Source organism: Crocuta crocuta, unplaced genomic scaffold, assembly GCF_008692635.1.
Source record: "Crocuta crocuta isolate KB4526 unplaced genomic scaffold, BGI_CrCroc_1.0 scaffold229, whole genome shotgun sequence".
NCBI classification, from domain to species: Eukaryota; Metazoa; Chordata; class Mammalia; order Carnivora; family Hyaenidae; genus Crocuta; species Crocuta crocuta.
Genome location: NW_027536464.1, coordinates 8,450,804 through 8,522,892, shown reverse-complemented (window position 1 = coordinate 8,522,892; position 72,089 = coordinate 8,450,804).

The window sequence follows — 72,089 nt, the reverse complement described above, 5'->3', positions numbered from 1 at the left end:
ATGATTTGTATTATAAGTCATTGGTGATAAGTGAACTGCTAGGACAATTAAACCAGAAGGTCACACAATATATGTATCTATCACATGAGATTTTAATCCCAAGTTTTTTTTTTTTAAAGCTCCTATTTATTTCTAATGAAAAAAGTATATAGTAAATCCTTTGAGTAACTACAGAAACACAAAGTGGAGGCAAAAGTGAAAATAGAAAAATACCTGAATGAATGGAATTACTGTTAAGTTAGCATTAAGTTAGGCTTTATTCTTCATAATTAGAAAGAAACAATTGAAAGTTCAATTTCTTTTCTAAAGCAGTGATCTTATGCGAAGGTTAATAACACAATAATGTCCCAGGTAATTTGTTATTAATAACTGTTAAAGTTTTTGATTTCTTTATTTTTTAAAATATAGACAGAAAGGAATTACTTTTACTCGCCTACATTTCTGAGTGGGAAAGAAAGGTGTGAGAGTACAATTATGTTGCGTTATATATAGAAGTCTGGATACATGTAAAATGTAAATCACATCTGATAAAAGAATCAAAGTGGTAGAAAGATGGAAAGACTGCTAGTTTAAATGGTGGGGATTCTTTCCCCATGACTGATTGGTGCATATTGGTTCTCTGCATTAATTCAAGATCTTAAGAGTATATTATGAACTTCCAGAATATCACAGCTGTGCAGGCATTACCTGTAAAGGGATGATGTAATGGCTAGTAGCAGAAGATAGACAAATACTAATGATATCAACACCATCTGGAATAAAACACTTTAAAATATAACCTATTTGGGGCGCCTGGGTGGCTTAGTCGGTTAAGCGTCCGACTTTCGCTTAGGTCATGATCTCGCGGTTCGTGGGTTCGAGCCCCGCGTCGGGCTCTGTGCTGACTGCCAGCTCAGAGCCTGGAGCCTGTTTCAGTCTGTGACTCCCTCTCTCTGACCCTCCCTGCTCACGCTGTCTCTCTCTCTCTCTCTCCTAGAAATAAATAAAACATTAAAAAAAAAATTTAAAATATAACCTATTTTTCTGAGTAGTTTTACATTCACAGAAAAATTAAGAGGAAGGTATAAGAGGTTTTTCATATATCCCATTCCCCCACACAGGCATAGCCTAACCCATTATCAATGTCCACCATCAGAGCAGCACATTTGTTAAAACTGATAAAACTACATTTAACCATTGTTTAATTAAGATTCACTCTTTGCGTTGTATATACTATGGGTTTGGACAAATTTATAATGACACGAACCTACCATTATGGTATCATATAGAGTAGATTCACTGTCCTAAAAGTCCTCTGTGAGCCTTATATTCATCTTTCCCCACCCCCTAACCCCTGGCACCCACTAATTTTTTTCTTTCTCCATAGTTTTACTGTTTTCAAAATGTGATGTAGTTGGGATTATATAGTGCATGGCCTTTTCAGATTGGCTTCTGTAACTTAGTAATAGCACTTAAGATTCCTCCATATTTTTCATGACTTGATAGCTCATTTCTTTTTAGTACTGAATAATATTTCGTTAACTAGACGTATCATAATTTATTTATTCACCACCTGCTGAAGGATCTCTTAGTTGCTTCTGAGTTTTGGCAATTATTAATACAAATGCTATAAACATCTATGCACAGATTTTTGTGTGAACGCTGTTTTCAACTCTTTAGGGTAAATAACAAAGAACACAATTTTGGGATTGTATGGTAAGAGTATGTTTAGTTTTGTAACAAACCACTCAACTATCATCCAAAGTGACTGTCCCATTTTGAATTCCCACCAAGAGTGGATGAGAGTTCCTTTGCTCCTCATCCTCACTAGCATCTGATGTTGTCACTGTTCTGAATTTTGGCCATTCCAATCAGTGTGTAGTCTCATTGTTGTTTTAACTTACATTTCCCTGATGACATGTGATGTGGAGCATCTGTTCAAAGGCTTGTTTGCCATCCATCTTCTGTGGTGTGGTGTCTTTTAAAGTCTTTGGCCAAAAAAAAAAAAAAAAAAAAAGTCTTTGGCCCATTCTTCAATTGCACTGTTTGCTTTTTTATTGTTGAGTTTTAAGAGTTCTTTGTATATTTTGGATAATGGTCTGTATCAGATGTGTCTTTTGTAAATATTTTCTCCCAGTCAATGGCTTCTTTTTCATTTTCTTGACAGTATCTTTTACCAAGGAGAAAATTTTAATTTTAATGAAATCCAGTTTACCAATTGTTACTTGCATGGCCGGTGCTTTTGGTGTTCTATCAAAAAAGCTATTGTCAAACCCAAGGTCATCTAAATTTTCTCCTCTGTTATCTTCTTGGAGTTTTATACTTTTTCATTTTACGTTTAGGTCTTTTATCCATTTTGAGTGAATTTTTATGAGGGGGGTAAGGTCTGTGCCTAGATTCATTTTTCTGCATAAAAATGTCCAGTTGATCCAACACCATTTGTTGAAAAGACTCCTTGCTTCATTGATTGTCTTCACTCTTTTGTCAAAGATCAGTTGACTATACTTATGTGGGTTTATTTCTGGGCTCTCTATTCTATTTTATTGACCTTTTTGACAGACTTTCTATTCTTTTGCTAATACCACATTGTCTTTATAATAAATGTTGAAGTTGGGTAGTGTCAATACTCAGACTTTGTTCTCCTTCAATATTGTGTTAATCATTCTGGGTCTTCTCCCTCTCCATAAAAACTTTAGAAGCAGTTTTCCATTGTCTGGAAAATAGCTTTCTGGGATTTTTATTGGGATTGCATTAAGTTTATAGATCAAATTGGGAACTACTGATATTAGGACAATATTGAGTTTTTGTATCCATGAACATCGATTATCAATTTATTTAGTGTTTTTTAAAATTTTTAATGTTTATTTATTTTTGAGAGACACAGAGTGAGAGTGAGTGAGGAAGGAACAGAGAGAGAGAGGGAGACATAGAATCTGAAGCAGGCTCCAGGCTCCAAGCTGTCAGCACAGAGCCCGACGTAGGGCTTGAACTCACAATCTGTGAGATCATGACCTGAGCCGAAGTTGGACACTCAACTGACTGAGCCACCCAGGAGTCCCTGGGTGGCTCAGTCAGTTGAGAGATAGATTTTCGATTTTTCTCATCAGAGTTTTACAGTTTGTCTCATATAGATCTTAAACATATTTTGTTAGTTATGTGTACAACTATTTCACATTGGGGGGGACAATATAAATGGTATTTTTTATTTCAAATTCCACTTATTCATTGCTGTTATATAGGACAGTGATTGACTGTTGTATATTCACCTTGTATTCTCCAAACTTGCTGTACTTACTTATGCCTTCCAGAGGGTTTTTTTTTTTGATGATTCTTTCAGGTTTTCTATATAAATGATCATGTTATCTCTGAACAAGTCCATTTTATTTCTTCCTTCCCAATGTATTACTTTTTATTTCCTTTTCTTGTCTTATTAATTAGTTAGGACTTTCATGAAAGCAGTGGTGAGCGGGACCATCCTTGTTTTCTTATCTTAGTGGGAAAGTTGAGTTTTTCATCATTAAGTATGATGTTTACTATAGTTTTTATAGGCATCCTTTGTCACATTGAGAAATTCTCTATTCTCTCTTTATGAGAGGTTTTTTTTTTCTCATGAATGGTATTAGATTTTGTTAAATATTTTCTCTGCATCTATTGACATAATCATGTGAGTTTTTTTCTTTTTAATCTGTTGATGTGATGAATTACATTAATTTATTTTTGAATGTTCAACCAGCTTTGCATACCTGAAATAAATCCCACTTGATCGTGGCTTATAATTCTTTTTAACACATTGTTGGATTTGATATGCTAAACTTTTTTTTTTGAGGATTTTTGCATCTATGGTAATGAGAAATATTGGTCTGTACACTTTAAGAAATATTTTTGTCTGTTTTTGGTATTGGGCTCAGGTGGTAAGGTCAGGAGCTTGGAGATTTCTCTTTCCCTAAGTCAGTTAGTCTCTGATAAAACCCCAGTTGTTTGGGTTCTGGTTTAATAATTTCTCCTGAACACAGACATTGGTAAGGAACAGAATGCTCTAGTGTATTTCAAAATTGTTCCTTTCTCTCTACCCCTGCTGGAGGCATAAAGCAATCTTTCTCCAGTATTCACTGTGAGAACCTGGTAGAGATCCAGAAGACAAATTTCACAGAATGTGGGATCTTCCAATGACTGGGTCCCCCTGGAGTTTTTATCTATTGGACTTCCCACACTGAGCCTCCAACAATTCATCAGTTATACTTTGGGTTGTTGTTTGATTCCCCACCCCTAGTACTGGTTCCCGTGGAGGTTTCAGCTGATGGGTTTCTGTTCCAGTAAGTTCTGATTCTTTGTATTTGATTGTGAGTCATCCAACTTTGGAGGCAGTGGTTTACCCTATGAGCCATTTCTCTTACAGATCTAAGAAGGTTGTTGATTTTTCAGTTGGTTCAGCTATTTACTTGTTAAAACAGAGTCACTACTTCCAAGCTTTTTATATGCCAAAACAGAGGACAGAATATATGACTCCGTTTAAAAGTTTGCTGCTCATTATTTCATCTGAACCTCACAAATCCATAAGTGTTTTAGGGAGCTATTTTTTTTATTTCCTTCATGATAAATAAGAACCCAAAAAGATAGAAAACCTTGCAAAAGACTATGCTGTCTCAAGAATGAAAACCAGTCTATTATGGCTCAGGAAATTTCTGGACTGCTCTGAATGACCTGAATTTACCTAAGTGGAGACCAGAACCCCAAACCTGAGGTTCTTCTGGCTTGGATTAAACAAACCCCGGGGTGGAAGTAGCTGAACTCCCATCTTAAATTGTTAGCCAGAAGCTTCTGTCAGCAGCAGCTGGGCTGGTCATGGCAAGTTGTCATGGCCCAAGTTAGCTCTCTGCCCAGTACTTTGGGCCATCTGTGCAAATGCCAGCCAGGACTGGACCGGAAGTGATAAGATCTTTCCCCAAAATGCTCAGTCCTCCCAAAGTCTCAGGCTTTAAGAGCTGACTAATAACTACCAGGAACACTTTTTTATGTCACAAGTGCTAGAGCTCATTACTGAAATGTCATTAGCCTGAAAGAGCCTAGAGTACAAAGAATTATGTTTTCTTTATCTTGTTTTTCTGGCAATTCACTGGTCAGATAATTATTGAATTTAAAGCATTTTTAAAGCCTAAAATGAAAAATTCATTTAAAGCAATAGAAAGCAGATGGTGATCAGGTACAGGAGAATGAACTCAGTTACAAACAGGTGTATTTTTTTTGCTCTACAGATTAGATGAAATCTGATTATGTCTGTGACTTATTTTTAAAACAACACATCCCTAACATCACAGTGTAACACCAAGCTTTGGGAGACAATAAAGCTCCTCGTTGTCTTGGAAATAATGCTGTCTTCTGCTTCCTCAGGAAATTAATTTCATGACAAACTAGAGTGCAATGGTCTAAACTGGCATCAAGATTTTCCTAACTGGGGAGAAGCAATGAGATTGATAAAGTGTTTGTGAAGGTAATCAATGATGCCAGAATGTAATAATTCTGAGATCAAGTATCAGATCTGTTTTGGGGTAGAAAAATACTGTACTAATTTAAAGGATAATATCTGGCATCAGCCACATTTGAATTTAAATTATAATTACTTTGTGAGATCAGAAAACTATTTCACCTTTTCTTCTTCCAAATGTTTATCTTAATGTGTATCTTAAAAGACTGTTGTGGGGTTAATGAGATTTTATAGAGATGATAGAAGTAGATGTCTCACCATAATACTAGGCATATAATAAGCTCTTAACAATCTACAGTTTAAAAATGCAATCAGGGGTGCCTGGGTGGCTCAGTCAGTTAAGTGTCTGACTTTGGCTCAGGTCATGATCTCATGTTTCGAGAGTTCGAGCTCTGCATCGGGCTCTATGCTGGCAGCTCAGAGCCTGGAACCTGCTTCGGATTCTGTGTCTCCCTCTCTCTCTGCCCCTCCCCCACTCATGCTCTGTCTTTGTCTCTCTCTCAAAAATAAATAAACATTAAAAATGCAATCAAATGGTGTGAAAGATATAGGTATCTTACTGGGGTATTCTAATTATCACTTGCATAATTTTGATTATTTTAATTAAAATGAAAGATATTCAGGCTATCAGCAAAAAAAGAAGACATAAATTTTGGCAAAGAAGTAGAGAAAAGGAAACCCTTGTGTACTGTTTGCTAGGATTGTAAACTGGTACAGCCACTATGCAAAACAGTACAGAGGTCAATCAAAAAGTTAAAAATAAAACTACCGTATGATTCAGAAATTCTACTTCTGCGTGTATATCTAAAGGAAATTAAAACACTATGTTAAGAAGTTATCTGCACCTCCATGTTCATTGCAGCATTATTTATAATAGCCAAGACATGGAAACAATTGAGGAGGCCATCAACAGAGGAAAGAATACAGCTATGAGATACATACACACACACACATACATACACACAATGGAATATTATTCAGCCATACGAAAGAAGGAAATCTTGTCATTTATGATGACATGGACATATCTTGAGGGCGCTATGCCAAGTGAAATAAGTCAGATAGAGAAAGGCAAATACTGTATGATCTCACTTATATGTGGAATCTTANCAAAAAAAAAAAAAAAAAAAAAAAAAAAAAAAAGAAAGAACCCAAACTCTTAGAAAAAGAAGATCAGATTTGTGGTTACCAAAGGTAGGAAGTAGGGGTAAAGGGAATTAGAGAAAGGAGCTCAAAAGATACAAACTTTCAGTTATAAGATATTAGGGATGTGATGTATAACATGGCAACTATAGTTAACATTGGTCTACAGTATATTTGAAAGTTGTTAAGGTGGTAGATCCTTAGAGTTTTCAATACAAGGGAAAAAAATTCCCTTCTTTTTTTTTGTTTTTGTATCTATATGAGATGATAGATGTCAACTAAACTTACCATGATAATTATTTCATAATATATATAAGTGAAATCATTATGCATTACACCTTAAGCTTATACAAAGCTATATGTCAATTATATCTCAATAAGCTGGGAAAAATATAATAAAACAAAAAGAAGAGAAGCTCCAAACAAACAAAAAAGAAAGACAAGATATTTGGAAATATTGTGGCACTTAATCTTAGAAATTATGTGATACTATTAACACCAATATATGTTTCACTTTTTAGTCCCGTCCATGGTGCCTTCCTGAGTTATCAATTAATGGTAGGAAACACAATCAGTAAGGTCAAATACGGCAATTGTTTTTCTCTCAATCTCTTTCTAAGGACAAATGGCATCCACTGTTCTAGGTCTGCATGAACAAAATGCACTATGTCCAAGCTTCCAACGGTTAAAAGCTAGATCTAAAAAGAAGTGATTAAGCAGCTAGGCTTAGGATTTCAAGTGTGGACAGGAATTTCTAAGACTTGGCAGTTATCAATGCCTCAGTATCATGGTTTCTTGTAATTTTTTTGTTTCTTAGTTTATGGGGACAAAGCTGGTATTTCAACCTATCAGTCTATCAAGATTTTGTCCCCTAATCCTCCTACTGTGGGGGGATTGCTCCTCCCCTCTGTCTCATGTCAGAGGTGGTATTTTAAATGCTTACAGGCAGTTAACAAAGACAATGCTGGCATCTGATGTCTGTCTGATTTAATGTTCTGTAAGTGGTAAATGTTTGGCACCAAGAAAGCAGGTAAAATCTTTTGGGAAAAGCAAGCTCAGATACGGAAGTCGGGAGTCCTGGTTTATACTGGCTTGGCCATTCATGAGTTTTGACACTCTACCTTTGTAATTTCCCATCTTTGAATAATAATAACTGAGTCTCTTTCCTGAGGAACATTTCTTATTGCAAATTAGCCATGAGATGTGAGGTGAGTTTCTTTGCTAGTTAAATTGGGTGTCCTGACAGGAAAGGGTCTGTATAGTGGGTGGGCTGGTTTGTCTTCACACTTCTCCCTACCTTGTGACAGACACAAAAATTCAATGGGTAGGAAACCTCATAAGCCAAGACTTCAGGGTTCAGCACAGTTGAGTAAAAGTCAGGACCAGATATGACCCTTTGAGCTGTCTGAGGAGGTCAGGTGTATGGACCAATGGGTACCCTTTGTCCACAGTGCTTCTTGAGCAAGAGTGTGCTGGCATTTTCAACCTGGTTGTTGCTTGCTGTTGCTATACCATCTATGAACACTCTTGGATAGTGTTGGCTGTTGAATTAACTTTCTGAACAATCTCAGATCAGATGACAACTGAACATGAAAGGATTTTTAGGGTAAACAAGGTATAAGCAATTTGTACTTCATTATTGTCTACACTGACAAGGTATAACCATGTAGTAAGCTGAATCAGTGATCAGCTGGTGGCCTGGAATTGGTTATCATTTTATTTAAAAAAAAAAAACCCATTCATAACATATGTAAACTCATTAACTAAATCTCTCATAGGTAAACTATGTATGTCTTAAATAAACCGGATCCACCACAATCTAATCCCTGATGTCTATATACATCCTAAAGCAAAGCAATTCTTCCCCCACGAGTGTTGAGATGAATTAACAGATCCCATGCTGTGAATTTACTTTGCCAAGATCATAGCCTCTTAATAATTTTTAAATACCTGAAGAAATCCCTGTGTAGAACATTACTATTAAGAAATGCCAGTCTTCTAAACCAAAGGCAGTAGATTATAGCTTCTTTGTATGCACTTGCTAGCATTCAAGGGATTCAATTTTTAGCTGTTGTAATTTTAATACTGGCCATAACTAATAGAATTATGCATTAGGTTCTGGAATTGTTCCTTTATGTGAATATAGCCAGTGAACCATTCTGAAATCCAAAAATTATATAGATTTTTAAAAACTAGCTACATTGACAATATACTCTTGGGACTGACTTGGGCTGAGACTGAGAGCAAAATTTTAATTACCTACAAATTATTGAGCATTGTAGTTATTTAAAATTTTGTAAATTTTCACTTATTTTGTTTTTAACAATGCTGCTTACCATTAAGTAGCTGGTATCTGTTAGTGTCTGTTTAAATCTCCACATTGCCAATCACCCCTACAGATGGGATACTTCAGAATATAGAGTCATCATGTATTATGCAATACTGATGACATTTTAGGTACCTAGGGTAGCCTTTCCAGACTGAACTGAACAAATAGTTGTCTTCAGCTGAAATGAAGGTGGAATTCCTTCATTCCTAGCTATTTATCCTTTAGCAGATAAGCTCTCACATCTTTTGTGAGATAACCCTCTTTTGTCCTAAAGATTTCTATTTTCTCTGTCACTCCATCTGCCTGTACTAGACCAAAAGAGAGGTCAACCCAGCCAGATATTGGCAGATGGATTTGAAGGACCACCTCCCATATCTGACTATAACACTTCCTGGAATGAATATCTCTTCATCTTCATCATCTGGGCTATCTTCTTTATTCTAAAGCAATGAACCAAGTATACCTGACCAGCATGGACTGAAGGAAATCAGACACCAGTGAACAGTCTACATAGGCTCAGGATATTCTGAGAAGGGAAAGAGCTAACTTCTCAAAAGTGTTTATTTATTTTTGGAAAGAGAGAGAGACAGAGACAGAGACAGAGAGAGAGGAAGAGACAGAATCCAAAGCAGGCTCTAGGCTCTGAGCTGTCAGCACAGAGACCGATGCGAGGCTCAAACTCATGAACGGTGAGATCGTGAGCTGAGCTGAAGTCCGACGCTTAACCGACAGAGCCACCCAGGCGCCCCAAAAGAACTAACTTTTTAACCCAGAGAAAAATCTTAGTCATAATCTGTCTGACTTCCTCACACTGAGTCCCAGAGACTCTGATGATATGTCTAAGGCTCAAGGTGAATAAGTGTAATAGTCAAGATTGGAATCTATATCCCAATTTCCTCAGCTATAAAACAGGGATAACAATAACCCATCTCACTGAGGGGTCATGATGTGTATGTTTTATCTGCAGCCCTTTCACCTGTGGGACATTTTTTCAAATATTTCAACCTACCTGTTTGGTTCTCTTGGTAAGAGATTATGCCTAAATGCATAAATGTGTACATTCCTAATCATGCTTATCTGAGCTTCAAATCTCTCATCTGTAAAAGATGGCTAATTTGAATAGTCTCATGTGGTTTGACAGTATGAAGTAACCTAATAGATATGAAAACCCATATAGACTGTAATTTTCAAATATTGATTGATGTTATTATCTCTGTGAGTTCTTGTCTCAGTGTAACCTCAGATATCTTCAAGAGAACATCAGTCATATGAATTAAATTTGGGATATAATCAAGGAATCAGATTAGTTAGCAGAAATAATTAACCTAAAAATATACCTTTCTTGAATGGGGAAAGAGATGTTGTTGGGGAAGCAGTATGGTTGTAACAAAACAATACCAGTGTGAAGCCATTTTGTAGCTAAAGCCTTCCCTGGGCAGTCCTATTGGGTTTGGATATATCTTATTCTCCATTGGCCACCATGACATAAAATTTGGTTGCTACAGATTGCCATGAAACTATTCTCAGAACCAGAATCAGATACCTGAATGCTAAAGTAAGATAGACAAAAATAAAGTTAAAATATAAGGTGATTGTCCAAAAATTCTTAATTTCAATTTTTTTAAACTTTTATTTATTTTGGAGAGACAGAGAGAAACATAGCACTAGTGGGGGAGGGGCGTGGAGAGAGAGAGAGAGAGAGACATAGAATCTGAAGCAGGCTCCAGGCTCTGAGCTTTTAGGACACAGCCTGGCACCGGGCTCGAACTCACAAACCACTAGATCATGACCTGAGCCAAAGTCAGACACTTAACCAGCTGAGCCCCCCAGGAGTCCCCCCCCCCAAATTTTTTATTTTAAAATGATTTTATATATAAATATAATTACAATAACTGATTGCTAGTGTACATATCATGAGATTCAAAATATACAATGGTATGTTCTTTTTATAATTGTAAGATAACAAAACTCCAATAATATCTATTTAAGCTACTGATTGGCAAAATGTGCTTTGAGAAAGCTGGACATGGTTTGTTTTGCTTGTTTCTTGCAAAGAGGCTGAAGGGAAGGAGCCTCACAGTAGCAAAGCTTTGGGAACTTGTCCCGGTCTAAGGCAACAGTCTTTGGGATATTTGTTTCAATATGGAATTAATTGGCTCTATTGGATATTTTTAATCCCTGTTTCCAAAGACAATATCAATAGTTCCAGTCATACTTCCTTTTTAAGGATCCTGACTGTTATAACCACAGAGGCATCATACATAAATGCTTTCTGGAATGCGGACAGATATAAATAAACCAAAAGATCAAGGAGCATTTACTTTTCTTGATCGTTGCACTCACTCTACATACCGTTTCCATTACTCCCTTCAAAATTATATTCAGCGAAATGTCTTCCATTATGAACGCATTTATTGAATTCTGATTAGTTCAGGATAACAAACTAAATAAAAACAGTAGCACTGTGGAGCCAATTGATGATCGTAATCAAATTTGACCCCAATAGTAACTCCTTAGAAAGTGAAATAGTAATTGAACCAATTGAAATAACGAACCATCTCCCTCTGATTAGTAGACGTTAAGGAAACAAAGGAGAGCTGACATAAACAGTGATTATATTGGCCTTAGATTAGGTTGGTGCTCTAATCCTTTACCCAAATGAAATCTATTGACCAACCTGTACTTTCTTTAAAAATCACAGCATGAACTAAACACAGGAGATGAGTCACAGCCCCGTGCGGTGCTGAACAAACTGGCTTAAGTCATGATTCATGAGACTTTAGCTTTGGGAATTGCAAATTCTTTTCTTCTTATTCAAAAGTTAAAAGGAAAGAAAGGAATTCTTAATTGTGATTCTAAGGAACAATAAAAAGTGCTTTTATATTTATGTCAATCCTCTGTCTTCTGAATTATATTAAATAAATGATTAAACTTTATATCCTATGTACTTTAAATCTAAAGGAGATAATTTTATAGCAGTTCTAGCCCTGAGCCAGAAATTAAAAGTTCAGAAAGACTTATTCGACTTTTTAGAATAACTCCCTTTCTTGAAAAGCCTACGAACACAAGTGCTAAGGCATCATTAAGTATAAAAAATATTTAGGTCAAGAAATGACAGTAGTAATACAAAGAAGAAACCAGGACAGTTGAGAAACAGCACTCAGATAATGATGCCTCATTAGTACATTGAAATAGTCAGATTTTTAAATAATGGTCTAAAACAGAAACTAGGCCACTTGGTTCACACTGGGGCAAGGGTTATAAAGACACGGCTCTTCCACAAGACAAACATCTTCAGGGCAAAAATCTTGGCTTTGTTTTCTTGTATTATTAAAAAAAATGGGTGGCACAGCGCCACAATAGGAGAAAAATTTGATTTCTGAGGCTGCCAGGATTAAAATTAAAGTAGGTTTTAAATAAAATCAACAAAAGCATTCCTTGTATGGAGAGTATTTGACATTCTTTGACTGACTGCCCAACGTCTAATTCTGATGGTATTCTAATTCCTCCCTGGAGAGCTACCTCTTCCTCATTCTGTGTCTTTTTGTGGGAATATGCTTCCTTCTGCATGCTTTAAGCTGTATTGCAGAGAGGTGTGTAGCATCCCTTTCCTCCTCCTTGTGTTTCAGAGAAGTGGGTGTAGGACTTAACCTTGACTGACTGGGTGCTTTCCTCCAGGTTTTCAAACGTTGATAGTGTGAACGAAGGGCAGAAAAAATGGTTGGATAGACTTATTTGTAGTGGCCACCATGGAGAAGTTGCCTGATAGATTTTTCTCAGAGACATTTGTATGTTTCCAGGTGCTAGCCCAGTTGTGCCCCCTTATAATTTGATCCTTCTATTTTCATCAATTCTGCGAGACTCTGAATTCTTCCTAGTTAGTTCCCTTTGCTTAAGAGTCCATTTCTGTTTCTTGCTCCATGAAACCACAACTGTTCCATTGTGAAAGTTAAATATAGCCAAGTTGCAAGGTTAAGCATAAATGCAATGAGCTTCAGGTTTCCCTGCAGAGTAGGGGTTATTGCATTTTGGAAGCTTTTGGAGATATTTTAAGAATGAAAGCACTTCTAGGGCACCTGGGTGGCTCAGTTGGTTAAGTGTTCAACTTCAGCTCAGGTCATGATCTCATGGTTTATGAGTTCAAGCCCCATGTTGGGCTTTCTACTATCAGCATGAAGCCGGCCTCAGATCCTCTGTCTCCCTCTCCTCCTGCTCCTGCTCTGCTCTCTCTCTCTCTCTCTCTCTATCAAAAATAAACATTAAAAAAATGGAAGCACTTTGAAAGGAGATGCATAGTATTAGTTTTCATATACCTTGAATCCCTGATCACGCTTCTTATCAGGGGATGAATTGTTCCTAAAAAACTTGAGACCACCTGACACACTATACAGCCTAGTCTGTACAGGGGTGAGGGTAGAAACCTACCTTTGTATCTCAAGAAGTTCACAGGAGAGTTTTGTGGTCTTGATTTTATTGTTAGGTAGGAGCTCCCGCTGATCCCTTCCACATCTCTTTATTTAAATACTACATAAAAGTAGTCAAAGATGGGGAGAATGAATTAATAGTATATATTCAAAATCGGCAAAAGTTGAGCAATCATGCAGTTCAGTCCCTTTCCTTCTATAACATCTCCTGATCAGTTGCACTGTTGATTGCACCTTTAGGTATTGAATGTTCACTACCTCATCAGGACGGCTGTACTTATTAGAATCTTTCTTTAGACTTTGAACCCAAATGTAGTTTCAATCCAAATACACTTTCCTTTAAATTGGATATATTTGTTGATTATAAAATTGATCTATAGAGAGACAGAAAAGTTTACTTCAAATATTTGCCCATGAACCATTAGATCCTTTTTTGTTTCTATATCTATATCACTAATTAAAGGTTAAAAATGGGGCAATGCAGATGACATACAGAAACTCCTAAGGATGCCACTAAAACATGACTAAAAGAAATAAACAAATTCAATAAGGTTGTAGGATATAAGATCAACATGCAAAACTCCTGTGTTTCTATTATAATAGCAGTGAATAACCCAAAAAGTAAAGAAAACATTTCCATTTATAATATCATTAAAAAATTTTAACATACTAAGGATAAATGTAAGCAAAGGGCAAATCCTGTACCCTGAAAATTACAAAAGATTGTTGAAATAAATGAAAAAATATCTAATTACATCTATGTGGTCTTTTGACATCTCAGTTTTATGGATCAGAAGACCTAATGCTGTTAAGATGACAGTATTTCCCTAAATGATCTACAAATTCAACATGATCACAATCAAAATGCTAGCTGACTTTTTATAGAAATTGACAAGCTGACCCAAAAATTCATTTAGAAATGCAAGGGTCGATAGATAGCCAACACAATTATTGAAAAACAAGAACAAAATTGAAAGAGTCACCTTCCTGATATAAAAATGTACCATAAAGCTGCAGTAATCAAGATAGTGTGGCATTGGCCTAAGGATAGATGTATAAATCAATTGGGAGTTCAGAAATAATCCCTTATATTTATTAAAATGATATTCAACAAGAGTACCAAGACAATTAAATGAGGGTAATGATTGGTCTTTTTAACAAATAGTGCTGATATAAATGGTTATCCACATGCAAAAGAACAAAGATGGACCCCTTATGCTACACACAAAAATTATGTCAAAATGGATCATAGGCCTACATATAAAATTTAAAAGAATAAGAGTTTTAGAAGAAAACATAGAATTAAGTCTACATCACCTTATATTAGGCGATGGTTTCTTAAATGTGGGACCAAAAGCATGTGCAAAAAAAGCAATAATAGATATATTGGACATCATCAAAATTAAAATGTTTTGTGCTGCAAATGAGAGGAACAGAAAACGAAAAGGACAGATATTCAATGGAAGAAAATATTTACAAATCATATATCTAATAATAAACTTATATCCATAATATTTAAAGAACTCTTACAACTCACCATAAAAGCACAAATTACCTAATTTCAGAAATGAGAAAAGGATTTGAGTGCTCTTTTCCCCAAAGAAATTATACAAGTGGCCAATAAACACATGAAAAGTACTTATAAGCCATCAGGGAAATGTAAATCAAAACTACAATGAGATACCACTTCACACCCATTAGGATGGTTACCATCAAAAAAAATGTTTAATAACAAGAGTTAGAGAGAGTGAAGGGAAATTGGAACCCTTATAATTTTTATTGCTTGTGGGAGTGTAAATTGGTACTACTGCTTTGGAAAATAGGTGAGGAGATCCTTCAGATATTAAACATGGAGTTACCATATAACTCAACAATTCCATTCCTAGATAGGCACCCACGAGAGATAAAAACACGTGTCCACACAAAAACTTGTACACAAATGTTCATAGTTGTGTTATTCATCATAGCCCCAAAATGAAATAACCCAATGCCCACAAACTAACAAATAGATAAATAAAATGTGATATATTCATATGATGAAATATTATTTGCCCATAAGAAAGAAGATATTTGTACATGAACATTCACAGCAGCAATATTCATTGTAGCCCAAAGGGTGGAAACAACCCAATGTCCATCAAGAGAAGAATTGAGACACAAAATATGGTACATATTCAGTGGGATACTATTCAGCATTAAAACTCTGACACATACTACAACAACTTTGAAAACATTATGCTAAGTGAAGTAAGCCCACATAATCTATAATTCCATTTATATGGAATGTCCAGAATAGCTAACACTATGGAGACAGAAAATAGATTAGTATTTTTCTGGAGCAGTTGGGAGGGAAATGGGGAGTGGCTACTAATGGGTATGGGTTTCCTTTCTGTTGTGATGAAAATATTCCAAGATTTGATATTGGGGATGCACAACTCTGTAAATATACCCCAAACCAATTGAGTTCTGTACTTTAAATGTGTGAGTTTCATGGTATGTGAATTATATCTCAATAAAGCTTTTTAAAACTAAAGGGGAGATTTGGTGGCTTAGTTGGTTAAGCGGCTGACTTCAGCTCAGGTCATGATCTCACCATTTGTGAGTTCAAGCCCTGCGTCAGGCTCTGTGCTGACAGCCCAGAGCCTGGAGCCTGCTTCAGATTTTGTGTGTGTGTCTCTCTCAAACAAATTAATAAACATCAAAATAAAAATTAAAATGTATTAAAAACAAACAAACAAGGCAAGACCAAGAACAGATCTTTGGATAGGCTAAATAGGCTAAATATAGAAAAGGAGTATCTTCATCACTCTGTCTGATTCCTTTGCAGTGTTCACTGTTTTTTGGAATTACTGTGCTTGTTTTGATCTAATTGCCTGTCTTTTTCACTAGCCCTTGAATTCCTGGAGCATGGGGATTAACTTCTGTCCTGTTTACCATTGTATTCTCAGCACTGAATACTGTGACTGTCACTTATAGATAGCTAATAAAGATTTGTTATTGTTGGTAAGCCAACTGAAACTTACTTTTAAGCCGAAACTAATCCATTAAACAAGTCATACAAGAATGCTTTCCAAATGGTCAAGAATCTGACTTGACAATCTAAATTTTTCTGTGTTGCTCATGAAAATATTTTGAGAGACCACATCAATAGCCATGTAGAAATCTAGTTACTTGCCATCCACAGTATTGCACTGCAACATTAATAAAGTGGAATGAGCTGAGTTGGCATAATGTTCTTAGTGAGCCTGAAACAACATAAGAGTTTCACATCATGGGAATGAGTTTATCAAGAGTTCAAAAGGCTAAGACTGCATGGGAAAAAAAGTTTACACATAATTCCTATGCCAATATTTCCCATAGCACTGACATCCTAATAATGATTATCTTAAATATATACAGTATTCTCCTGCTTACAAGGAACTTTCACATCTATCTTCATTTGGCCAAAGTCAAGTGAATGTAAGTCCATCCAGATTCTAAAGTTTCTTATCATTGTGCATTAAAAAAAAAAAAAAAATAGAACAATGCTATCTAATGTCAGCCCTAGTGACCTGCAGTGACTGCCTATCTTTTAAGCTCTTCAGGGATACTATAGACTCTGGAGGGGAATTCCATGCTTCACTCATCCAGAATCATACTCTTTGTTGTTTTATACTTTAATGGCTTCTGTGTATGGCATCCTTTGATACAGATCATCTATACAGGATTTTCTTCTCTCAAAGTATTTTTTAGGATCCATGTCCTACTTGCCATCCTCTGCCACAAAGGTGTCTCCAGGTGGTTCCCTTATTACCTCCTATGACCAATGGTTGACTCACAATTTTGATGGCTCCAGTCTTCTGGTGGCAGAACTTCTCATCTCTTTGTGTGGCCCTACTTTGAAGTCATTAACCGTCCACGGAATGATGTCAAGTAATTAACCTCCTAACTGAACAATGATTATCTTTTAGCCAAGTCAGTCCTTAAAATTTTTCTCTTTATATTTAATATTAATATGATAATAATTAGTAAATGGGAATGAGAAATGGAGAGCAAGCAGATACTACAGCAGAGATAGATTTTTTTCTCTGCTAATCTTGGCTGGGAGAATGCTAATCAAACTGGAGAAACAATTGGAGACAATCCCATCTCTTAATGAGGAGAAACTTTTGTTCTCTGCTTTTGAAACCTGATAACTCAATTTTCAGGCATATTATTGCTTTTAAAATTGATACTAGCATTACAATATTGCCATCTAGAATAAATAAGTACATGAAATGATTAATTGACCCCAAATCTTAAGTGTGACAGGCCAAATGTTACCATTTGATTGACTTAGTTAATGTTTCCCGTGCCACTGGCTTAACAGGTATACATGTGTTCATAAGAAACTCCACAGAAACCTCCACAGCATCTTTAAAGAATAAGGGTTTATTAAATTATTAACATCTATATAAATAAATGCTCAAAATCTAGAGCTGGCACAGACTTTGTACTGGTTCCTTGATAATTATTTCAAAAATTAAAGAAGTGCTTTGAATTTCTTGGGAAGTGAAGGTGGGGCTCAGAATCAAATCTCTTCTCCTGTGTGTTGTTTAGATAGTTATAACCTGACTTGTGTTTGGGACAAAAGAGATAAGAAGAGTTTGAAAGACTTCTTCTTGATCATAAACTTAAGCAGTATAAAGAATAAAGCTTTAACTCAACCTAGATCTTCTCTACATATTAATAGTCAAGTTTCCCCTCGTTGCCCTTGCTGAATGATGATGGTATAAACAGGAATCAATGAAAGTTCTTGCTGAACAGAAATATATGTTGGGTAGCATTTGTTGTTTAAAAATTCAATGAAGCAATGTTCTCTGCATCGTCCCTGCAGCTGTGAAATTGCTTGGTTTTACAGAATGCTTGCTTCTTTGCATGGCACTTGACTGTACTAGCCCTCCAATATTCTATTTCTGTTTCATAGTATTAATAATTCTTTATTTCTAGAGAAAAATTATCAAGGATAAAATTTCTTTAATTTTCTCTGTGAATTCCAAGTACTAAAAGGTGGCTGATGATTTTAGGACTTGATTTTGGTACATTGCTGTTTCTTTTCCTGAGTTGGTTATTATATAGTGCTTGGGACATTGTTCACTATTTTCTTTCATAGCAAATATAATAATGACATAAGCTTAGAAATGAACCCTGGATTTGTGGGTTCAGAAAGGCGGAACTTGAATTGTACCTCTGGTACTTACTAATTGTGTGGACTTGAAAAATACACTTACATTCTCTGTGTTCTGGTTTCTTCATCTAGTCCATAGGCCATGCCTCAAAGGGAGGGGTGTTATTGGAACTCAAATGCAGTAATGAACGTTAAAAGTCTGGAAACTAGAAAATACAAACACAGATTATGTGGCTTTGTTATTATGAACAGGTTACCTTTCAAAATTTCATTTTTCAGTTAGTTGTCCAGAACACAGAAGATATTATTTCACTACATGGGGAGATTCTCAAATTTACTCAGGTAAGGGACCACCTGGAAGGCACAGTGTTTTTGTCAAATATCATGAAATACTGACGTGTTTAATTCTATCACGGGACATAGTAATATTCAACTAATGAGAAATATGAATTAAGTATGTGTGTAAATTTCATTTAAAAATGTTTATTCATTTTTGAGAGAGAGAGAGAGAGATAGCATGAGCGAGGGAGGGGCAGAGAGAGAGGGAGACACAGAATCTGAAGCAGGCTCCAGGTTCTGAGCTGTCAGCACACAGCCCAATGCGGGGCTCCAACTCACATACTGTGAGATCATGACCTGAGCGGAAGTCAGATGCCTAACTGACTTAGCCACACAGGCGCCCCATATGTATGTAGTTTCAAGTTACAGCCAAGAACACGTGTTCATGAAAATAATTTTTCCATTTATGTGTCATGTATTCCTTGTCCAATCATCATTGCTGCCTTGCCATTTTCTAGGCTTAATTGCAGATAAGAAAGATTTTCAAAGATTTAAGAAATATTCGTGGAAAAATTTTAAATTGAGAATAGATACCAAGTATATGGATTCTACTTTGCCTCCTCTCCTCCCTCCCTGCACTCCACCCCTTCTGTCTACACCATTATAACTAAGACAGAACCCAATTGTGAATTATCAGTATGTGGGAGAAGAAATTGAGAACCACCATCATAAAGGGTGATTCTGAATCCAGGTTAGCCTGTCTATTTAATCCATAATGTGACTGTTCTAACAGTAATAACAGTACAGGTCATTTATAAACCCAGTGTTTTTAGATTAGAAAATGCTGTCTTTTGAAATGATGAAGAGGGTAAATTCTAATCATCTTTATGGGTGTTTTTAGGATTAAAGAAAAGCAGCTTACAAAGTTTTTTTCTTACATAATATGGAAAAACACTGAGACTGAAAGCCTCAAGGAAGCTTCTATTGTCGCTCTTGTTAAAAAGAAATACTTTTACTATTTCAGTGAAGACTTGATAAATGTAAAAATTACAGTTTCTCTTTCCTTTTTGCCTGCTACCTCATCTAACACTTAAAAATACATAGTACTGCCTGAAATCTCTTGGCCGTTTGGCTAAATAATTCACTGAAATAGAAGAATCAGACTCAAAAACATGGCCATGATTTAGAACAATTTGATAACTAGCTTCTATCTTCTCTTGACACAGACATACCAATTAATTACTAAATCATAAGTGTAAGAAGTCACATTGCTTTTCCTGGGATTGTTTCCGTTTCCATGGCTTATGCATGTATTTTCCATCAAGCTCTACCTTCTCATGACACACACATCCATTATGGCACAAAGCATCAAATGTAAAAGGCCATAAAACTCGGGGACTGAATTCTGATCCCAATACTGTCCCACTGGACAAGTAAGTCTACTTCCGTGGAAATTGACTTCCTTGTCTTTAAAATGAGAGGATGAGATTTAAGGACTTTATCATCCTGAGCCAGACCTATATGCTCCATCTTACATAGGCATTGGGGCCCTGAGCCTGGAAGAATTTATGTCCCCTCCTATCTATTGTCCTCAAAGGCTGAAGTGCATGTCAAGATGTTTTATCTTCCCTAAATAATCTGTAGCCATGTGTCATTCAGGAGTTTCTCCAATTATAGAAGACCCTAGGCATTTGTGTCTTTCGTGTGAAATGATCAATTATACTGGCAATGCCAAATTTGCCAAAACCCAGCTCTCATCAGGTGGTGCTAAAAGAGAGACAATGATAAAGGCGGTAACCCAGTCATGTGCAAATGGAGTCATGGGAGCCTGTCCAGGTGAAGGATACAGGTGTCATGTGTGGCCTTCTCCCCTATCAACTGACTTAGGAGCTGTCAGGAAGAAGACTGGCCCCTGTGATAGTCTGCAGATGACAACAAAAGAAAATCAAGAAAAGCAAATTTTAAAATGTGAGCATGACGTGGTTAAGAAACGAAGTGTTAAAGACTGAATTAATGTTTGAAATTCCTCATGCATTCTCCATATTAGAATTATATATCCATGCCCTTTGCCATGAGACTCTGCAGTACAACCCACTAGTGTGGTCGGAGTCTGTTTTCCCCACTGGATGTTGGGACTGGATTTTGTGATTGACTTTAATCAATAGAGTGTGAGTAGAAGTGACAGTGCCAGCTCCAAGCTGAGTCCTGCATTCTGTGATTTGTCATAAGAATTGTCATTGATCCAAGAAGAATGGAGAATCATGTGTAGTGGATGTGAAGCCAACCTCTAGCTTTTGATCAAACCCAAATGACCTAAAGGCCAACGCAAAGCTGTACCAACCATCCCACAAATTCCCGAGCAAGGAAAGTAAATGCTCAAGGCCTTTAAGCCCTCCATTTTGGGGTGGTTCACTATCTAGTCTTATTGTGATGATAGCTGACCAAAGCATTTAGAATATGTTATTTAATGTGTTAGAAGATGGAATTAGCAATCAATAAATTAGGTAACAAGTCTACCCACCTTCCCTGTCTTTCTTCTTCCCTGTCTCCCTTTCCCCTTTACCATCCCTCCTCCCTCTCTCCTTTCTTTTCTTCCACAAATGTTTATTGAAAGTCAGCTAAGTTTTCAGAACTGTGCTGGAATGACAAAGAAGGCTGATACAACCTCTTCCCTAATGAAACTTGACAGATACAATACATGTTACGAAGAAGGGCAATGTAATAGTGAGGCATGCACCTGAGAAGTTAACTTAGCTTGCAGGATTGTGAGGGCAGGAGAGTTCAAGTTGAGGGGCAAGTAGATAGAAGGTGGAGAGGAAATTTCCAGGAGATGCAGAAGGATTCATGAAGATCCTGAACTAGGGAAAACTAGGTTTTAAAAACAAAATGAACATTATCTTCATCCACAACAAGAGTAGAGTTACAGCAAAAGGCAGAGATTAAGACAGAAAGTAATGCCAGGCACAGGGAGGTAGACAGCTTTGTGGGTTTAGGAAGGGAATTTGGACTGTATTAATAGAGGAATTGGAACCCACTGGAGAAGTTGAAGGCCAATGTTCTTCACTTTGAGAGTTTTAGAAAGATCTTCTGACTTCAGAGTACAGAAGGAATGAGGGAAAGAATGGGCTCAGATGGTTGTAGGCTTTTAGTGGAGTGAGTGAAGTGTCCTTGGTTTAATACAACTTACATAGTTATAATTATGCAAACAGTGAGATTGATTTAATCCAAAAGGGTGATATAACTATTTGGGGAGTATGGAAGACAGTAGGAGGACTTGTAAAAGAATTAAAATCCCCTTTAAAAAATTTTTTAATTCCAGTACAACATACAGTTTAAATAACATTTAATTCCAGTATAACATACAGTGTTATATTAGTTTCAGGTGTACAACATAATGAGTCAATACTTCTATACTTTACGAAGTCTTCATCATGGTAAGTGTAATTTTCAATCCCTACCACCTGTTTTACCCATCTCCCCATCCACTTCCTTTCTGGTGACCATCGATTTGTTCTGTAGAGTTAAAAGTCTTGTTTTTGTTTTGTCTTTTTTTTTCTTTGTTCACTTGTTTTTTTTCTTAAATTCCACACATGAGTGAACCTATATGGTATTTATCTTTCTCTGACTGACTTATTTCACTTAGTATTATATCCTTTAGATCAACCCATGTTGTTGCAAATGGCAAGATTTCACCCTTTTTTAAAATGGCTGATTAATATATATCATTTCTTCTTTATTCATCTATCAGTGGACATTTGGGTTGCTTCCATATATTGACTATTGTAAATAATGCTATGATAAACATAGGGGTGCATAGAACTTTTTGAATTAGTGTTTTCATATTCTTTGGGTAAATACCCAGTAGTAGAATTACTGGGTCATATGGTTGTTCTATTTTTAAGTTTGTGAGGAAAAACCATACTGTTTTCCACAGTGGCTGTACCAGTTTGCATTCCCACCTATAGTGCACAACATTTTCCCCGACATCCTCACCAACACTTGTTGTTTCTTGTGGTTTTGAGTGTAGCCATTTTGAAAGGTGTGAGGTGATACCTTATTGGGATTTTGATTTGCATTTCCATGATGATGTTGAGCATGATGTTTGATTTGCATTTCCAAGATGTTGAGCATTTTTTCATGTGTCTGTTGGCCATCTGTATGTCTTCTTTGGAGAAATGTCTGTTCATATCTTCTGTCCATTTAATAAGTTCTTTATATATTTTGGATACTAATCCTTTATTGGATAAGTCATTTGCGGATATCTTTTCTTATTCAGTAGGTTGTCTAAGTTTTTTTGATTGTTTCCTTTGCCATAACAATGTTTTTTACTTTGATGTAGTCCCAGTAGTTTATTTTTGCTTTTTTGTTTCCCTTGCCTTACGGTACATATCTAGAAAAATGTTCTGGCTGATGTCAGAGAATTTACTGCTTGTGTTTTCTTCTAGGATTTATATGGTTTCAGGTATCACATCTAGCTCCTTAATCCATTTTCAGTTTATTTTTGTGTATAGTATAAAGAAGTGGTCCAGTTTCATTCTGGACCAGTATGTTGCTGTCTAATTTTCCCAACATGATTGGTTGAAGAGACTATCTTTTTCCCCATTGAATGGTCTTCCTGACTTGTCAAAGATTAACTAACCATATAATTTTGGGTTTATTTCTGTATTTTCTATTCTTCTCCATTGATTTCTGTGCCCATTTTTTGTGCCAGGACCATACTGTTCTGATTACTACAGCTTTGTAGTATATCTTGAAATTTGGGATTGTGATGCTCTCCTTTTTGTTCTTCTTTTTCAAGATTGCTTTGGTTATTTGGGGTCTTTTGTGGTTCTGTACAAATTTTAGGATTGGTTGTTCTAGTTCTGTGAAAAATGCTGTTGGTCTTTTGATAGAGATTGCATTATATATGTAGATTGCTTGGGGTAGTATGGACATTTTAATATTTGTTCTTCCAATACATGAGCATAGAATATCTTTCCATTCATTTGAATTGTTTCCCATTTCTTTCATTAGTGTTTCATAGCTTTTGGAGTACAAGTCTTTCATCTCCTTTGTTAAGTTTATTTCTAGGAATTTTATTACTTTTGGTGCAGTTGTACATGGGATTGTTTTCTTAATTTCTCTCTCTGCTACTTTATTAGTTTTAGAAATGCAACAAATTATCCTATATATTGATTTTGTATCCCGTGTCTTAGTGAATTCATTTGTCAGTTCTAGTGATTTTTTTTGGTGGAGTCTCTAGGGTTTTTTATATATAGTATCATGCCATCTGTGAATACTGAAAATCTTACTTCTTCCTTACCAATCTGCTACCTTTTGTTTCTTTTCCTCATCTGATTTCCATGGCTCGGACTTCTAGTACTATGTTGGATAAAGCGGTGAGAGTGGCCATCCTTGTTTTGTTCCTGATCTTAGGGGAAAAGCTTTTGGTTTTTCACCATTCAGTATGATGTTAACTGTGGGTTTTTCATATAAGGCTTTATTATGTTGAGATATGTTCCTGCTAAACCTACTTTGTTGAGTGTTTTTATCATGAATGAAGGTTGTACTTTGTCAAATACTTTTTTTTTTGCATCTATTGAAATGATTATATGGTTTTTTATCTTTCTCTTGTAAATGTGATATATCACACTAATTGATTTGAAAATATTGAACCACCCTTGCATCCTAGGAATAAATCTCACCTGACTGTGGTGAATATTTTTTTAAATACTTTTTAATTTATTTCTGAGAGAGAGAGAGAGAGAAAGACAGCATGAACAGGGGAGGGTCAGAGAGAGGGAGACATAGAATCTGAAGCAGGATCCAGGCTCTGAGCTAGCTGTCAGCACAGAGCCCGACGTGGGGCTCGAACCCACGAACTGTGAGCCACTTAACCGACTGAGCCACCCAGGCGCCCCTGTGGTGAATAATTTTTTAAAATTAATTGTTGGATTCAGTTTGCTATTTTGTTGAGGATTTTTGCATATATATATTCATCAGAGATATTGGCCTGTAATTCTTTTTTTTTTTTTTTTGTACTGCCTTTATCTGGTTTTAGTATCAGGGTGATGCTGGTGTCATAGAATGACTTTGGAAGCATTCTTCCTTTTTTATTTTTTTTTTTGTACTAGTTTGAGAATAACAGGTATTAACTCTTCTGTAAAAGTTAGGTAGAATTTACCTATGAACCATCTGGTCCTGGCAAAATTCCATTTTTTAAAGAGAGAATTTAATAGATAATATATGAGACTGGAAAAAACCACCGTAAGTAGTTTTGTAATTAATTTGAAACTCTTGAGGTTCAGACCAGAAGAAATAGTGAAGAAAGGTGATAATGTATACCAAGAAAGAGAAACAGGGAGAGAGGAGGTGAAGGATACTTTTTTAAAGTCATAAACCAGGTAGTATATGACTTTTGAAATTATGTGCATGTATTGCTTATGTTTTAAAAGCATACATTAAAAAATTAAAACATACATTAAAAAAAGACCAAAAGCAATTGTCAGCCTTCTGATAGGCACAATTTGCCTTTACTGGAATATTCTGGTAAAGCACAAATTTGTAATTGAAACACTCTGACAACTTATGTTTTAACTATTAATTGCTTCAGTACCGGAATCAGCTTCTACTTCAGAAGGACAAGTATGACAATCAGTGAATAGAAATCTTCCTTAAAAGCAGTCAAGGGGCATCTAGGTGGCTTACTTGATGAACCATCTGACTTTAGCTCAAGTTGTGATCTCATGGCATGAGTTCAAGCCCCACATCAGACCCTGAGCTGAGAGCTAAGAGCCTGGATCCTGCTTCGGATTCTGTGTCTCCCCCTCTCTCCACCCCTCCCCAGTTCACACTCTGTCTCTCTCTCTGTCTCTCTCTCTCTCTCTCTCTCAAAAATAAATAAACATTTTTAAAAAACCAGTCAAACTACCTGCCAGAGACCAATTGCTGTCAGTCAAACGCTGGAGCTCACATGTCTACTTTGGCCAGGTCCAATTTTCTCTTCTCCTTCTTTTTAACCCATGTACCTGGGAATTTAGTCCAACTGTTCCCTCACTGCCCCATCCACTTCTCCACGTGGGTCCCCCCACTGCTCCACTGCTGTTGTGACACATGGAAATCTTCTCCAGCTTCCTGTCACCCTGCTGTCTCTGATTAAACAAGCAAACTCTTTTTGGTATTTTGAGATTTTTTTTTTTATTTTTTTTTTATTTTTTTTTAATGTTTTATTTATTTCTAGGAGAGAGAGAGAGACAACGTGAGCAGGGGAGGGTCAGAGAGAGAGAGGGAGACACAGACTGAAACAGGCTCCAGGCTCTGAGCTGGCAGTCAGCACAGAGCCCGACGCGGGGCTCGAACCCACAAACTGCGAGATCATGACCTAAGTGAAAGTCGGACGCTTAACCGACTAAGCCACCCAGGCGCCCCTGGTATTTTGAGCTCTTTATATCTTCCTTCTATAGGGAGTCAAGGAAATAACTGAGAGTCTCATAGAGGAACTTCCAGCCCAAGTTGTCTTGGTGTTCATTAAACAGTAACAGACATGGCCTTCTTTCTTCTCCTACCATTTTCTAGGTTCAATTCTGAGAAGGTCCTAAGTTGTGTGAAAACCCTTGAGCAGATCTGCATCATTCCCTTTTTGTTTTGTTATGTTTCATTATAAAACGAAGGCTTATTATTCAACTCACACTAAGTTATTCACATGGTTCCAAGTGAACTAGTTTCCTGACTAGCGTATGAACACAATGATTACTCTCCAATCTTAGGGTCTTTTCTACTTGGATTGCTTTTCTCATGGATAGCCATAAGGTGCAATGCTTCACTTCCTTCAGATCTTTCCTCAACCATCACCTTGTTCATGAGGCCCTTCCTGACCATGCTTATTAAAAGCGTTACAATCCTCAGGGAACTTGGGTAGCTCATTCGGTTAAATGTCTGATGCTTGATTTCAGCTCAGGTCATGATCTCATGGTTGGTGAGATGGAGTCCTGTCTCAGGCTCTACACTGAAGTGCAGAGTTTGCTTGGGATTCTCTCTCTCTCCTTGGCCCCCTTCTCTGTTCATGCACATGCTCTCTCTCTCTTTCAATATAAGTAAACACATAAAAAAATAAAAATAAAAGTTATAACCCTCTCTGAACACTTCCTACACCCCACTCTGATTTACATGTCTCCATATCACTTATCACCATTTAAAATACTTTACTTATTTACTTGTTGACTGTCTTTCTTTTCTAGAAAGAAAACTCATGACAATAGGAAATACTGTTTTGTACCCCAAGTGCCTAGAAAAGTTTCTAGCATATGTGCTTAATAAATATTTTTGAATGACAAAATAATATTAGTTAATAATACATCTTGAACTCACATCCAGTGAATAGTACAACTTTTTAAGTGTTTTCCAACAAATAAAAACCATGCATATGAGAAATACTTTAGATAAATTCAAAATATTAATATTTTTAACCTTAGGTCCAAATATTGGATGCTGCAAGAGGAAAAATGCTTATTTCTATCTTATTTATTTATTTTAAATGTTGATTTATTTTTGAGATACAGAGCACAAGCAAGGGAGGGGCAGAGAGATGGGTACAGAGGATCCAAAGCAGGCTCTGAACTGACAGCAGTGAGCCAGATGCAGGTCTCGAACCCATGAACCGTGAGATCATGACCTGAGCCGAAGTGAGATGGTCAACCCACTGAGCCAACCAGGTATCCCTGCTTATTTTCTAATATTGTAGTGGGTATTCAATAAATATTTATCGGATGACACTGCAAAAGGCAGAGAACAGATTTCAATGCAAAAATATAAACCTAAATTGTCCCCAAAGAGTCCCACACTTCATTATAATTGATAAATTTTGGAAATGGAACAAGAAGGTGTGTAGGATTGGCAGAAAGGAGTGATTTAGTTTGTTTTGTGTTTTACAAAGAACTCTCCCTGTGGAAATGGGGAAGATGGGTAGGGAAGGCTGGGCCCCGCTGGCCAGGCCAATGAGGTAATTGTCATGTGCAGGTGGGAGATGTTGGGGATCTGAACTGACACACTGATAGTGAGATAAAAAGGAGGGTGTAGTGACCTAAATATTCAGTGAGTCAAACACTTGTGCATTCCTGATGGGATTGTGAAATAATACAGCAACTTTAGAATAAACTGTTTGAAAGCGCCTCAAAATGTTAATCACATAGTTAGCATATGATCCAGAAATTCCACTCCTAGGCATCTACCCAACAGAACTGAAAGCACATGTTTGTACAAAAACTGGTACATGAACGTTATTCATAATAGCCCCAAAGTGGAAACAACACAAATGCCCATCAACTGATGAATAAATAAATAAAATGTGAAATATTCAAACAAGAAATATTACTTGGCATAAAAAAAGAATGAAGTACTGATGCATGCTACAGTATGGTTGAACTTTGAATATATTAGACTAAGTAGTAGAAGCCAGCTACCAAAGACCACATACTGTATGATTCATTTATATAAAATACATAGAATTGGCAAATCTAGAGAGACAGAAAATAAATTAAATTTTATCAGACATCATGGGGAGAATGCTGGGAGAGTAACTGCTAATGGGTATGGAGTTTCCTTTTAGGGTAATACAAATGTTCTGGAATTAGAGTGTAGAAATGATTGTGCAACTCTATGAATATATTTTGAAAATTATTGAATTGTACACTTTAAAAGGATAATATTATGGTATATGAATTATACTTCAATAAAGCTGTTATTTTTTTTAAATGAACTATTCAGCAAGTAAAATGGACAGACTTTGGTGGCATATTGACTGTGGAAGATGAAGATAAGGGTAAAGAAGAATGACCTTGTATCTCTCAGGTTGCATAACTAAGGAGAGATTGAAGATCTTTTCCTGAAGTAACTTTCAGAAAAAAGGGGGGCTCGGCAGGGAGATGCCAAGAAACAGATGGGGAGCTGGACAAAGGATACTTCAGGGAAGTAAACTTTTGGATGGAGTGAAGAGTGGAGTCTTTTTTGTTTTATTAAGGTAATTTAAAAAATCATCTCAGGAGGAGAGAGACATGATGGAAAGAGTATGATGCTCCTTTAAAAATATAATCAGATGAAGCTGAAGTTGATTAATAAGGCAATAAATTGTCCAACCAAGAAATATAAAGACAGAAGAGTCAAACCAAAATGTCATTTGGAAGGAACAGGTTTGACATGGCACAACTTCGGTGTAGAAAATTATTTTGGCCCATGAAACTCAGTTTAGATTTTACCACATTCCACTGAATAAACTGCGTGGCCAACCTTGAAAAAGGATTAAAGCAATTCTGATCCTTAAAGATTTCATGGGCCTGGAAGAAACATCCTCAGACACAAACATGCAAATCTTATGGATTCGGTGCCAATACTATCAACTTTAAAGGCTGATAAGAACACAGATTCTTTGAATAAACCTGACTTCAGGCTGCACGGTGGCCATTACCGGCTGTTCCTGAGCCAGCCCACTGCTGTTTGCATCTGTGTGGGGATGGAGCAAATGGGTAGGAGCTTGGCCTGTCTCCAGTCCCAGACTCTGAGGCCAAGCTGTCCTTTTGAGGACTCCTCCATATTCACATCGTGTCTTTTAGCCACCAGTACCACCCTTCAATTCCTTATAGCATAAGGACAGTTTTTGTTAGAAGATATTGGAGCTGATATCCTACTTTCATGTAAGAAAATGTGCCCTTTCCAATCACATGTGTTCTTCATGCACTATGGTCCAAACCAAAAGCATATGGGAGCACCACATGACTTCAAACCATCACTCTATACACTGGAGACCTATTTAAAAAAACATATTAGCCATTATCAACGCTTAGATATCTGCCACATGTCAAATAGTATATAAAAGTAAAGTTCGGTCACTCAACTTGTGCAAGTCACCTGGCTGGTGAAAAGTAGAATCAGAATTGGACCCAAGAGTACCCACACCAAAATCATACTCTTCAGTGTGTCATGCTACTGCCCCCTGAGAATCCCCCTTCAGTAATAACAAATAGCTTGGTTTCTGCAGTGCATTTTCGCCAGAGCATTATCCCAACACAGGGCTGCTGTTCTACTCAAAAACCTATGCTCTACACCCCCAAGAAACACAGCATTGACCCCACCGTCCATTAGCACTGCTGCCTTTAAGCATCGTAGCATCTAAACTATTGAAGTAGAATTCTATCCTCAGATGTATTTCATCCATCTTTTGAGAAATAGTTTCCTTTTCTTTCCAAATTGCCCTTCAGCAACGCAACCGTGTGTATCGAACATGCTTAATACCTGGCAGACTACTGGTAGAGCCAAGTTTACATTTCATTTAGGGATGATATTATTCAGAAGCACTTGAACTCAACTTTGTGACTTTGGAGATGCAAGCCACAAAGAAGATAACTTGAAGCAATACCTGATTAACGCTGAATAATTCAGAATTAATCAAAGTGTATTTTAAGCAGGATGCCTGAGCTAACACATTCAGAATATGAGCCATATGATTACTCAGAGAAAATGAGGAGTCTTTTAAGTGCAAACAGATTTAGAATCAGCATTTTCATTGTAGCGGCCCTTTACAGTCTTCTCGTCTCTTTTGTCTCCCACAGATGTATTTCCTCCAAATCCTTATATTTTCATTTTTCTCCGTGGTAGTACTTATTTTCAACTGTACTATTATGCACTTGCTCCTCGTTTCTCTACATCAACAGAGAGGGATGAAGTAGCTTCTCCCTACAGAGTTAAGTGTGGGAGCAGAGGCAGAGTGAGTAGCCATTTCTAAGAGCAAGAGGTTGTGCAGGGGACATATAGTTCCAGAAATAGGAGTTGGAGACGGGGAAAGCAACAGGTGATATAACCCAATAAAAGCCAGGGCCCCACAGGGCCCAGTCTCTGAATGGTATTATATACAAAGAAGCACCATCAAGCAAACAATCATCATAAAAAATAATTATATTACTCATTTACCAATTTTAATAAAATAATGACCGAGGGAACTAATTTACAATGCAGAACCACACTATCGAATGTCCTTTTTCTCACATTACTCCCCATTCTAGAATCCTCTTACTTGCTTCCACTGGACCCAAACCCCTATTTCTTCTTCTATTAATTCTCAATTCCCCTCCGGATACCCTAAGTTCTTGTCAAACGGTGCTCACCCTTGATTTTCCCCTCTTGTTCTCCAGATTCTCCAACCCTCTCCCTACCCCCCTCTCTTCTGTTTGCTCCGTCTTGCATCACATGTCTACCACAGAGAACTGTTGCATGTCTGCAGGGTGGAGGGTGAAGCTCTTGTCATGTGAGCTGCCTAGGTTGGAGATGTCTGATATCACGATTAGTCTATTCTTTCCCTTTGAATGGATAAGGCTTTATCCTTACAGAATAAACAACTCAAGTGCTTCCAGTATAACGTTGAGTGCCCACTTACCAGTAAACAAATGAAAAGTCCAAGGCCTCTCTGCTCAGGTGATTGCCTTGAATCTGTAGCCCATTCATCTGGTTTAAAGCAGAGTGAGACCTTGAGTAGAAGAGAGATGTAGCTGACACGTTTAAAGAAACTGAAACCTTTCCTACACTTGCAAGTAACCCAGATTTGCCAAACCATACCTGCAAAAGCTCAGTCAAGAGGTGAATTGAGATTTATGCCAGAAGTTCAAGCAAAGCCTTCTGTTGACTCAGTTATGAGCCATAATCTCCTGCTCTATGGAAATATTCAGAAATCCATGAAAGATATTCCATATATGTAAAATAATAATATCATAAAATCTCAATGAGCATGACTGGAAACTTACTCTGCAATTACCATCACGCCCCAAGGCCACATACAGTAAAATCAGTTGTTAAGGAATAGATTAGTCACCCATTGGCTGTGCGATCTTGGGCCGGTGACCTCTCGGAGTCTTGTTTTTTTAGCTTTAAAATGAGGGATTAGATAATCTGGTCTCTGCAAATCTTTTCAGCTATTACATTTTATGATTTTTAACTTACCTGGGTTGTTTTCATATCATCTCTGATAAACTTCTAAAGATTTCTTACTTGTTCCTCTATCCATTTTGGTCAGAAGAGACAAAGAAAATCAAATCTACATTTATTAGGCTAGAAAGAAGATCCAGAGGCAATTGTAAGATTAATATTATCATCTCAAATTACTTTAACAAATGTTGATTTCTCCTACTATTTTTCAGGACTACCTCTAGCTTTTTATACTTCCCATATAATTTCATTTTAAAGCACCTGGCATTTTCTAAACCTTTGAAGGTCACATTTTCTGTCTGTGTGTATCTTGAAGAATTATTTTTGTTTTCATTAGGTGTTCATGCAATTTAGCTAGAAGCATTAATAACCACCTTAACTTTGTATGTTCACGAAGCCTCTTTCAAAGGGTCTTGACCTTGTAGTCTGCAGGCTGATAGATGAAGTTGCTAAAAGCTGAAATTCTAAAAATAAATCTTCATAAGATTTATAATACAATCATTGTAAACGCAAAAGGGAGGGTTCCATAGGCATCCACTGCAGATGTCTCTTTGCCCCAGAGAATTACACTGTATTAATGGATTAATACACTGAGTTACTGAAGCTTCTCTCCTGTTACCTCTTTCTGATGTGGGGAAATAGTTTATGAAAAGTTGACTCTCAGAGTTGATGAAACTGAAGCAATAGCAATGATATGCAAATATTTATAATCTATATTTTTAAAGAATTGTTTATTTTTACTTAATGGCAGAAAAATTAAGGATGTCTTCGACTTTCCAGTCATATGGGTTGAATTAGAGTGGACCACAGATACAAGTTTATTTTGGTAGGACAGTAATTCTACTTACACAAAATATTGCTTCTCTTTAGATAATGGAATGCAACCAGGTACCAGAAAAATAGGATATTTTGTGGTTATGAGGGTCTTAGCCAACTTGCAAGATAGCCTTTTATGATCTTCTATATCGGGGGACCCTCTTTTTAATCTTCAACCTTCTTTTTTGCAATATTGGAATGGTATTGACTACCTTTGTTTTTTTGCAAAAATGGCCACAAATTCTTCTTTTGCCTCTATCCTCTCACCTTTCGTGATGAGTTTGTAACTCCTATCTAGCAGTGGCCTATATTGCTTCAGCCCCTGAATTTGGTCTTGTGATTTGCAGTGACCAAAGGAATGTTGGGGAAGAAACATTGTTCCAGTGCTTAGCCTAGAACCCAAAATATCCTTCATGCTGCCACTTGCTCTAAGACTCCATGTGCACCCTTTGACTAAACTTGGGCTAACGTGCTGTAAGGATGAGTACACATGGCTAATTCAGCCCAGTTGTTCTAGTCAAGGTCTGAGAAATGTAGCCTGAAATGTCCCAAACTAGCTTAAACCAGAAGAATCACCCAATCGATTTTGAGCTCAGTCTGTTTTGTCATGTACAGAAATATGAGCTCAGCTATTTACTGTTGTTCATGCTTATAAGTTTTGAGGATTTTTAAAAAATATTTATTTATTTTTGAGAGACCGAGTGTGAGCAAGGGGAGGGGCAGAGAGAGAGGGAAACACAGAATCTGAAGGAGGCTTCAGACTCTGAACTGTCAACCCAGCCCGATGCAGGGCTCAAACTCATGAACTGTGAGATGATGGCCTGAGCAGAAGTTGGCCACTTAAACCACTGAGCCACCTAGACGCCCAAGTTTTGAGGATGTTTTAGAAGCAGCATGTGATGACTGACATACTGCCTAATACCACACAGAGTTGATCTCCCATAGTTTATTTTCACCTAAAGCTTCTCATTTGTAGACTTATATTTCACATTATTTGACAACCCACACTCTCTGAATGAGTTAGTTAAAAAAGTTGAGTGGGTGATGAAGTAACTTCCTGTAAGATGGGCAAGCTGCATTGAAAAATGGAACTCGCTCAAATTAATCTTAATTGTTAGAATTTGGAGCTGATACCTAGATTGTTCTTCCTTCCCTGACAACATGTCCAGGACAGTGACAAATGGGAAATGGAAGGTATTGGCCTCTCTGCCATCTTGTTTTTCATACTCTCAACGTATGGTCTCCAGTGAGGAAAGTAGAGTATATTTATTCTTAGCATCCTATTACCTCTTTCACACCTTTTGAAATGAAAAGATGCTCTCTGATTGGTGCATTATTTATTTCTATTTTTTTAATGTTTATTCATTTTTGAGAGACAGAGCAGGAGTGGGGGAGGGACAGAGAGATTGGGAGACACAGAATCCAAAGCGGGCTCCGGGCTCTGAGTTGTCAGCACAGAGCCCAATCTGGGGCTCAAACCCACAAACCGTGAGATCATGACCTGAGCTGAAGTCGGACACTTAACCGACTGAGACACCCAGGTGCCCCGGTGCATTATTTTTAATTAAATGTCTTATTTTTTTATTGACAAAGTAATGAATGCTTACCCAAGAAAACAAGCTAACATTTATTCTTTTTACATACATTCATCAAGCATTTATTTTAGGTCACGTATTATTCTAAACTCATATGTTTGATTCTGTTTATTCTCACTGCAACATTAATTATTATTATTACCTTATTATTAGTTATTATAATAATATCATTATTTCCATGTTTTGTGGATGAGGAAATGGAGTCACAGAGAAGCTAGATGACTTATCTAAGGTTACACAGGCCCCAGAACACAAGCTTCAACCCCAGTGTTCTATTGTGTACTCTAAGGGGACAGCCAGCACCCCACCAAGCAAAAACCACAGCTCTTAGTAGTGCGTATCACTCATCTTCTCTATGCTTTGAATTTTTCTAATTCTGTCCCCATAACAGATGGAGTGATCCTAACTCCAACCCACCATGTCACAGGCAATGGAGGAGGACATTATGATCCAACAGGATCATGAGATCTGCTTGAAAATTTGGGGGACCCATGTGGGCAAGAATGGCATCTTTGCTGTTTGCTCCCCAGTGAACAATTGTTGGAAGCTTGTGAGCTTAAGCACTAGGACCTCTTATCTTGTGTAGTCTTTCTCTAGGAGGTATGACTGTCATACTCCCAGTGTTGTCCAGAGGCCCATCCTGGTTGCTGTAGGGGAGACAAGGAAGGTTGTCTTCTTCATTCCTGGAAGACATCTGGCTCTTATTGTGGTTTTGAAGTCACTCCTAGAGTTTTAACTGTGTGTTCTAACCATAAGCTCTTTGGTTCTCAAAACAAACAAACACATGCCCACCAGCAGTCTTAGACAAGAGCATTAAAAATATTGCAGAATTTGGTACTTGACCTTATCTTTTTATACATCTTTTCATAATACAGTCTTGTGTGACCTAGATAGTTTCTGGAGCTATTCTCTACCCAACTTAAAGCTTGATGGTGCCTTTAATTGATGGTGGAGTAGTAACTCTGCTATGTAAACGCTGTAGGACTGATGGAATGATTTTGCCCATGGTACTTTTGAAAAACAGAAAAATAGAGTGTTTTATTTCAACACGCCTTGTTCTTTGTACTGTTTTTATCACTGAGATTGAGTAGCAGACATATAATGAACTTACTCTTAAAATGATGAAACTCAATCATATATTTTAGACAACGAATCAGTCAATCTGTGATGTTCAATGGATAACTTAAAGGCAGTTTGCCGCAGAAGGAAACTTTCTCTGCTTTTATGAAAGGAAAAACATTTACCAGTAAAATGGCCCTTTTATGCAAGAGCTGTAAAGCAAAGAGATTCACCAGTGTTGTGGCATCATAATATTCCTCATGTGAATTCAGCTAATTGGTTGCATTTACAGTCCAGGCAACATCTGCACTTAAATTATTAAGCATCAATAATGTTCTAGAATCTCCCCTGAGAAAGTCAGGAACTTGACTGCGTTGCAAGCTCTCAGTGATGACTCATCTTAGAACTAATGACAGAAGCACAGAAGCAAAAATTTGGTCTCATTGTACCTGCTCTAGGTCCTGCTGTTGGAGTGATCTAGAAACTGAAGGCCTTGGCAAATGCCATCTGCATTTCCTAGTCATCAAGAATCTGTGGGAATTGGGAAAGCTTTAAGTTTAAAACAAGACTCTGTATGATACCAATATTTAGAATGGGCCACATTACACGGCTCTTGCATACATAATGCCACCAAATTTCTAACCATACCAGACCAGGATAGACCAATGGATAGCACTGGTCTTGTTCTGCTTTGAGATATTTAAAATCATTTTACTGACCTCTTGGTTAGGATGGACCAATACTATTGCAGTCACTTCTCATTTGATCCTTAAGTGTTTCCCTTGACATTGATAAGCTTCAGGTGCCTCTGTGACCAGTAGTGGTTAACACTGAAGACTCTGGATATTTCCTGAGTTGCATCTTGGCTTTGCTACTTACTAGCTGTATGGGCTGGGGGATGAAAAGTAAGCTCAGTGTCCATTTACTCACCTGTGAAATGGGAATAATAATAGAGCCTATCTCATAGGGTTATTTCAGTATTAGTGCATACGAAGTTCTTAGAATAATAGTGAGCATGTAGAAATTGACCAGTATTTTTTTATTATCATAGTTATTATTATAGACAGAGTATGAGTTATGAGTGATAATGACTCCATTGCGATGTTGTTTTGAGTATTAAATGAAACAATATATGTAAATGTTTAGCGTTGATGCTGAACATGAACTATGCACCCAATGGGAGTGATTAATAACAGCTACAATTTGCTGTGAGTTTACCACACAGCTGGCCTTGTGAAAGTCATTTACACACATTCCACCAACAACTCTTTGAGGTAGGTATCAGTAATATGTCTATTTTCCTGAGGAAAGAATTGAGGCATAGTTAAGAAATTTGATCAATCAGGGAAAAGCTGGACATATTTGTTAAGATAATGTGAGCTACTATGAAGAATAAACCCATAGCTCTTAGTGGCTTAACATAGAGTGTTTCTCACATAAAATACAAAGGGATGACTTGCGGGAGTCCTTCTCCATGCAGTGCTCCCAAGATCCAGGTCTTTCTATGTTGTAGTTCTAGAGTACCTTTTAACATAGCCTGCAAGGGCACTATGATTTCAGTTTTTGGGAGGCAGGAGGGGAAAGAACATGAAGAATTACACAAGTTTTATGGGCAGGGCCAATGTGCATAGTATTTATGTGCATATTTCATTGCTAGACTTCAGTTATGGCCGCACCTGAATGCAAGGGAGGCCAGGGTAGAGAGTCTAGTTCTATGCCAAAAAAGCACAGGGTTTGGTGAAAAGCAAACCATTTCTGCTATGGTGACAGAGAATGGGACTCATGCTCAGAAATTCTGACCCCAAGACATTGACAGAAAAACTCTCTTTCTATGTTTATGTCCCTCATTCTCCAGAAACCCACTGGAAACCATAAAACATCATAAAAATGCAAGTTGTGTCCTATTTTTAGCTCAGCTTTTGTAGAACTGAATCCTTTGACCTCTGACACCACTGTCAGATCATTTGAATTAAAAATTCAGTTGTTCTTGAACAATGTGAGGGGTAGGGACTCTGGCCTCTGATGCAGTAAAAAATTCACATGTTGCCTCCCCCTAAAACTTAACTACTCATAGCCTACTACTGAATGGAAGCCTTATGGAGAATATAAACAGTTAACACATATTTTGCATATACATGTATCATATACCGTATTCCTATAACGAAATAAGCTGGAGAGAAGAAATGTTAATAAGAAAATCATAAGGAAGAGAAAATTCATTTATAGTAATAATGTATTTGTCTTAAAAAATCCGCATGTAACTGGATCTGTGCTGTTCAAGCTTATGTTGTTCAAGGGTCAACAGTACTTTCTTACAGCTAGCATCTAAAAGAACAACTTTAATGATCTGATTCATAAACTCTGTATTTGTTTGGCTCTTAAAACTACTTGGAATTAGGTCAACATCTTCAACTCACCAAAATTCACTCTTTGGATCTGCTATCTATTGAGTATTTATTTATTCCTCAATTTATATCTACCAAATATTGTTAACCAAGTTGACGTCATCCAGAATTTCATTTTTAAGACCTTTAACTGAAAAATAGCAAAGAATCAATAGTGACTGAATTTGTAATTATATATTTTAGAAACTCATAATTCCAGCCTATGACATTTAGGTTTGCCCAGAATTAGATTGTCCTTCAACTTAAATCGTTTCTTTATAAAATTGTTTTGGCCCCAGGCTGCCTTTGCTTGTTTGAACATGCAAAAATGTCTCAAATACCATGGGCAAACCATGTCAGAAATCAAATAAGAGCATAATACCCAGCTGCATCTGGTGCCAAATCTCCCCAAATGAGTTTTACTTACCAAGGCTCTGCAAGATTATCTGGAGTCTTGTGGGTAAATTTTCAGTCATCTGATTCCTCTAGCTTCTCTCTGTTACCTTGTAGTAAGAAGAAGGACAATCAGGTTGATATTTTGTTCTTGATAACCAAGGTCCCTTGGTTACCATTCCACATAAAAGAAGGGCTTGAGAATATTANTGTTACCTTGTAGTAAGAAGAAGGACAATCAGGTTGATATTTTGTTCTTGGTAGAAGGTCCCTTGGTTACCATTCCACATAAAAGAAGGGCTTGAAAATATTGAAAATTTCTCCTCTTCGTGTGGGTGACATTTTGGAAAAGGTTACTCCATATGTGACAATGCAGCATAGCATTCTCCCAAGGAAGAACAGGTTCAAAGCCCTATCTAAATAATGAATAAAAGTGAAAGCTAAGAGAAATGGTTCTTCAAGTTTAATCCTAATTGCTGTGGTTGATGGATTCTTTATTTATTTATTTAGAAAAAGAAATACTAATCTGGCAGCTTTCAGTCCCACTGAGGAAAGAGATGGAATCATGAAAGGTCAGGGAGTCTGTCTGCAACTCTGTGTAGATCAGGGGTTCACCCTCAGTGTTTGGCCTCGACTGCCAGGAGGTGTTCACCCTCCTCTGGGATGGGAGGAGAAGACACCATATCAGCTATGTGAGGGCTGACAGATTTCCTTCCTGTAGTAAGAGATGAGACCAAGAGAGACCTACCCATACATAGAACATTGCCCTTAGGAACACTGAGAAAAAAAAAATCATTGTGAGAGTCAAAGATAATTTTCAGATATGCTTTCTTTTTTATCTTCAATTGTTGCTACTTTTTAGAAATAATCAAAGGTGAGGTTGGTTGGGATCCAGAAAGAGCAATGTATTGCACTGTCATTTATCCTAGAGATTCTGACACGCTCTCCTGAGTTGGGCTCTCTGCCTGTCCTGGTCACTGTCACTCCACACTCTTTAACAAGGTCACTGTTACTGACTATCTCTCAGGAAAATGGAAAAGAGGTGGCTCTTATTCTCATTGCCAATTCAAAAATTTTCATTGTTTCCCACTTGAATAATAAAATTCTTTAAGAGCCAAGGTGAGTGGGTAATAGGCTGTGTCTTCCAGGCCACAGCTCATCCTTAGCAAAAACAGGGAGAACAAAAGTAGATATTAATTACCCTTTATTCATCTTTCCCAGTTCCTGGCCTGGTTTGTCAGACAGACTATCTGTCTCTATTTTCAGCACTGGCCACAGGATTATGTGACTTAAATGCCATAAAATTTGGCGAAGGGTGGGACTAGTTAAGGGACAAGTGGTTGTGGAAAACATCAGAGAGGAAGGCTTGAGGCTGAGATATTTGAGGGGTACAGTGGAGCAGGAGGGCACCTCAAATTCACTCTTCACATTCATCTCAAATCCATTTGTTCTTATGGCTAAGGCCATAATCTTGAATGGATAGCCAATGACCGACTCTCAGATGAAAACAGTGAAAAGGTTTATAATGGCATCTAAAACAAATATATAGTCATTAAAAACACAAGACAGTATCACAATCTCATTTGTATATTCCATAAAGTGTCATTCTTATCATTATGGAAAAAACCAATTTTGGTGACTAAGCAAATAATGTCTAATAAACATAACATAATAAATAAACATAATCAGGGTCAAGCTCTGATTCTCTTTTACCGCCCCGCCCCCTGCCCCCTGCCTTATAGAACTAAGCAAATTCAAATAATAGCTCCAAATTCAAAGACCTGATCCTTTATTATCTTTTTATTAAGATTTAATGATTGATTGTACAACTCAGATAGAAATCATTGGTGTCTCTCACTGTGAGAAATGGCCATCTATAGTAGATATTGTGGTAATCTGCCCAGATCCCTTCTTCAGAGCTACGTGCTCATGTCTTAATTGTTGGGAATATGGCTGCTGAAAGCTCAAAGTTTTGCCCCTCCGCTGGCAATTGTCTTACCAAAGTTACATTCCTTTCTGAGGGTAACCCCAGCCAATGGCTGGTTGATGCAGTTATACAAAGCTCTGGCTCCAGTGCCTAAATTTAGAATAACTCTGACGGGCCTTTGTAGTTCCAGAGCACCCTATGAGCTCAGCTCCTCTAACTAACCTAATCCTGTTTCCTCACTTCCGTGTGGGTATACCAGAGAGCACTCCCCAGGAAACGTGGTGCAGGCAAAATCTGTCTCTAGGCACTCAGACTAAGAAAACAGCCTGTAACATCTTGCTGTTTTCCCAGCATACATTTTACAAAACTGGGATCACACTCAATATGTGATTTTCTATTCTGTTTCTTTTTTATTTAATGTTATTGTTGGGCACTTTTGTTGTATTGATTTCTTTTTAAGGATATAGTATTCAGTAATTTCATCATATTTCAATAAATGATGTGCCATACTTTATTTAACCACTCTTATTCAATATGTATATTGTTTCCAATTTTTCCATCTTATGAATTATTATTCATGATGACATGAATGTCATGTCGTATCATGATGACATGATACGATGACATCAAAGAGGNTGTTTCTTTTTTATTTAATGTTATTGTTGGGCACTTTTGTTGTATTGATTTCTTTTTAAGGATATAGTATTCAGTAATTTCATCATATTTCAATAAATGATGTGCCATACTTTATTTAACCACTCTTATTCAATATGTATATTGTTTCCAATTTTTCCATATTATGAATAATAATACGATGACATCAAAGAGTTTGTGCATAAATCTTTGGCCATTTCAGTGTATTTCATGAGAACACACTCTTAGAAGAGGAATCACGGAGTCCAAGAATACAAGCTCTGTTAAGAATCTTCACATACGTTGCCAAATTGCTTCCCAGATATATTTTTGATGTTGTATTTTTAAATGGATCTACATTCCCACTGTCACTTAGGATCATATTGGTCTTACCATGTTCTTGCCATAATTGACTACTTATTATTGTACTTAATACAACTTCCGGCAAAATTCTTTAACACCAACATGCTATTCCTGGGTTGAGATCTAAAATGGATCTTTTCGTCCAACTGTAAGGTCTCCTCTCTGATTCCTACACATCACTGGCTCCTCTGATTCAGTACCCTGTCGGGGCCCATGTGATAAAGTCTGCATACTGATGGCATGCTAGGCAGTTCCCTTTACCTCAGATGAGGGTTATTTGTAGTGACTTTGATTATAAATTTCCTGATCTATTTAATCTCTGTTATCTTCCTTCACCCCAAGTATGGGTTCCTATCTATAACAAGTATGCAATAACAAGGCTTCCTAAAATAATTTATTGTCAGCCACCATTCACCAGCTTGTCAACTACACAGTTTGCCCACTTTGTGGTTCAAAGAACCAGTGTAAGACATCAGAGAAACCACAGATCTTCCTCCCTTATAGATGCCACAGGAGCAGAAGCAGCTATAAACCATTTTGATGGGCAGGCCCTTTGATGCTAATGTATTTCCCTTTCTATTTTAGCCCTGAGGCCAGTGGACTATTGGTGCTGGAAGAATTTGAAACAGAAGCCCCAAAGAATATGATTTCCTCATTTATTTACTTATTTATCTTAATATATTTACTTCCATAAATTTATGATTCTAAAGCTCTGGTCTTGAACTTGTATATTAGTAATAATGAATGTATTGTTAATAGAGTTGGATAAAAAGCTAGTGATATTTGGCAGCTAAGGAAAGTCTATTTTGAGCAACTCAAGGCTGCCAGTTTATACCTGAATAAGATTAATGAGTTAACTAAATTGTGGTAGCTGTGTCCTTCAGACCACAGGGAATTGCATTTTAAGTAGCTGAGACCAGTTTCTTTCCATATGTGCTTCTCATTCAAGGGGAAAATCCAAAAATCTGCTCTGTTTACAAGAACATCAAATAGCAATTTCCCACCCTGATTGAGATCTCCCATTTCTAGACACTTATTGAGCTTTTTGTAGAAAATTCATATTGGTTAAAATCAATGAAACAATTCTAAAACTCCTTCACAATACCCTTTTGTACAAAATAATTAACTCAGGGGCTCTAATGTTTCAGTGAGTAAGCAGACCAATTTTCTCATGCAATACTCAAATCTCTAAAAGTGTTGGGTAAGAGAAATTCATTTTTGAAACACAGTGTTGGATCTAGGGTGTTTTTATTTACAAACTTTGCAGTGGTTTATACGGCAGTATAATGAGTTTACAGAGAAGAATTTCCACTCCCTTCAGTCCATGAGGGATATAAAACCCCCATGGGTCATTTTGTGATAAGTTTAAGATAGGTAGGAGTTTAAGAGCAAAGGGAAAGTGAAGAAGCTCAAGGATTGGAATCATAATCATTTTCTCAAAGTGACTTCTGTGAGTCTGCCAGCACCAAGATTAAATGTCTTTACTGTAAACCCCTCAAAGCTCTCTTTCTTGATTTCCATGCAAATAAAAACAGAGGCAAGACAGAAATGAGTTGCCTTCAGTAATCAAAACAAATCAGTGCTGACGAGGATAAAGGTAAAAAACATAGACAGCATCTCCATCCCAGAAGTGTTTACGGTTAGAATCATGAAATCAAGAAATGATTGCACTTTATTAATCTAGGCCCATCCGTAAAAATCTTTCAACAGCAGATGACTGCTATTTAGTAAGATAAGCCTTAATACTTCAAACTCTTGCAAGGAGAGGTATGAGGTAAATCCAAGATTGTATTATGAATGCTTATAAATTTCCTCCCTTTGGTAAGATTCTAGAAAGAAGCTTAAAATGAGAAAGTGACGTGATTATAGAATGTATGTTGACTTAGAATCAGACAAGGAGGTACAGACTTGTGTAGACAGCAGTACAAACCAACATAGTATCCTATGGGGGATACACCAAAATAGGACATAGGAGTTACAAGATTGAGTTATTTCCTAATGCTTTGGCAATTAAAAAATAACTACTGACTCACATGAAGAATTTATGATATTACTCAATTCATGATAAATATTATGATTCATTTAGTCAGTACCCTAAAACACAACCAAATTTATTCATAACATACTGTGTCAGAACACACGAACAATATTGTATCTGGCAAAAATGAGTGGCTAATCATGGCGAACTCACTAGAACCTGTATGCCAGATTTGGTTCCAGTTAACTATCATGCATTCTGAACCTAACACATTCTGAATTTATAAGCTTTCACATTACAGGTGATTCTTTAATATCGTTATTGCCTTATTAAATTCCATATAAGTCCATTCTTTTTAAGTGTTTCTTATAGGGTAGAGCCAAAAAGAAATAGGAGTATTTTAGGGGAAAATGTCTTCTTTCTCTCTTAACTTATCAAAATTACAATACTTATCTATTATTCCCCTAGGAGGAGTGGAAAATATTATATCCATGAAGAAAAATCTAAGTATATGAAACTCTCTTTAGGGAGAAAGAATTTGGATGATTATAAAAATAATTTAGATTCTTAGATGTTATGTTATGTGATTAATTCTCCTGGGATTGACCTTTCAAGAAACCCAGTGAGTGTGTTTCTCCAAAGAATGATAATTTTTACTCTGATTGCTAGCCAAGATTCAGCTTTCTAATTNAGATGACTGCTATTTAGTAAGATAAGCCTTAATACTTCAAACTCTTGCAAGGAGAGGTATGAGGTAAATCCAAGATTGTATTATGAATGCTTATAAATTTCCTCCCTTTGGTAAGATTCTAGAAAGATGCTTAAATTGAGAAAGTCAATGTATGTTGACTTAGAATCAAACAAGGAGGTACAGACTTGTGTAGACAGCAGTACAAACCAACATAGTATCCTATGGGGGATACACCAAAATAGGACATAGGAGTTACAAGATTGAGTTATTTCCTAATGCTTTGGCAATTAAAAAATAACTACTGACTCACATGAAGAATTTATGATATTACTCAATTCATGATAAATATTATGATTCATTTAGTCAGTACCCTAAAACACAACCAAATTTATTCATAACATACTGTGTCAGAACACATGAACAATATTGTATCTGGCAAAAATGAGTGGCTAATCATGGCGAACTCACTAGAACCTGTATGCCAGATTTGGTTCCAGTTAACTATCATGCATTCTGAACCTAACACATTCTGAATTTATAAGCTTTCACATTACAGGTGATTCTTTAATATCGTTATTGCCTTATTAAATTCCATATAAGTCCATTCTTTTTAAGTGTTTCTTATAGGGTAGAGCCAAAAAGAAATAGGAGTATTTTAGGGGAAAATGTCTTCTTTCTCTCTTAACTTATCAAAATTACAATACTTATCTATTATTCCCCTAGGAGGAGTGGAAAATATTATATCCATGAAGAAAAATCTAAGTATATGAAACTCTCTTTAGGGAGAAAGAATTTGGATGATTATAAAAATAATTTAGATTCTTAGATGTTATGTTATGTGATTAATTCTCCTGGGATTGACCTTTCAAGAAACCCAGTGAGTGTGTTTCTCCAAAGAATGATAATTTTTACTCTGATTGCTAGCCAAGATTCAGCTTTCTAATTCTTCTCCCCAAAATTCCTGAACTCTTCATTACACACACACACACACACACACACACACACACACACACACACACAAACATGCACATGCACATACACACAGAGAGAAGGAGAGAGAGAGAGAGAGAAAAGGAGAGAGAGAGATGATATGATACAATGATGACATGAGAAGCATCTCAATAAACAAAAGTTTATATTTCCAGAAATCAGAAAGAAGATCTAAGAGGAGATTTAAATGTGGGGAATTTGTTTGGGGGCTTCAACTATCCATTGGAAACACTCTACTATACCTCCAGGCAGGCCTAGAAAGTTGGGGCTTGGCAAACTTGCCTTGTCAGCCCCATCTTACTTACTTCTACACTCAGAATAGAGCATATCAACCATCAAGAATTAAGCTATTTGGAAAGATTCAATATAAGGCATTAGTGACTTGGAATTTAATAGAATAGGAGCTGTGGTAGGCAGAAATAATGACTCCCAAAATATATCCATATCCTGATTCCTGGAACCTGTGAATATATAACCTATATATTAGGTTATATGGCAAAGGGGGAAAAAAGGTTGCAGATGATTTTATGATTGCTACTCAGTTGAGCTAAAATAGCGAGATTATTCTGGATTGTCCAGGTGGACCCAAAGGAGTCACAAGGGTTCTTAAACGCAGGAGAGGGAGGCAAAAGAGTCAGAGAAGAAGTGAGGGTGACAGAAGCAAAGTCAGAGTCATGCAGCATGAGAAGTGCTGAACACCCATAGTTGGATCCAATGATGGAAGAAAGGGGTCATGAGCCTAGGAATGAAAGCAGCCTCGAGAAGCCAGAACAAATAAGAAACAGATTCTCCACTAAGGTCTCCAGAAAGGAACACATCCTTGCTGATGCACATAATTTAGACCAGGGATACCCTTAGACTTCTGATAATTTGAACTGTAAGATGTTAAATTTGTATCACGAAGTCACTAAGTTTGTGATAATGTGTTACAGCAGCAATAGGAAACTAACATGAATCATTTTTGGTACTGGTGCTGGTATAACAAACACCTAAAAATGTGGGAGTGGCTTTGGAATTGGGCAGTGGGAAGAGACTGAAAACATTTTGAAATGCATGATAGGAAATTCCCAGATTGCCTTAGACTGTGAACAGACATATGGATATTAATGGCTCTGCTAGAGAAAGTGTAGAAGGAAATGAGAAATATATTCCTGTATATGAGAGGAAAGAGGATCAACATGACATAGTGACAGAAAACATAACAGAGCTATGTCCTGCCATCGTGTGGGAAGCAGGAACTTGTAAATAATGAAATTCAGGAGAGTTCTAAGCATTGCACTGAAGGTGTGGCCTGTGTCTTCTCACTGCCTGCAGTAAAATTTGAGAGCAAACACATGCGTAGAGAATGAACTGTTAAACGTAGAGTGAATAAGGAAATTCTGAGACTATCCTTCCTGATAAAATCAGTGTCCAGACACACAAAACGCCATTGGAAGAGGTTAAAATTAAATGCCCTCAGCCATCTCAGCAGAAACTGAAAGCTGAGATAGGATTATCTAGGAAAGATCAGTCAAGAAGCTTCTTGTCTGATGGAGTAAATCCCTGTGACATACATAGAAAACCCACAAGTTTCCTAAGAAGTTTTTATCAGTAGGAACATTGCCACCTTGGACTGGGAAAGACAGAGAGAATATGAAGTAGAAGCAAATGAACAGAGAATTCAGTGGCTTTCACAGTAGCAAAGCAGAAACATGGGAGTAGACATCAGTTGGAAGTAGAATCCACTTGGGAATGTTATAGTTTAGTTCTTTCTGTAGGAATTAAAAGAATCAAAGACTCTTGGAAGCGGATGGTACTAGTAGATAATAAGCATTCAATTCCCTTCAAAACAAGAGAAACACTGGTAGGGAAAAAATGGAAAAGTAAGTGAGTTTATGAATATTTGGCCAATTATATATTAGTGCTGTTTTCAGATAATAGCGATTATGTGAGAATTCTGTGGATAAAATACCTATGAAAGATTTTGCTTTAGCCAATATTAATATTATTTTATGTTAGAACAGACCATCCAGGAATGGACTCTTCTATAATAAACTCAATATTCCAGAATCTAAGGTGACAAAATATTTGCATGCACATTAAAGATGTAATGACTTTATATTGCTAAATTTTTAAGTTGATAGAGATACAATCATTGTTTAAAAGGCTATTAAGTAGAAGGCAATTCTTTCAAATAGTTCCACTTGTTTAAACTTCTCCCCCTCCTCTCCTTGGATTCCTGATATATAAAAACAGCTAGCATTTGTGTGGATTCATTATATCTCAGGTCTCATGCTTTACACAACATGGATAAATTACTTCACACATTTTCATAAGGCATAAAAAGGTATGGGCATTATCATCCCTATTTTTCAGCTGAAGAAATTGAAGCACAAGGGAGTAAAGTAACTCACCCATGTGGTAAATGGCAAAGTACGGATTTAAATTCAACTCTATGTAATTCTGGGAACACAGTCTTAGCTACCAAAGTATCCTTCTTTCTAAGTATCTGCATATTAACTGCACATATTCACAATTCCCTGGTAGACCTTGAAAGTGGCATGTTACTTCTAAAGCAGAGATTTTTCAGTATGGTAAATATGTAAGTTGCTCCTCCATAATATTCCTACCTGAGTTTAGGGAGACAAACGAAATTAAATAGAAAATGCTCTAAATTGAGATCAATGGTCTTTTGTGCTTCCAGAAAAGAATAGTAGTAACAGTTAGTATTGATTATGACCTAATACTAGGCCAAGGGCTTTCTGTACTTCACCTTGTTTAACCTTCACTCACGAGGGAGCCTATTTTAGAAGAGGAAGAAATTATGGCATGGAAAGCTTACCAATCAGCCTGGTCATACAGCTGATTATAACTGTGAGTCAAGGTTCCAGACCCATACTGAGACCACTATGATGTCCTGCCTAAGGTATAGCTATATGTATATAATTTTGCATAGGGGAAAAAAAACCATGATGAGTTAAAAAACCTGCTCCTTTTTGGTAATATTTAGATGGTGGGTGGGATTCAGGAAAGGAAAAATGTAATTTCTCAGCACATGGAGGGCATCCATGTAGCTGAAATATCCTCTGGTAGCTTAAGTCAAATTCCAGATGGTTCCTGACAGGGCTACCACCCCATAATCTTCCAATGTTAAACAAGGTTTCCTTGCTTCATTTGCCTGAACCACCTTAAAATCCTGGGACAATTATCCCCTCATCCATTTTCAACAGGTTGATGTTGCTATCTCCTCAATCTGCTATATCAAAGTACAGCTGGTGCCTCAGATCTATGTGGGCCCCTGAGTCATAAAAAGTGGGTACTTAGCAACCAGATCAGATAAGCACAGGATGTTCCGTCTTTAATGGTCAGATTTATAGTTCAATATGGCCTTCCATATCATTTGTTAACATTTTAGACTATAAACTGATCTACAAACAGTTTAGATTAGGGAATAGACAGGGAAGTCATTTCTAATCACTGTCTAACTGACAAATATTATGGTCTAAAATTTACTCTAACATTTTAGTGTGTTTTTTCCCCCTTCCTGGTACTGAAAGTGACTTTAGCTGCATAATAACAAATTTCAGAGGTTGACTCAGTATTTCCCTGTTCTTATTTTTCTCTTCGTGTTGAGGGAAACAAAAAATGAGTTGTTGCTTGGAAAATACTAATAGCCACCAGCCGGTTTCCTGACATTTGAGTGAGCTTAGAAGCCCATCAACAGTACATTATGAATCAAAGCTGGTTCTGATAATTTCACAGCCATATCAGTCATGGACTATTCTTGACAAACTATAAAGGGGGAAAGACTCATAATATTCTATGGTGTATCTCTCACTTTCCCACCTTGAGAATCAAACTTTCTGTGAGCTTAAATCAAACTTTCTTGAGAATCAAACTTCTGTGCACTGATGTGCACCCATAAGAGAAATGCTGAGAAATTGTCAGTATACATCAAAACCGACTTATTGAAAAAAAGGTCATGTTTCATAACCAATAGGTGGATTATGGTGTAATATGTGTAGTGTTACATAAAAGATAGCACCAGTGATTCTTGTCCTGAATTCTTTTCCATGTGTTTGACCATCAAGTGTACAATTTGCACATTTCCTATTGGATTAAGATATAGAGGGTATTTGTGAAAGTGCATATGTCTGATAGGGTAATACCTGAAGTCATGTAATAACAAATACCTGTGGAGAGCAAGGTTTCAAGGGAAGACTGGTAAAAGGATCAGGAGAGATATCACATAGGGAAGTAGGGATGGAGGAGGAACCAGAGGTTGGCCTGAGATCAGGGGGGAATTGGAGGGAGGGCCAGTGGCTGTGTCACAATGGAAGTGAAGAGAGAAGACCAACAAAGGAAGAGACATACAAAAAGTTTTGGAAAAAACATGAGACAAACTGGCAAATTAAAATTTTTGCCAAGAGTTGAGTTTGATTACATACAAAGGGAGTTGGCAATATTTATCAAGGAGGCTTAAACTTATTTGTGCCTTTGATTTAGTAATTTTACTTTGAAGACGTGGGTCTTATAAAATAATCCTAAAAACAGAAAATTTATACCATTATTTATACTACTAAAAACTTAGCAACCACCAAAGTGTCCAACCATAGGTTAATCCTTGAGTAAGCCATGTTGATCTACTCAATTAAATCTTGCAAATACTTTGAAAGCTATGTTTAAAACAATATGTAATAAATTTTTTTATGATATAAAGTTGAGTTAAGTAAGAAAAACACAAAATTGAATACAAAGTGACTGTTATAATAGAAACACATTAACATATTGATTGGGGCATATCAGACTGTTCTGTGTTTCGGTGAGCGGAGTTATAGGTGATTAGCTTCCCATCTCCATCCCATCGATTATTTCTTTTGACAATATGTGTTTTCCAAATACTCTTTAATAAGTCAGTATTATTTTTTGGAATGGAAATTATTTTCATAAACAACATCACTATGATCCCAAGGTAAGACCCTAAGACTAGCTAGGCATCTATTCCTTTCCTTTGAGAGTCTTGGTTTTAATCAATGACAGCAATTCCATAGAAAAGACAGATCCCTCGGGTCAATGATACAAGATTAATTCTTCTTCCTTAGCAGAGTCTCTAAACAAGATTAAAAATGTACCACCAAGGGATGGAAAAAAGAACACATTAAGATCGTGGTATCGGATCAATTAGTTGTGTTCTATTAGATGAAAAATATAAGTGTAGAATGCAATATCTTTAGAATAATTATTCAAATTACCTAAAAGTTAGCCAGAAAGATAAGGTCTTTTCTAAGGGTAATGTGGGGACACTTAAATCATCTGTCATCTTGAATAGTCCAATACTGGCTGATCTTGATAGCAAGCAGATGAGCAGTTATTGCCACTGTAATTGGATTTTGTTAGGATAGGAGACAGAAATAGAGATGGATCTATTTTCTTTCCTTAGAGATTTGACATTTTAAAAGATATCCCTGCCAGTGGAGAATTTGGTGAAGGCTGCTCTTTTATAGTGGAAATCTTAAAGAAAAACATGTTGCATGATGATTCATGGGAGGGTGCCAGCCTATTTAAGTGAAGACAATGCATTATTTTAATGTTGAAAGGAATGTAGGAGTAATCTGATATTTCAGAGGAAAAGGGTGGTTTGCATTTGTAAATTAATTATTCTTTTCAATACTCATATGTGGGTCGGGCCATCATGAAAATGGAGGCAGGATGCAGAGAGGGTGGTAGATTTTGAAATTAGGCAGAGGTGGGTTTGAATCCCTTACTCGCTGCCTTGAGAAACACATTTAATATCTTTGAGCTTCACTTTGCTTGTCTATAAAAAGTACGTAATAGTGGTAATAAATAGGTGCAACACCAACATTTTATATTCATTAACTCAATTAATTCTTACCTTGACTCTGTGAAGAAAGTACCATTAGGAATATATATAACCAAGTATAGGAGAAAATGGCACATTTCATAGCACATATGGAGGGGAACAATAAATTTGATCCTTTTCCCTTAACAATTGAGATTCATGGGGAGCCTGGGTGACTTAGTCAGTTAAGGTCCTGATCTCACAGTCATAAGATCAAGCCCCACATGGAGCCCTGCACTGATAGTGTGGAACCTACTTGGGATTCTCCCTCTCTCTCTCTCTCCCTTCCCACCCTCTAAATAAATAAGTTTTTTTTATTTTTTAAAAAGGGGACACCTGGGTGCCTCAGTCGGTTAAGCGTCCAACTTTGGCTCAGGTCATGATCTCACGGTTCATGGGTTCGAGCCCTGCGTTGGGCTCTGTGCTGAGAGCTAGCTCAGAGCCTGGAGCCTGTTTCAGATTCTGTGTCTCCCTCTCTCTCTGACCCTCCCCTGCTCACGCTGTCTCTCTCTCAGAAATAAATAAAAAACATTAAAATTTTTTAAAAATTAAAAAAAAACAATAAAATTCACAATCCTGGCCCACAATCTACAGATACATAAATATTGAGTCATTTAATAAATGGATAAATGGAGTGGATAGCTTTTGTTGTTTCTATCCATTTGGATGAATTTGAATAATTTTGTTCTACTGAAAGCAGATCCTGAGACAAGGATTTAGGTACAAGTAGTTTATTTGGGGAGTGGAGAAGTAATAAGGGGAAAGGGTGAATTAATAAGTGAATCACTGCTTTGGGCATTTTGGGTTCAATCCTAAAAAAAAAAAAATCTTGCCTTCTGCAAGAGTGTTAAATAAGACACTGATATATAAAAATCACTGTAATATACAGATATATGTGATCTATATATTATAGATGCAACTATTATGTAATATTTTCTACAGAGAGAATAGAACAATTCAGTTCTTCCTCTATAAAAAAAAAAAAAACCCTCAAAATCCATTTCCAATGGGGAGAGGGGTTGAAGGAGCATGAGAATTTATGTCACTACTTGATGGTCACCCCTGGGCCAATTGTCCCTGTTTCTGGTCTTTTCCATGCTCACTTTGGCTGAGCAAGATCTCACACCTAGAAGGGGACCAGGCCAATGACCTAAGGGGGCAACAACAGGGACATTCACAGCCTAATGTAACAGTAAAACATCAGGTTTACTCTGGAAGGAAAGGGTTATCGAATTTTAGTAATTCTACATTGCCTTCATTTGAATAGCTCTGACTTCTAAAAGTGTATACCTTGCACAGACTCAGCAGAAATCACACCATGTTTTTGGATTTACATGAGACATAGACACACAGAGGGACCATTTAACAAATTATTCTAGGTGTTCAGAACAAACAATTAGACAAATAAAACCTGCTGCTGCTTGACCCCCAGCTGTGCGCACCAGCCAAGGACATGGCTCTGGCGTATTAGACAGGAGTGTCATCTAGAAGAGAACATCAGCAGTGAAATGGTAAAAGGGGAAGAGAAAGAAACCTACAGCGTAAGACCCCAAAGGTAAATGGAAGTCAGAGACCTTGAAGAACCTGGAAGAACAAGCTATTTTGTAATAGCATAGCCACAAAGAGACAAATTCACTTTCCACGTGATGCAATGGCTCAAAGGCAATAAATATTTGGAATGAGGCAGGTGAATATGCTGAAACAATGATTCCTGGAGTCTGACACACCCAGTGCTATGTATGTCTCGGGGCCAATGTGTAAATAATTTGCCAGGGCTTTTCCCAGCAGGAGATTCAAACATAATATCTGTTACTTTGGACTTCCAGAGAACTGGGTTAAAAGCACAGACCCAGGATTAAGATGTAGATAATAGGACAACTAAGGGAGAGATGTAGGTCCTGGGGAATGAATTGGGCTCCAATTCATTCATTGGCTCTGTAGAAAATAAAGATATCAGCCTTGTGTTTAATGTTCATGTTCTTTTTAAAAAAATTTTTAAAGTTTATTTACTTTAAGAGAGAGAGAATCTCAAGCAGGCTCTGTGCCATCAGTGCAGAGCCCAATGCGAGGCTTGAACTCACAAAGTGTGAGATCATGACCTCAGATGAAACCAATAGATGCTTAACTGATTGCACACCCAGGTGCCCCTATCAGCCCATGTTCTAATGCAGAAGACATGTGTTCAAGTAGGCAATTCTATTCCCCTATGATAAATGCCACAACAAATACATAAAATAAAAAGTGTATTTTGGTATGATGGAGGAACAGTTAACTAGGGCTCTAGGAGATCTGGGAAAGTACCTTCTTGTTGCTAATGCCTTATCAGAGATTAGAAGGAGATTTACATCAGTCTTTACTCTGGGGATATGGGATGGATGTATAAGCTTGGAAAGAGAGAGGGTATCAAGTACTCGGTGCTGTGTAAAATATTCCATTCCTACAGGGAAGGTAAGACCAAGTCAAGGTAGAGTCCTCTTGAAGGTAGAATAAAAGCACATACAAAGCTAAACAGGCTAACATGTGCTATCATGTCCCACGGATACAAAATGAGCCCAGTGTTTAATAAGATTTCTTTTTTTAAAAGATTTCTTTATTCAAGCATCTAATATTGCATTTCAAAAAATTTTTTGAACATTTTCCCAGGAAGGGAGGAATTAACATTAGTCATTATCACTTTTTAAAATATTTAATATATTCATGCCGGCTTCAAGCTTTGGAAATACTCTGTGAGAACCCTCTGTGACCTAAGGATGTGGACTCAAGATGAAAGAGAATATTTGAGAGGAACATCCTTCTCTGTCTTGAGTGAGCTTGGTGTGTGTGTGTGTGTGTGTGTGTGTATGTGTGTGTGTGTGCATGTGCGCACAGGTGCACACAGGTGTGCAGCATCTGCGGGGACTTCTTATTAATCTCTATTTCATTAAAAACTTCTCTCCTCTCCAAAGGACACGCATGGACAACAAACTTGTCTTTGTTTAGCCAAATCCAATTTTCCCAGCCAGAGAGATGTAAGGAAACAGGAAACATAATAGGAGGGACACAAAAGGGGACATTTTAATAAAATGCATCATCCAATGGGTGTTAAAGTGTACTCCAGTCAGCTGGTTGGAGTTTCTAGACTCAGTTCCTTTGATAAGGACCAGGCAGTATAAACGGACCAGGAAACAAGGGGCTACAGCTTGAGTGCATTGTGGTACTACCATTTCATTATATGAGGCAAACTCAAGTATATTTAAACTCTGCTAGTATCCTGGTTGGAGGCGAGAAACACCTAGCCCCCACTGTTTCCTCGCCATGGGGAGTCAGAGAAGCCCTAAGAACTGGTTGCTCATAAGGAAAAGCTGAGATTGAACTAGAACAGCGAAAGGGCTAATAATATTTACTTAAGGAGAGCCTAAAATTAATTTGATAAGCTCCATCTTACAGTAATTTCCTCCAAGTCAACTCAGACCTGTATTTGGGCTGCACTTTATTATTAGATATTGTGGTCTGGAAAGCCCTAAATGTGGATTTGGAGAAAAAAATGCTTGTAAAACTGTAATTGTTTAAAATTTATTTATGAAAAATATCAATAGCGAGTGAAGCCAACTCCTTCCTTCTCTGGAAAATGTTCCAAAATTTGAAATGTACTATTAGTGGCTAGAATAAAGGAATTTTATAATTAAAACGATAGAAGATCTATAAAGAGGCACTAAGCAAACTCGGGGAAGAACACAAACCCAACTGAACTCATGTGGAGACCTGACGTAGATGGTGAAAGAGGCCAAAAGTCTTAAAATGTGCTTCTGAAACTTCAGTGTGTATATGAGCTGCCCGAGTATCGTGGTCAATGCAGGTGGTCATTCAGTAGGTCATGGGCCAGGCTCAAGAACCTGTACTTGTAAGGTGGTGGATTTCTAACACTCCCAACTGGCTGATGGTATTGGTAGAGGGGCTCCACGACTTCCACTTGCTGTGTCACTCTGAGAATGTGACTTTGTGCAGATTTGTCTGTTAAAGATAAAGAACTTTGACATCATTGTGCTAATAGGAATCTCTGCAAAAAAAAATCCATAGCAGAGAGTACAAGGGACTTGGCATCTGTAAGATCTGGGATTGATTCCAAGCTCTACACTATTGTGTGACCCTGAGTAAATCATTTAACCTTGCTGAGACTCATTTTCCTCAGTTGTAAGATCTATTCCTACAATCTCTGTCTTTCCACATCTGGGGATAGTCTAAAAGATCAAATGATCATGGCTAACATTGATTGTCTGTTTAGTATTTGTCAGTGACTGTGATAAGCCCTTGACATACCTTAATTCACTCACAAAAACCAATGCAGTAAATACTACTGTTGCTGGAACCCCTCTGAAGGTGTGCGGGGGCCCCTGTAAGTATTCATGATTTGATTTTTTAAGTGTATTACAAAGTTCACGAAGATTGTGATTGAAGATTCAGAAAAAAAGAGTAGAGAAGAGAAACTTGGGTATTGTTGATTGCCCAGTCAGAGCACATGGGGGGAATCCACATGCTCTTCCTGCTCAGCTACAGACACCCTCTCTCTTCAGGTCCTTTATTGTCAAATATGTCACTCTTGGCAGTTTAATATCTCCCACCACAGGAAAATATAGCAATGCCACCTGTATTAACTTTCCACGCTGCATAAAAAATTATCTCACACTTAGCAACTTAAAACAACATCCATTTATTACCTTATGGTTCTTAAATACTTTAAAATTTTTTTTTAATGTTTATTTATTTTTCAGAGACAGAGAGACAGAGCATGAGTGGGGGAGGGGCAGAGAGCGAGGGAGACACAGAGTCCAAAGCAGGCTCCAGGCTCTGAGCTGTCAGCCCAGAGCCCGACGCGGAGCTCGAACCCACGAACTGTGAGATCATGACCTGAGCTGAAGTTGGAGGCTTAACTGACTGAGCCACCCAGGTGCCCCTAGCTTATGGTTCTTGATGTCACAAGTTTAGTGTGAGGAATGGCTGAGTTCTGGGCTCAGGTCTCACCCACCACAATTTGAGTGGTAGCTGCACTGTACTCCTTTCTGGGGCATATGGGGACAAAACTCCTCCAAACTTCTGTTGTGAGAGTCACCCAAAAAGAGTGTTCCCTGTATCAGCTGGACCAAGGTCTTCATTTCCATGCTTCTGGCTACCAGGCAGGGGTTGCTTTTGGCTCCTACTGGCCACTCCTTCCTTGCCACTCGGCTCCTTTTTGCAAGAAGAGCCAAGTCACTTTTAAGAATTCTCCGGATTTAGGTCTGGCCCACAGAGGATAATCTCCCATTCTTAACGTCAGCTCTGTCATATAATATAGCCTTATCACAGGAGCCAAAATTAGTCCCATTCACAGTCCCAGTGATGATGCAGAGTGTGTACACTGAGGGGCAAAAATTGGGAGGCCCTGTCAAAATTCTGTCTCTCTTATCATAGTTCTTTGGGACTATTTGTTTTAAAACAGTATAGATCATCTTGCCTTTGCACTTCATAATGCCATTTACTTAATGCCGGTTGTATCATTATTTATGACACTGCATCATCCATGGGCTACCCAAGAAGAGTTATTTCCAGTGGTACTCTCGAAGGATAATTCAAAGAACACAGCAAAAAGCAAACATTAGATGGGTTGAAAAGCTAAGTAGAAATTTCAGCTGTTGTCCACTGCTGGGGTTATCTAGACTGCAGTCTGACTGCTCACAAGGAGAAGGTCTTAGGAGTAAAGATTAGTTCCCGGGTCTGAATTTAAGGGGAAAATTAAAGAAGAACTGAACTAACAAAGTGTAAGATCAAGTTTCCACAATCCAAGGTGATCAGGGGAAATAAAATCAAAACTATACTTAGACAAACCAAAGGAACACTGCTGAAAAAAAAGGGATAAAAATAAAATCTCGAAAACATTTATAAAGTAAAAAGCACATCGCAAACTGGAGAATAATGATAAGAATATGGCTGATATTTCATCAGAAACAGTCATAGCCAGAAGACAATGGAACACAGGTGTAATAAGAACACGACATCAACTCAGAGTTTAATATCCAGCAAAGATATCCTTTAGAAATGAATTTCAATAAAGATATTTTCAGGTAAACAGAAGCTGAAAGAATTAATTACCAGCCTACAGATTTCTACTGCAAGACATGATGAAAAAAATCCTCTAGGCTGAAAGTAAGTAACACCAAATAGAAACTCAGATATACAGAAAGAAATGAAGAGCACAATAAATCATTTGTATGTGGAAAAAGCAAAAACTATTTTTCTTTTTAAATTTTCAGGAAGAAACTGAATGTTTGTTGCAAGAATTATAAAATTAAGTTTGAGGTTTTTAACAAATGTTGATATAGAATATATGAGGACTACACCCTAAGTTGTGGGAGAGTAATGGAGTTAATTACATTGCTTTACAGTTTTTATATTTTATGTGAGGTTCAATAACATTAATTCTAAGTAGAATGTGACATTAAGGACACACATCTTAATTCCCAGAGCAATCACTAAATAAATAAAAGTTGTTGTTAAAGCCAATAGAAAATTTTACATGAAACACTAAAAAATATATAATTAATTCAGAAGAAGGCAGTAAAAAAAATAACAGAAGTTAAAAAAAAAGATTGGACTAGTAGAAAACAATGAGTGTCCTGTTAGATTGTAATCCACTTTATCATTACTTTCATTAGAAAGATATAATCCAATTGTTCCACTTAAAATGCAGTGTCAGACTACATAAAAAAATAAGATCCAATATATATTATTTTCAAAAAATTCACTTTAAATGTAAAAGCACAGATAAGTTAAAACCAAACAGGTAAAATTAATAGTTCATTCAAAGAATAGTCTTAGAAAAGCTGGAATGATGATATTAATATCAAACAAAGTGGACTGTAATGCAGGGAATTTTGTCAGAGACAGAGAGAGACACTTCCATGGTACATGGCTCTTTCCCCAAGAATACACTTCACAACAAGCCTAAACGTGTGTGCTCTAGTATTGAGTTTCAAAGGCAAAAAGAGAAAATGGCTAAACTAGGGGGAGAAATAAATCTATGATAGCTGGAGCTTTTCAATATTCCTCTTTCTTGTAAATGGAAAAAAATAACAGCAAGAATATAGAAAGAACTTTCATTTTTGACTTTAATGGAGTAACTGGAATGAAACTTGCCATCCACCTTAACAACTAGAAAACCCTACCCAAAATATCAAAGAGCTGTTTTTAGAAATTGAACAGCAAGACTGTGATCCCTGAAAGCAGGATGGTCAATGTGGTAAAATGTAAAATCACATAGCTTTGTGCCTGGAGACGCTTTCTGAATTGGCCTGTGAGGTCGGCTAATTGGAACATTACAATGGTCCCACAGAAGAAACAGGTAGTTCAGGAGCTGAAGAAGGGTAGGAATTTGTGGGACAGAGTCCCAAAGAGAAGAAAGTCACATAGAAAGAGAGCTCTAGAAATCTGCATAGGGATTCCCTTGAATCTGCTGCACAATCCTAAGCCACACAGGCAAAGGACGAAATACCCTGAGCACAAGCAACCTCCAAGCTGAATGGTTTCTAGAGCTCCCTCTAACCTAGGAGGCACTGAGTTATGACTAGCAAGAGTGAGGAGCCCACTGATCACTTGTGGTACTCAGTGGAGACACCCCCAGAAGGTCATGCCTTAGTACCAGAACCATACTTGCCCCCAAATGAACTCTTATCCAGAACCCACCTTAACAAAACTAAAATCAAGGCTTGAAACGATCAAACTAATAGGCAAACAACTTAATTGCTGGCCAGGACAAAGTTCAATACTCTTTAAAATATAGCAACCATAATCCAGATGCTCAACAATGTAAAATCACAAGGTCTAGGATCCTGTTAGGAAAAAAAAACAAAACTAGAAATACCCAAAAATAGGTCATTATGACCTATTGCAGGAGAAAAACCAGTCCATAGCTACAAGCACAGAAATGAGATAGTTAATATAATTATAAGGCAAAGATTTTTAAATGGCTGTTTAAATATGCTCAGAGTCACAGAAAAACATGATGATAATGAAAAGAGAAATGGAGGGTGTGAAAACTTAATAGAAATTCTAAAGATGAAAAGTACATTATCTGAAATGTAAAATTCACCATATTAAGAGCATTTGACTAAACTCAACATTCATGATAAAATTTCCCAGCAGATTAGCAGTAAAAATTACCTTCTTCAACCTGATACATGGCACTATGAACAACATTAGACTTAATGGTGAAGGACTGAATACTTTCCCCATTAAGACTGAAACATAGCAAAAATGTTGATCGTCGCCACTGTTACTCAACATTACATTGGACATCATAGCATATGAAATAAATAAATCTGTGACTTACTCTTGCACTGCAGCTCCAACTGGCTCATAGTAAGTACCAAAATGTCATAGAATGTTCTAGACACAGAAAATTGTAAATTCCAATCCTCTTCTCCTATATGTGAGGAATCTAGGATGTGCCTTACTGACCCAAAGAAGCATATATCATACATGTTAAGAAGATCATGTTTTAGAACCTATTTCAGTGTTTTTTTCTTCTTGTACTAATGTCAGTGTGACCTTCTGCACCAACCCCATTCTTTCAGAGGCATCCATTTGCCTAGGGAGGATTAGGATCATTAAAGCAGAGATCCAAAGAGAAAGAGGAGATATTCAGCTCTTGCATACAAAGTAGAATTTTTGAGTCTGCAACAATCAAATTGTCTTAGAACCCAGGCTTCATAGAAAGAGAAAGTATTTTTAAAATTCCTTTAGATATCATTAACATATTATGAGCAAGGCCTGACAGATTAGATCACAGAGCTTCTTCCAAAATGTAGAGAAAAGATTGATTCTATCATCAAGACTGCACTGTGAGACCTGGTGTCCCAGGAAGATGAATAGTGATCGGTGATACACTTACGTACAGTCCATGACAGAAGAGGAGATGAGATGAAAACCTGCCTTTATGTGTTGGTGAAGTATGGAAAGGAGGATTTACTATCTTAAAACAACAATCATTCATTTAGTTCATGATTCTGCAGGTCATCAATTTTGACAGAGCCAAGCTAGGTGGTTCTAGCCTTGGCTGGGCTCACTTTTAAGTCTGTGATTCACTAATAGATTGACTGGTTGGTCTAAGATGGCCTGAGATGGACCAGTTCGTCTCTATTTTCCAATGTCTCCCCTCCTTCAGCCAGCTAACCCGGGCTTGTTCACATGGTGGTGGCAGGGTTCCAAGAAAAGTGACCAAAGCACACAAGGTCTTCTGCAGCCTATAGTCAGAAATGACATCATATCACTTCTGCTGTATTTTGTTGGTCAAAGCAAATCACAAGGCCAGCCCACATTAATGGGGCAGAGGAAGAGAATCAACTCTTCATGGGAAAGACTTCAAAGTTATATTACAAAGGAACATAGAGGGGAATCGTAGTGGCTAATTCTACAAATAATTTTCCACAAGGTTCATGTTCCCCTGTACTGCCTTGTGCCTTTTCCTTCTGTTGCTGGAGGGTGCGCTTAAACAGAATGAAAGGAAAATAAAAACCATAAAGTTTAGTCCTGGTTCATTTTTGCATCTCTAAGAGGAGAACTCAGAGCTGACTTCGGGAGAGTAAGGGGCAGTAAGATCAGCAGCATGAGTTGCTGAGTCAGAGGGAGGTTCTGGGTCTAACCACCTGAATTCTCTCTCTCTTCTGTGGTGACAGCAGTGGAAGCTCTCCAGGAGTGTCAGCCCAGCCTGCCTGTGGAGGGATACAAAAGGCAGCTGATGGTGCTGAACAGTTACCCCCCAGACAGTTCATTGTGCTGGTGTCCAAGTGAGTCCATACCAAAGACTGCAGGATGATCACCGAAGCCAGGAATCAAGTGGGCATCACAGCCAGACCTCATGGTAATACCATCACCAGCAGAGATCCAGGTGGGTTGACTCAGGAGAGAGACCAGGGTACCTGACCATACTGAGAGAGGATAAACCATAAGCTCTTAGGCTGCACACATTAGCAGTCAATTCCAGAAGGATGGGCAGTGACCAATAGACTTGGGAAGACTCCATTGCTATTATGGGGCTATGGTCTCAATGTGTCCCCTCAAAATTCCTATGTTGACATCCTAATTCCCAAGGTGATGGTATTAGAAGGTGGGGGCGCTTGGGGATGATTAGGTCATGAGGGTGGACCTTTGTAAAAGAAGTCCAAGTTCCCTTGCCCCCTTGTCATGTAAAATCAGAGGGCTCTGCCACTAAAGGACACAGTAGATGCCCTATTCACACATCTTCATGGGAATGGAAAGAAAGACGTACCATTTACCTAAAAGTGGTAGTTTAAACCAGAGGAGACTGAGGTTTTGTTAGGTTTAAATTTCTTTCTTGCCCTGCTTAGAGGAGGTTACACAAGAGGCCTAAATCAGAAAAAAATTTGAAAACTGGGTTCTCTTTGTATAACTAGTTTATCTAACAACCAGAACTGGGTACAATTGTGAGAAGATTTGATTTGTCTTCTAACCACATTCAGTTGAATCAACTTTTCAGGTAGAACCCATAGATTTCTTGTCACTTTCAATTAATAACAAATCTAATTAAAATAACTTCATGGTCTAGGGGTGGCAAAAATTTTTTTAAATGGGACACAAAACATAACTATAAAAGAAAAATATTCATAAATTGGACTCCATTAAAACTAAGACATTATTTTAGAAAGTGAAAAGGTAACTGATGGGAGGAAATGATATTTACTATATAGAGTGGAATTCATAAGGATTCATATCTGAATATATAAAGAATTCATCTAAATAGGTAAGAGAAAGAAAATTCAATTAAAATGGACAAAAGATTAAACAAACTCTTAATAAAAGAGGATATGTAATTGGTCAATTAATATATGCAAAATTGCTTAACTCCATTATTCATCAGGAAAATGCAAATTAAATGCGAAATGCAAATTAAAACCATCCTGAAATATTTTTACCAACCCCATAGAATAGCTAAGATAAAATAGAGACAATCAAGTGTAAAATGAAGATGTGGAGCTATAGGAATGCTCACATTCCGTTCTTTAAAAAACTGATTACTTATCCCCAAACCAAAGATATGACCCAAGTATCCTAGTCCTGAGTACATATCCACCACAAAAGTAAACATATTTTCACCCAAACATATGTACTGGAATATATATTGAAGCACTATTTTAGATATCTCCAAACTGGAAGTTATTTATGTGCCCATAAACAATAGAATAGATAAACTGTGGTATACTCACAGAACATAATACTTCATAATAATGAGAATTAGTGACCTGCCAATATATGTAAATATCACACACACAATACTGAATTGAAAAAGTCAGACTCTAAATAAATTGTATGATTCCATTGGCATAAAGTACAAAAAGAGTAAAATTAATCTACATTGTTTGAAGTCAGAATATTGGTTACTAAGAGACTGAAAGGTATCTGGGGGCTGAGAATATTCTGTTTCTGATCTGGACATGGGTAACACCAGTGTGTTCAGTTTGTGAAATCCATCCACTTAAGTGGACTTTTCAGTATATTTTTTATATTTCAGTAAAACCTTTTTAAGTCTGGTCAAAACCAATTGAAAACTGCCATCTCATACTTCCTCATCCTTTCTCCATCCCAGCTTCTATTAACCTGAGGTTAGAAGGTCCTGAGTAGAAATGGAGATGTGGTCCACTTTCTCAAGGCACGGGTGCCTACCTTTCCTATTCTAACTCCTCTGGATTTGGGAGAAAGGGAAGATGAGATGGAAGAAAAACAGACACTTTTCCCTCTTAACCGGCCACGTGACTGCACTATTGTTGACAGCCATTGCTCTCTGGCCAATACGATCTTTCCTGATACCCTTGGTGCCACAGGCAAAATACTGGCTCGACACACGTGTGTATCAATTTGAAGGTGCTGAGCCCGTGGGGTTTCCCATGCCCACGTTCCCAGGCACAGGAGACCTAGCTGTGATGAGCCTCTTCCCTCTTCTGGGAGGGTTCCTGACTTGCAGAAAGATTTTTCAAGGCTGGTTAACTTTTGCACTTCTGCTTACCACACAGGAAATAAGCATCCTGTCCATTCCAAATTGTAGCATTCAGGCTGCTCCCTTTCTCCAGCTTGCCATTTATCTCAAATTATTAACTCCCTGGTAGCTTTGATTGGATCAGCATAGCTTTAAGCTTGTATCCAATTTGGAAATGGTGCCACCCTGTCTCATAGACACTCCAGAATTTGATGAATGGTTTTCTTGAACCCTTCTGAGATAGACAAGATAATACCCCCAAATTCATCTATGTCCAAATTCGTAGCACCTGTGAATATTATGTTTCTGTTACAAGGCAAGGGAGAATGAACATTGTAGATGGATTTATGGTTGTTAATTAGCTGACCTTAGAGAGATTGTTCTGGAATAGCCAGGTGGGTCCAGTGTAATCACAAGGGTCTTTAAATAGGGAAGAGGGAGGCAGGCAGTCACTGTTAGAATGATGCCATGCCAGAAAAACTTGATTGGCCACTGTTGGCTTTGAAGCTAGAAGGGGCCCACAAACCTAGGAATGCAGGAAGGCTCTAGAAAAGGGAGGAAAGCAGATTTCTCCCTGTAGGCTCCAGAAAGGAATATTGGCCTGCTAACAACCTGATTTCAGCCTAGGGAGACCCATTTCAGACTCATGACTTCCAGAACTGTCAGATGATAAACTTGTATTGTTTTAAAGCACTAGGTTTGTTGTAGTTTGTTACAGCAGCTCTAGAAAACTAATGCACTCTCTCTCTTCGCCTGGAGGAAGGACAGAGATTATCCCGTCCACAAAGTTATGGACTGGCTGGGGTCAAGGCTTAGGGTTCCAGTAATTCTTTTCTCTTCCTCCATCCTGCCCCCAAATTTCCTCTCCTTTTATCTGCCACAGAGAATAGAAAGGAACAAGGTAGTTGTTGGACAGTGGCTGGGGCCATCGGGATCTGTTTTGCTACATTTTGGTAAGAGGAGGAGACCTGGGGCTCATTATTCACAGGTCTTTTTAGGATACCATCACTACTTGTCTTTCAAGGCCTCACTTTGTCCCCTTGTTTCTAATTCCAAGGCAACAGGGTAAGACTATAACATACAGTCAGATTTGCATCACTCAGTGGTGGGATGCACATTAAAATTTCTCTCTCTATACCACGTATGTAATCTCCACTGGGGAAATGCAGATTCAAAGCAGCTCTTCCATGACACTAATAATTTATTTTTACCTTTTAGTGATACATGAACATAGTTTTAAGCCTCTACTACTATCATGAGGCTGATCATTTGAAATAGACACACCTTGACTCTATCTCCCAGAAAGACTCTTCTATTATCCATCCTGGATGGTATGTACCTGACAGCTGGGCAGGGCAGGGGGCTCAGTGTCTGACTCTTAGGAATTCAGATTTTCATTTAGTACCCTGTTTTCAGCCCAGTGATCCATTGCTCCTTCAGCTTGTTCTTCCAAGAGTGTTACCTAACTCGGTATCTGGGTGGGGTGTGGATAGGGGAATATGAGTGCCAATCCACCACACTCTGTGTTTTCAGCTCCACTCCACACCCAGGACTTCATTAGGAAGATTCTAGTCCCTTCAATCACTGTGCATTTGAGGATTCTAGCATGAATCAGCCTGCCTATTGTTGTCTTTCCCTGCTCCCCCAATAGACAGTTTGATTTTAGCATTTCTGCTCTGCTAAATCAGTTATGAGTCATCTATCTATTTTCCAGCCTTCAAAATTCTGTTGACAATCTGGCCTGCTGTCATCTTTCTCCTGTCTCTTGTCTTGTATAAAGGCTCAAAATTGCCTATCTTATACCCTTTTATTATTACCGAAGGGGACTCTGGGGTGGAGCAGAGAGAAGCATATGGAATCTATCTACCTTATGCATCTTCCAATCTCCTTCTTTTGTTTCTTCAAATCCTTAAGCCATGTATGAATATTTCCTTCAGGAAACATGTATTTATTGCAAAATAACAATTCTACTTCTTTGGATAAAAACAAACCATTTCTCCCATTTGAACGCCTCCAAAAATGCCCATCATCTAATGCAATTCCGTAGATCTATAAAGCTTGTGTGTTTCCAGTAGCAATTTAGATAAAGTGGTAAGTGTGGCTTCCATTGGGGTCAGTTTATAGCACCTGGTTGCTATGGTCACAGGTTCTATTTACTCTAAAATGGAGTAAATAATGAAATACTGTATCCTTCTTCTCAGTACCAGACGTTTATAGTATTCAAATATTTACAGAGAGAGCAGACTTACTGAGTTTTTAAAAATATCAAAATGGGCCTGTTTTCTAAAGGGCAAATCTTTGCTCCTGGCAGTTAAAGACATCAATAAATGAAATTCTTGCTTTTGAGAAACGGATACTAAATGAAAACTAAAATGTAATATTCCAGGACTCAATTTTAGTTTACGTGCAGAGATCATGTATTTTCCCACAAAAAGAATTTACTTTGTTTTAATAGTTAGGGATTAAATCATTTGGTGAATAAAGTCCTAGGACACTTTCTATGCTTGTTTATACTTAATATTAATGCTTCAGAATAGCAAACGTAGATTTATTTATGTCACAACAGATGGTGACTTCAATTTAGGGTAGGTAAGACTTAAAATTTATTATTTTTATTGTGATAAAAATATCTGAAATCTACCCTTTTAACACAATTCTACTTTTTTGTTTTTTATTTTTAAGCAATCTCTATACCCAACATGGGGCTTGAGCTTACAACCCAGAGATCAAGAGTCAGATGCTCTGCCTACTGAGCCAGCCAGGCACCGCTACCCTCTTAAAGATTTTAAAGTATACGGTATAATATTCTTAACTATGGGGACAATGTTGTATGTCAGATTTTATTGTATCTCTACAATACAGATTGTTGTATCTCTAGAATTTATTCATTTTTTATTACTGAAACCCTATACCTATCAATTAGCTAATCTGAACTTCCTTTGAATGATTTATCAGTCACCAACCAGCCAATCATTTTTCTTCAGAGATCCTTTCTTCATATTTTGACTCACAAGAGCCTAAAAAATTCTGATGTGATGCTTCATTAGGAAAATATAGTAATGTTTAAATCAGGGCACATGAATCTCATTTTGGGGTTCTAGAGGGTACATGAGGAAAATGTAATTCTCTCACTAGTTTTTGCTTGTTTCCAATTGAGAGGTTTTGAGGAAGTAATAAATTGGAGAACAAATGTGTTTTTGATTAAAGTTTCTGTGTGCTTTCAGAGACAGCTACAATAGCATAAATCTAAATAAACATTCTGATATTTGTCCCAGGCAAAATTACATAACATATTTTAATACCAAAATCACAAGAAAAATCATGGTCTCTAGATGAAGGGGGACATATGGGCTCCCTCTGGTGGTGAACTTAACAATAATAATAACTGAACAGATGTTATTGTTTAACTCAAAGACCAGATGGAATTTAAAGGACCTTTTTAATCGTCAGCAAGAGGTCTGCTCGAAATTACCATTTAGACTCCTTTTTTTAGAGTTTTATTTTTTATTTTTTTCTTTCATAGTTTGTTGTCAAGTTGGTTTCCATATAACACCCAGTGCTCATCCCAACAAGTGCCCTCCTCCATGCCCCTTCCCTTCTCCCCCACCCCCATCAGCCTTCAGTTTGTTCTCAGTATTAAGAGTCTCTCATGGTTTGCCCCATTTAGATTTCTTTCCCAGGCTCTCGACTAGGGAAATAGACCAACATAGAATATTTATCCACTTATTTTACTTGAGTTACCTGGCACTAGAGTTACAAAGCTCACTTAGAAACCCAGTGACACTGTTTTGACATCTCTGAACATTTGTAGAATCATTCACTCACTCACTCAATGTTTCTTACGGAAAATATTGGGGCCTGTGTGTGGTAGGGCTGTGGTACTGAGGATTTTTCCACATCCACTATTGTTTGTTGGCACACGCGTACACAGACGTGTCTTTGTGGTGATTGGGGAGCAGGATTTACTGCCATCAACTTCTCTCCCATTATTTGTAGCCAATACGATTTTATCCTGTTCTTTTGTCTTTATAGAGGCATAAGATTGTCTACCTTATATCCTTCACTATTCTTCAAGTGGCTTGTGTAATGGGGCAGAGATGAACATAAGCGATCAGCCTGCCTTGAGTATCTTCTCTCCCTATTTTAGTTGAAAATGTATCTTTATACATTATTACAAAAAGGCTAGGTTTGATCTGTTTGCTTATGTTTATGCTTATGTCTGGCTTTGAAAACCATAAATTGAAATACCTAACATAGACAGTCTTACAAAGTAATTGTCTATGCTAAGTGCCCCTCCCCACACATCCCACAATCTGCACCAGCTTTTTCTTTTACTCCCAAGTTTAGAAGCTTGAATGCATGTTCAGTCATTCAGTTTCCATATACATTAAAAAATTAGAACAAGGGGGCACTTGGGTGATTCAGTCGGGTAAGCATCTGACTCTTAATTTTGGTTCTGGGCATGATCTCATGGTTTGAGGGATTGCGCTCCTCAATGCTGTCAGCATGGAGCCTGCTTGGGATTCTCTCTCTCTCCCTCTGTCTCTCTGTCACCCTGCTCACTCATGCTCTCTCTTCCTGTCTCTCAAAATAAATAAATAAACTTTTTAAAAAATTTTAAAAAGACTAGAATGAAGTCTCTAAATTCATAATTACTTAAGAATCAATCATTTTATAGCCAAGCTCCTTGGTTAACTTATTTAATTTACTCCCCAAATGTAGTTATTAAAATGACAAATTTATTCAGGATACCAATGAAGGAAAAAAACCCAAAAATTTAAAGCACCAACATTTTTCTGAAAACGAAACGTCACTGAGAAGTATCTTGCATGGTGATTGCATGCACACATTAAGCACTCAGTAGTGGTCTTGATTGTTTTAAACTTCAAACAGCAAAGCCATTCTGGACTACCTTGATATTTCTCTTTCTCAAAATAACATTCTTTATGTTACAAGGTGATCTTGCCCATATAAGTCAAACAAAAAAAATACCTGTCTCTGATATTATTGTGTTGTGAAGACTTCAAGAAAATGCTCTAAAACTAAGACAGACACATATGGGATCATCTTTTTTCAGAACCATAGAAAGAAAAGAAATTTCTTTCGATAAAAATAAAAATGTGGTCTTTTCTTTATTTTACCCCTTGACAGAGTAAGGAAAAGATTGAGCAGTACACAATTTAAAATTTTATATACCACAACATATATGTCAGAAAGGTAAACCATTAAGGCTTGAAGCTGAATTCAGCGGTTCTAAGAGTGGGCTGTGCATCAAAATAACCTGGGAAGCCTATTAAAATTAAAGAACCCTGAGGCCACACCTGTAGAGATTCTAGTTCAACCTTATGGCAAAGCCAAGGTATTTATGTGTTTGACAAGTGTCTTCCAATGATTCTGAAGCAGTCGGTTCACTGGACAATATTTAAAAATTATTCCACTCCATGGCTACTTATCCTTGACAACTTCACCTCAAAAAAACAACATGGCCACTTTGTCAGAAAGCCCTTCTTTGAATATTCTGACTGAAGGGCGCTCCCTCACCCCCTCTCCTGTGTATCAGTCAGGATAGGCTTGGCTCTGCTTGGTAACAAACAACTCCAAATTTGTATCAGCTTTATGACAAATGTTGCTTATTTGTTTGCTTATTTATTTATTTGTTCACAAAGTAAGATCCTGGCAATTTTTCAGATAAATCACCTTCTATGTGGTTGCTCAGTGTTCCAGCCTCCATCTATCTCGTGACAGACATCTCCATGTCAATTTGTGCTTTCCTGATTGCCACATCAAAGGGAGAAAGAGCTGGAGAGTCAAATACTAACCATCCAAAACTTCAGCCTGGTAGTCACATAGCCATTTTCCTCTATCAGCCAGAATTCATCACATGACCATGCATAACCTCAGGAGGACAGAGAAGTATAATCTTCAATATACTCAGAAGTACAAGAGAACCAGATACTCATTAATATTGCTTACCACATGATACTTAATTTTTGCCTTTCATGACCACATGGTCTGGTGATATTCTATCTGTTTGCTTATATGGTTCTTGTCTGTACCCACTAGGATGAAAAAAATTTGAGGTCAAAATCCTTATATTACTTATCACTGGTGATATCACTCTGGCAGTAGTAAACACTCAAACTGTTGAATGAATGAACAAAGGAAGACAGAGAGCTGTCTAGTAGGATTCAGACAGCAGGGTCATTTAAATTAGATCAGTAGGAAAAAAACACCAGACACAATAACCATTTATTCCGTTAGCCCGGGAGAATTAGATGATTAAATATTTATTGAGCACCTGTACCTTCTAAGGCTTGCAAAACTGATTGTACCAATATAATCACACCTCAGGTTTACAATATCTGCTGGTAAAGAAGATAATAAAATACAAGAATCTTGGCAACTAATGATAAACTGGCAGTGATTATCTGTTTTATGAAAGCTTCATTTTTTTTTTACAGGACTATTCACAGTAGGACTCTCCTCAATAGCAATCTCTCCAGGAGCACTTAAAATATGATTCAATTTATACACATGCTCTTAGGGATATACCTATAAAGTCAACCACTGTTGTTATGCCTTAGTTCTACAGAGGTTCTTAAGGGGAGTGAAGAAATCCACTCGTGGAATATTATGAGCCATTTTGGTTCTTCAATGTATTTCATCTCATTTCTAAACTCCCTCTAGTGTCCAAAAAGAATAAAGTCCACTGACTGGTAGAGAATACTGCTGCTGTTAATTTGAAAGGAGCAAATCAACACTTTGAATATGATTTTGAAAAAGACAAGAAGAATCTTTTCATTGTAGACTATGTGTTAAAAATATCTCTAGGTGGTTTTTTCTTTTTTTCAGCTTTATTGAGGTATAACTGACAAATAAAATTGTAAGATATTTGAAGGGTACAACTTGAGGGTTTGATATATGTGTACATTGTGAAAATATTTCCCCCATTAGGCTAACACATTAATCACCTCATATGTTACTTTTTTTAAAAAAATGAGAACATTTAACCTCTACTCTAATTTTTTTTCCTACACAAAAATATATCTGAAAGAAAATATATACAATGACCCATTAGCTCACTGATTGTATACAATTTATGAGCATTGTTAGAAATTCACAGACAACAGGGAGACACAACATACAGTAAGCTTCCTTTCTCTCTGCCTTCAGTCTTACTCCTCTACGTCTTCCAATCTTTTTCATAAAAAGCAGACACAATCATATGCATATTCCATCATGGATATAGTTACAAGGAACATTGCCTTTTAAGAATTCCTAGAAAGATAACCAAGCTATACAAAGTGATTTACATTATGCTCTTTCCACTTGCTCTTAGAAACACTTCCAGAATACTACCTACTTTTTTGACAGTTGTAATATTCCTAATTCTTTATTCTAATTTTTGACAGTTACATGGTATTCTTTCCTTTGGTTACACTCTAACTTGTTTTTAATTTTTTGAAAAAAATTAATTCCAGCATAGTTAACATACAGTGTTGTATTCATTTCAGGTGTGCAATATAGTGATTCCACATTTCCATGTCTCAGTTAGTGTTCATCATGTGTGCTCTTAATCCCCTTCACCTATTTTAACCACCCCCCCCCTCCTTCTCTTCCAACTGTTTGTTCTCTATAATTTAAAGCCTGGCTTTTGGTTTGTTTCTCTCTTTTTCCCTTTGTTCATTTAATGTGTTTCTTAATTTCCATGTATAAGTGAAATCATATGGTATTTGTCTTTCTCTGGCTTATGTCACTTAGCATTATACCCTTTAGATCCACCCATGTTGTTGCAAATGGTAAGATTTCAACCTTTTTCATGTCTGAATAATATTGCATTGGATGTGTATACTACATTTTCTTTATCCATTCGTCTATTGATGGAAATTTAGGTTGCTTCAATACTTTGGCTATTGTAAATAATGTTGCTAGAGGTGCATGTATCTCTTTGAAAATAGTTTTTGTATTCTTGGGGCAAATATCCAATACCACAACTGCTGGATCATATAGTAGTCCTTTTTTTTTTTTTTTTTACTTTTTGAAGAAGTTTCATACTGTTTTCCACAGTGGCTGCACCAGCTCGCATTCCCACCATCAGTACAAGAGAACTCATTTTTCTCCACATCCACCTGTATTTCTTGTGTTGTTGATGTTAGCCATTCCAACAAGTGTGAGATAATATCTCACTGTAGTTTTTACTTGCATTTTCCTGATGATGAGTAATGTTGAGCATCTGTTCACCTGTCTGTTGGCTGTCTGGATGTCCTCTCTAGAAGTTACACTCCAATTTATTTTTGCAGTCCCATATTGATGGCCTTTTTACTACTAGAAAAGGCCATTATTGTACATATATTTCTTGAAAAAAAATTTGGGGTGTGCAAGGATGAATAGAAATTTCTGGGTCAAAGAGTATAATAATTCATCATTATTAAAATATTATTGGGGTTCCTGGGTGGCTCAGTTGGTTGAACATTAAACTCTTGATTTCAGCTCAGGTCATGATCTCAGGGTCATGGGATCAAGCCCCAAATCAGGCTCCTTGCTAAGCAAGGAGTCTGCTTAAAATTCTTTCTCTCTCTCCCTTTCCCTTCTCCCCTGCTTGCACTCTCTCTCTGTCAAATATAAAAATATATATATTATCAAATTCTCCTCCAAAGTAGCTCAACTAATTTATTCTTCTAGGTATTAACTTTTTATTAACAATTTTGGTGATAATAAAATAAAACTAATGGTAATTAGATAATGAAAATGAAGCTAATGGTATTTGAGAAATAAAGAAATACCTAATTTGGAATCATAAGTAAGTTTTTTTTTTGTTTGTAACAAATTTAACCTGAATTTTTAATGAGGGAAGTCTCACTTTAGATTATTTATTTAGAATTTAGGTGCAATAGACTCTATAATACAGGGTGGCCTCTTGGTGTGATAAATATTCTCTTTATTATTTAAAGGTATAGACTTTATATGAAAAGAAGATATTTTTAACTTTTCAGTAAATAGAAATATTTGATATTAATTTAACTGAAGATATGTTTAAGTAGTGATAAGAAACACAATTTCCAAATATGATGTGTTTCTCATTTGCATTTTGCACTAGGTATCAACATATTCGTATTCAAACTAAAAATGTTTTGTTCACTGGGAATTTTTAACCACACAATGTAATATGCACTTTGGAAAATCTTGTTTTAGGAGAAACCCTAATATGCTTAGCTGTCACCAAATGAAATTTTATAGAGCATACCAACTTAAATCCAATTACATCTGATGTTTCTCTAAAAAAAACATGTATTACTGTGGTATTTGTTTTATTTTTGTTAAAATGGAATACTTGGGTAAATATGTAATCACTATATTAACTAAATCAACTACCAAGGCCATCAAGTAAAATGGGGCCAAGTTTTATCTCAAACAGCTATATATTATTTCTGTTCATAGAAGTCAGTATTATCCATCTCATATAATTATCTACTATACATATTGGAAATCAGTCCCTGAAATCAGAACAATGGCTACTGTTAGAATTTTGTACAGATAACACACACATGTTTATGCTCGCATGTATCAGCCAATCGAAACCATCAGGCAGTAAGAATTAACCTTATGTACCTGTTGCCTGAGAAACTCACGTTTATGGGCTACATCTCTGAAACTGAAATATCAGAAAACATATTTTATTAGACATTTGTACATGGA